The sequence below is a fragment of the Rhinatrema bivittatum genome, chromosome 3 (genome assembly GCF_901001135.1).
Source record: "Rhinatrema bivittatum chromosome 3, aRhiBiv1.1, whole genome shotgun sequence".
Classification (NCBI taxonomy): domain Eukaryota; kingdom Metazoa; phylum Chordata; class Amphibia; order Gymnophiona; family Rhinatrematidae; genus Rhinatrema; species Rhinatrema bivittatum.
In genome coordinates, this window is record NC_042617.1 from 232,859,174 (window position 1) to 232,922,656 (window position 63,483).

At 47.9% G+C, this 63,483-nt stretch overlaps 1 long non-coding RNA gene across 2 annotated transcripts; it reads left to right on the forward strand.

Annotated features, from left to right (window-relative positions):
• Positions 1–283: 283 nt before the first annotated feature.
• LOC115087294 lies at positions 284–36,949 on the forward strand. 2 transcript variants are annotated; one of them, XR_003855491.1, is made up of 3 exons: positions 284–303; positions 12,006–12,097; positions 36,807–36,949. It is a non-coding gene; the product is annotated as an uncharacterized LOC115087294 (long non-coding RNA). The 2 variants fall into 2 exon arrangements; XR_003855490.1 differs by lacking the exon at positions 284–303 and adding an exon at positions 11,485–11,762.
• Positions 36,950–63,483: the final 26,534 nt, after the last annotated feature.

The window sequence follows — 63,483 nt, forward strand, 5'->3', positions numbered from 1 at the left end:
TTAACTACATTTTTTCCTGGTGTATCTGCTGTTTAGGACTGGGAATACCTGCTGAATTCGGACTACCATCAAAATGTTGAGTCTCACCTTCTGACCAGTGCTCTGCACCTGGATCCTTTGGAAATTCCTCACCCTAGAGCTGAACTTCCATACAGCCTCAGCTTGGATTCTTCCACGCTCCTCTTTAGCCACATTCCTGCCCTCTTCTCTGTGCTTCATCTTGTCTATGAAGATCTCAAGCTAAACAGCCTCATGAGAGAGGAGATGCACTCCCTTGTTGTTTGTTCTAATTCAGCTGGCGAGGTAATCCTTTATCTCTTCCCTGTCCATGAAACACTAAAGTCTGTGCCATCTAAGCTGGATTCCCCCTCTGTTTCTCTTTTGTTCTTTATAAGAAAATATTACATTATAAAAACAGTTCAAACCACAGTGATGATGAGAAGAGATACTAAATTTGATAAATGAGTAATTGTCAATGTGGGGCCTAGAAGATTTGCCAGTCGGATGCACAGAGAAACTGATATTCAAAAGATCTAGGCACCCAAGTTTAAGAGTTAGGCACCTGGACTTGAACTGAAAATTTGCTAGTTCAGTCATTACCAGGCTCTTTCTGTTTGGGATCCACTTAAGTGCAAAGGGTTAAAGTCAGTTGAAATCCAAATTCCTACAAATCATTTTTTTTTTTCTATCAGTTGCATATTGCGAAAGTGAAAAAAATAAAATTGTGATAGTTAGTTAATTAATAGTCAAAACTGGCACTTTCTTTAACTTTACAAACAATAGGAGACTGCAATCCTGTGTATGGCCTTGTGTTTAATCTGCATTTTTCCTAATGGAGATTCATTGTAGGCCCAATATTTAAAAAGCACCAAGTGCTCAAACATAAGTTAAGTGCCTATATTCAAATACTATAGATTCCATAGATAGAAAATTTCTTTGAATACAGGCATTTAACTTTTAACTTTAGGTACCTTAATGAGGTTCCCATAGTTAGGCCAGGTATAGGGCAACCTAACTTTGAATGCCTCAGTTAGGCTCCCAGTACTGGAAATCAGCACCAGGCTAAGTTCGTTTCTCCACCTTGTCCCCAACCACATTTTAAGCACCTGCATTTAGAAGCTCAGTTCTGTTCATACCCCAGATCAGTCCAGACAAGTGGATTTTTCATCCCTACCAGCAGATGGTGGCAGAGAACCAAAGACTTTTGAGGCACTGCTACATAACCGAGAGTGCCACCTGCAGTCCCTCAGTATTTCTCTGTCTCCAGCAGATGGTAGAGGTGGCAAACCTGCTGTCTGGCATTTAAAAAAAGAAAAGAAAAAGAATAAAGTTAGGGAAGAGGAGAATCCCCTGAAGTGTTACGTTCCTTTGTGGGCCATCCCTCAGGTGGAGCTGGGCAAGCCTGCAGTGGGCCTGTGGTTGGGGCTGATAGCCAGGCGACCCAGGTGGAGGGCTGGCTCCCTCTGCTTCCCTGAAGGCTTCTTCCCAGATGAGTGACCATCTTGCTGGGGTGTTCCTGACTCTTTAAGAGTTAAAAAAAAAAAAAAAAATATGAAGCGGAGTAGAAGTGACAGTGCTTTGGACTATTCCCTCACAGTGCAGAGCAGGCCAGAGCTGGGTAAGGAGCTTTGTGGAGGCCAGGGCTGTCAGCAATCGGGCTCACGGAGTCAAGAGGCTGTGCTGGGCTGTTTTCCCCCACACGCCCGTGACCGTGTGTGATGGTTAACTGCGAGTGAGGCAGGCCCGACCGCATGTGTGCAAGATGGCGCCGACGATGGGATTGCTTTGTGGGAGAGGCTGCCGATCATGTGGGGTTGCTCCGGGGGCAGCTTAATTCAGCATCTTTATGCCGCAATTGTGCCTCAGGCAGGGAAGGTTCCTCGGCGGGTGGGGACCAAGCTCGGGCGCAGGGCCATGCATTCCCAGGCTCCTGTGTTGGACTCTGCTGTGGCTCTGGAGGGCCTTTCAGGCAGAGGGAAAGCGTCTGCCAGGAGGAGGGCTGATTTAGAACCCATAGATTCCCCTTCCCCATTGTCGCCGGTTGCTTGCTTCCTTAAAGACAGGACTTTGGGGGGGGGGGGAGGGGAAGCTTAGGCAAGCCCTGGGTCAGATGAAGTGGATGACATGGTATTTTCCACAGATTTTGTTCTCCTTATGTACAAAGCTTTCCTGGCCTGCAGGGATTCTTCTCTGTGTTTCCTCTGTAGCCTCTAATAGGCCGGGTGTTTACGATGCATCAAGAGACATCTGAATTGAGTGGTTCTGGTCGTATCTATCCATGGTTCACGGATCTGGTACAGCTTGCAGTTTTTTGGGCCCTTGAGGTTGGCTCATCTACAGGACTGTTAAGACAAGGTCCTATTTTCTCTGATTGTGCGGATCACTTCTGTCTTGTGCCTTGGCTTTGAGTGGAGACGTTTGTGATTGGAAAGGTTACTCATAGCCAGTGATTTCCAGTTTGCTTCAGGGTAGGAGACCAGCCACATCTATGGCATATGTCTAGGTGTGGAGCATGTTCGACAACTGATGTGTGGAGGAAGGCCTTGACCTATTTGCTAGTGGATATTCCACAGGTGGACTTTCTGCAACACGGCTTTTCTAAAGGCTTGGCTTATAATTCGCTGTGGTTTCAGGTGGCAGCCTTGGGTTGCCTCTGAGACAAGCTCTGAGGTAGGTCGTTGGCCTCTCATCTGGATGTGGTGAGGTTTCTGAAGGGGGTCAAGCATCTGCATCCACTGGTGCATGGGTTGTGTCCTGCGTGGAGTCTGAACTTAGTCTAGTGGGTGTTTTGCGGGCCTCCGTTTTGAGCCGTTGAGGAAGGCCTCTTAGACGACCTCTGAGCCATTGAGGAAGACCACTTTGAAGTACCTCACTCTAAAAGTAGTTTTTCTGGTGGCGATTTGTTCAGCTTGAAGAATTTTGGAGCTGCAGGCGTTTTTTTGAGGATGAGGGAGTGTCGTTGCATACTGTTCCCTCATTTCTTCCTAAGATGGTTTCTTCCTTCCATCTGAATCATCCAGTAGAGCTTCCTCCTTTCCCGAATTGGTCGTACGAATCGTCGGAATCCAGGGAGCTCGATCGCTTGGAAATTCATCGGGCGCTGTTGCGTTATTTAAAAGGCACCAACAGTTTTAGGCAATTGGATCATTTGTTTGTGGTGTTTGGAGGTGCAAAGAAGGGTTGCAAGACCTCTAAGGGCACAATAGTGCACTGGCTGAAGGATGCGATTGTTTCGGCTTACATTGGCAAAGGAAGGAGAATTCCAAAATGGTTTGCGTGTACACTCTACGAGGGCGCAGGCAAACTCATGGGCTGAGCGTCAGTTGGTGTCTCTACACACTTTCTCACCATTACCAGTTGAATGTTCAAGCTCTGCAGCGTCCTTGGGCGAGAGCATGTTGCTGGGGGTCTTTCGCGAGCCTGCCCAGTGTAGGGTTGCTTTGGTACATCCCGCTTGTCTGGACTGATCTAGGGTATGAACAGGAAAGGAAAATTGGTTCTTACCTGCTAATTTTTGTTCCTGAAGTACACCAGATCAGTCCAGAGACCCATCTCTGTGTGTGTTGCTCAAGAACTTTGGGGCAAGTCTATCTTAGGTCACACTTTCTGGGAAGAACTGTCATGTTGTACATTTTCAGAGCCTTCAGAACCTTCAGAATTGACCTGGTTGTTCTGTTCTCCCTCGAAGTGGTTATGCTATGTTCAGAGGTTTTCTATTGTTCTGCGTTAAGTGATTTTCCCCCTCATTTTCACAATCTCAGCTGTAGTTCATCTCTAATCTGGCTTGGATACAGGTCAGTGCTGAGGGCCTGCGGGGTGGCACTCTGTTATTCTAGCAGTGCCTCAAAGTCTTTGGTTCTCTGCCTCCATTTGCTGGTAGTGATGCAAAACCCACTTGTCTGGACTGATGTGGTTACTTCAGGAATGAAAAGTTGTAGGTAAGAACCAGTTTCCTGTGGCGTTGGTTAACGCAGCCGATGAAAGCAGACGCATAGCTCTTGAGCTCCGCTCCCCCACGAGCCCGCCCACCCGCTAAAAAAGCAGCGAACCGGGTAGATTTTTTTCATAATTGCCTGGGAGACTTGTCCCTAAAGGTCAGCATACCTTTTTTGATGGCATCCAAGCGAAAGCCAGCCGATCTTCGGCACTTTTCATACAATAAACTACCGCCGGATCCAGAGCAAGATGGCGCCTCTGACGGGCGATTTCAGCGAGGGGGACGGTGAGGAGGCCGAGGAGCACGCGCGCGATGGCGCCCGGCGGGGCTTGCTGCCTCGACAAGCTGATTACCTTACACGAACAGAGGTACGGCAATGGTTATGGACCTCAGAAAGGATATGAAACAGCATAAACAGGACCATTATGGCGTCGGTAGCAGATTTAAAGAAGATTTGGCTGCTCTGGGGAACAGGGTTGATGACCTGGAGACCCGGGTTGACTCTCATGGTGAGGCCCTCAACTCGCTACAAACTCAGGGGTACCCAAGCCTCAAACTGATATTTAGAGCTGCAGGAGAAAATTGGAGGACCTGGAAAATAGAAACAGGAGGGCCCTAACCTTCGTATAAGGGGTGTACCTGAAAACTCCTGAATTTTCTGACGCGGCGCTTGTTGCTACCCAAATTTGCCAGCACTTGCTCCTTGGAGGCCTGGATGGCACAGCTACCTCACAGGCCGACCCCCCAGAGGTGCGCTTGGAGCGGTGCGCACCGCGCGCTGGGGTCAGCGCCGGGACCAGCAGCCCCGTGACTTAGTCATCTGCTTCCATAGCTTTCTGATAAAGGAGAGGGTGTATGCTGCTTCTCGCTCCCAGAAGGAAATACAATGGCGCAACCTGCCCATCTCCGTCTTTCAAGATCTTGCGCCCGCCACACCTTCAGAAAAGGTATGCCTTGCGAGAGGCCACAGCCGCTTTGCGCTCCAAGGATATAAAGTATCCGCTGGACTTTTCCTTTTGGACTGCTTTTTCAAGCTCAAGGAGTTACCTATAGGATTAAAAACATTGGCGGATGCCGCAGAAGCCTTTCAAAAAGCACAAATTCCAGCCACTTTTCAGGTCCCCAAGATGGCGGTGCCCCTGGGTAAGCTGGATGCCACCCCTCGATGGCAACGAGCAGATAAAAGGGGAGGGAATGAGACTGAGGAGGCAGTCGGATGTTCGTCGCTCCCCACAGAAGGATCTAGGGGTGACCTCTCCTTTGGACAGTTTCTTCTACGCTTGTGGGTTTCACTTCTGTGTTGCTGCTTTATATCAGAGGTGTGGACTTGGTACTTGTTCTTGGACTGACTTTCTTCCAGAGACTTTTTTCTTTTTACTATGCTGTGCTGAGTGTGTGGTTTCTTCTGGCACACTACATTTTTGGTATGCATGTGGGTTTCTTGTTCAGGTTCTTGTTTGTGCCCTAGCTGCGGGCTAGGGGGAGGGAGGGTTTTGGGGGTTTGTAACTGCTGTATATCTGGAGGCCGCGGCTCCCATTTTCTGTGTATCCCTGGGGCGGATGATGGGATATGGTGTAATACGGGGACACACACAGGGGCATTTGTTCTTTCTCTGTATTCTGGATGGTGAGGGATTGGATGGGGGTACCTCCTTTTTCTTTGGTATGTGCAATGGGTTGGGGAACTCTCACTATTTTTCTTGGTTTGCTGTCTCCCTATGACTAATGGCTACTAAGATTCTCTCACTTAATGTGAAAGGGCTGAACACCCCTCGAAAGCGCTCGTTACTTGCTAGGGAGCTCCAGCGTCAGAAAGTAGGAGTAGCTTTCCTGTAGGAGACTCATGTGCGCAAGCACCATGAGCGGCTGCTGACATTTCCCAACTTTTCTACTGTATGTGGGAGTGGGGATACTGATTTCTAATACCTGTGTGCATGAAGTCCTGCTTACCATTTCCGACCCACAGGGCAGGTATATTTTTTCTACAGATCAGGGTGGGCACCAGTGTTATTTCTCTCCTTAACGTTATTTTCCCAATACGGGGTCAGGTGGCGTTTCTAAGCTCACTTGACCGTCTTTACAACAACATTTAGAGGGGGACCTTGTCCTGGGTGGCGATTTCAACGCCACCTTGTTTCCTAAGTTGGACCATAGTGTACTGGTGCGGGGGCCAGCCACTAGATTTCGTACCAGATGGTGTCGCTTCTTGAACAAAATGGTGCGTTGTTGATATTTGGCGGCAACGCTACCCACATTCTAGATCCTACACCTTTTATTCTAATCCCCATGGCAGCTATACCAGAATCGACTATTTATTTGTTTCGGTGCAGATTCAGGCCAGAGTACTCCAGACGGGGATAGGACCCCATCACCTGGTCTGATTCATGCTCCTATATGGATTGAGGTTGCCCTCCAAGATTCAGATCAAGGGTACTGGCCATGGCGACTCAACGAGAGTCTCCTTAAAGATCAGGGGTTTCTCACTAAAATGGAATCCCATCTGCAACATTACTTCCAGGAGAATGCTACTGAGGATACTGGTCCCTTATTCTATGGGAGTGTTCTAAGGCTGTTATGAGGGGACACTTTTTGTCTCAGGCTGCCATTGTAATAAAACTAGGGCCCTTTCAAGGCTTACTTTATTGTCTGACCTGGAAGCCTTAACTAAACAACATATTGCCACCCTCCTCCCAATCAATCTATCGCCGCATATTACACATTAAGAGTCAATTAGCTCTCTGGACGATGAAGCTATCAGTCACCGTCTCCTTTTATTAAAGCAACAGTTTTTTGAAGGGGGGTAACCAGGCGGGGCGCTATCTTGCGCATAGGCTGCATGCAGCTCGGGCCCCAGACAACTATTGAGAAATTAGATTTAGGGACTGGTCTCCCATCACCACTTCCGATGGTATTCGGCAAGCTTTTACTAAATTTTATGCCCAGTTGTATGCTCCTGACAGCATGGTGCTGACGCTGCTATTGATGACTATCTCCGTTCGGTCCAGTTACCCACTCTCCACGGACTCGCAGAGGGCATATTTAGACAAGCCCATTGACCAGGACGGAGGTCCTCCAGGCCTATCACACGCTTAAAGCCAGGCAAGGCCCCAGGGCCTCGACGGATTCACGGGCACTTACTATCGCAAATTTGCGCATATATTGGTGGGCTTCCCTTAACGGACTCCTTTAACTCTCTCTTACAGGGTGCCACTCTCGGTAGTGATTTCCAATACCGCAGGTATAAACAGTGCTTCCCAAAACCGGGTAGGGATCCCACTAATGCAGCTCTTACAGACCCATCTCGCTAATTAACATAGATCTTAAATTGTTGGCAGAGTTTTAGCTGTACGGATTAATGGGCTTAATGGGGTCTTGCCTAACTTAGTGCACAATGACCAAGTGGGTTTCGTGCCAGGCCGCCTGGCGGCGGACAATGTCAGGAGGATAGTGGACATTATTGATTTGGTGCACATTCATCGACAGCCAGCGGTCCTTCTCTCACTAGACGCCGAGAAGGCTTTTTGATTTGGTTCACTGGCCCTTCTTATTTAAAACCTTGCAGTCCATGGCATTTGGCTCCTCCTTTATGTCTTGGCTGGCGAAATTATACGACCACCCCTCGGCTCGGGTAAAGGCAAATGGGGGTTATGGTACATCTTTTTCCATTAACCGGGGAACTAGACAGGGGTGCCCACTGTCCCCTCTCTTGTTCGCTCTGTTCCTAGAACCTTTTACAACGACCGTTTGGGAATCCAGGGACATAGTGGGGGTACAGAAGGGCGATCGTCATTTAAAATCTCCCTTTTTGCGGATGATGTGATGTTCACCCTTACTGATCCGGAAACATCACTTAGGGGTGTTATGACAGAGTTGGGTCGGGGTTCACTGCAGTATCCGGCGATGAAAGTGAACTATGATAAATCAGAACTTCTAAATTTAACCCTATTACCTTCAGAGGTACATCTGATAGAACAAGCCTTTCCGTTTAAATGGGCCAAGCCTGCTTTGAAATACTTGGGGGTTCGTTTGGTATCCTCCAACAGTCAGTTATTCTCCCTGAATTATGATCTCTCATATAAAAAAATACTGAAGGATTACATAGCTGGCAGAACCAAATGCATTCCTGGTTGGGCCGCCTGGCTGTCATTAAGATGAATGTTCTCCCAGATTTTTTATACTTCTTTACAACTATTCCCATTTACTTACCCACCAGTGTACTCAAACAATGGCAATGAATTTTGTGTAGCTATATTTGGGGGCAAGCGACCCCCGAGGGTTGGCGCGGACCACGTTGTACTCGTCCAAAACTCAGGGGGGGTGGTTACTTAACTTACCCGAATTTATTATGGTATTACTCAGCTGCGCAACTGCGAACTCTGGTTGCTATCCATCGCACTAGTGACATACCACAATGGGTGCATTTAGAACAATCACTTCTAGGGGAATTTTCCCCTCTCTGCGCTGCCCTGGCAACCTAAGTAACATGGGGACCACTCCTCTATTTTCCATTTGCGCTCCGCACGGACTCTTCGTGTTTGGCACACTTGGAAGCTCGCGCTTGTAGGGTCCTGAGAAATACACTATAATGACGCATATGCCGCTCTAACACAGTATATTCTATCCAGGATAACTCGGCGGCCTTGACTCAGTGGGCGTCTATAGGGGCATTATTCGTCTGTCCATGTCCAACAGCTAGGGTCCTCTTATGACTCGGGATCAGCTTTGCTCAATGTACACTTTGCCTGAGATAGATTTTTTGCATTATGCTAAGCTGTACTATTTTGTTCAGCGGGGACTTCATGGACGTGACTTAAAATTAAAGGGTACCCTCTTTGAAACCTATTGCAAGAATGCGTCCACCATACGAGGTGTTATCTCTAAAGTGTATGGCATTCTTAATGGAATAGCAAGGGATCCCCCCCCGACATCGTGGTCTGTGGGACCGGGACTTTCAGTGTCAGTTGGACGATCAGGACTGGGACGCTATATATACTATTGCTCATAAATGCTCAGTGTCGGTGGGTCCTACAGGAAAACTGTTATAAACTTATATATAGGTGGCATTATACTCCGGTCCAATTACATAAATATCGTCCCATCCCTATCGGACTGTTGTTGGAGGGGGTGTGGGACTACCGGCACCTATTATCATCTATGGTGGGAATGCCAGAAGATTGTTATAGTCTGGCGGGAGGTGTTCGATTGGTTGTCCATGTTTGTTCCGGACCCGATAGCAGCTGAGCCTTGGCATGTGCTCTTAGGCCTTCCAGTTCCCGGACACAACAAACACACCCAGAGGTTTTTGACACATGTTTTTATTGCAGCTCGATCTGAAATTGCACTACATTGGAAAGGGGCCACAGTGCCGAGCCTGGCTAAAATACAACATAGGTTACACACATTTTATCAACTCAGTAGACCTTACTGCTGTTCTTAGAGATCGCATGAGTATTTTTGAGAAAATATGGGTTCATTATGTTCAATGGCTTGGCTCTCAGGCACTTCCAGCTCCCCATGTCCCTTGCCTTTGAGCATCATTATGGCTCCCTGGCGTTTACTGGTGTTTCTTGGACTTTGGTATTTCCCTATCCTTTCTCATGTACCTACGTGATCATTTAGTTTGGGTACCTCGCTCCGGATAAACTGAGGAATTTTCCTCTAACCGTTGTCCTACTTACCCTTATCTTCTCTAATCCTTCTACTTTTACTCTCATTTTTCCTCTTTTGCCCAATTGTATCTCGATGTCCCGGTGTGTGGGAGGGTGGGGGGTGGGTTTGGGGATGGGGTATACTTATACACTGTATAAAATTGGTCAATTGAGGTTTGTTTTTCTGTGCGTGGAAACCACGATTTCATTAGTATTCGGGTTCTGATACATGTTCAAGGTTTTTGTTCTGTTTTTCTGATGTTGTAGCTTTGATTGACAATAAAACTTTTATATACAAAAAAAAAAAAAGAACCAGTTTTCCTTTTTTTGCTATACCGAGTGGTCACAGATGTTAGGCTCATACTTTGGAAATAGATTAACATAAGGGGATATGAAAAAGATGTGTATAAGTGTCTTAAAATATCCTTCAGTGATTCATTCTTGGATTTTCAAGGGACAATCCAAGAGAAGTCAAACTAAATATAATGAAATGATCAGGCTCAACCTTGTTCTATCTGTTCCCTTTCTACTTGTTCAAGCATGTTTAAATTCAATTTCTGTGCTGGTCTCCACCACCTTTGCCATGAGGCTGTTCCAGACATCTCCACTCATCTCATCACCCTATTAGCAAGGAAGAACTTCACATTTCCTCTGAGATAAGGATGTCCATATATAAGTCCATCCAGTCTGCCTGGCTCTTTCTATCTGACTCGGCAAAAAGATGCATTTCTTTTTAAGCATAGAAGTTTGGTTATGCAGTATCAATCCTTATTCTAGTCAGCTTGTTTGGCTTTTTGCTTGTTGAGGGAGGGTGGGTTTGGCCCTGTCATTTTCCTCCTATTACTTTGGGCTTCCTCCTATTCCTTTGGGTTTCTGACTCCATAAGCGATGGTCTCAATTGGACTATGATGCCATGAGACCTTGGGGCCGATGCAATGCGTTGCGCTGAGCCGAGCGCACTGTTAACCTGCAGTCGGATGTAGGTAGAATAGGTGCTAATTAATCCTGTAATGCAATTAGGTGATAAGCGCATATTCATCGCGCATCCAATACGGAATGAATCTAATAGCGATCATCACATGCAAATGCATGTGAATGAGGCTATTAGGCATTCACTTCCAATGCAAAAAAAAAAAAAAGCGCGTCTTGGACACACATTTAACTGTCATCTTTTAACGCCTTATTGGGGCAGGCGTTAATAGCTGTGTGCATCAAACAAAAGTCCAGAAAAGCAGGAAAAACTGCTTTTCTATACTGCCTCCTACATGATATCGTTAATATCATTGTGATATTAAGTAGGATGAAAAATAAAAGAAATAAAAGTAAAAAAAAAAAAATTGACAGTTGCACCCATCATGAAAACTGACGCCAAGTTTATTGCGGGTCCGGCGAACGGCCATCACGAAAACCAACACCGGGTTTATCGGCGTCTGTTTTCGTGGCTGTCCACCAGTAAGGAAAACCGATGACGATAAACTCGGCGTTGGTTTTCGTGACCGGCGTATGGTGGTCACGAAAACCAATTGGGTTCGCGTTAGCATGGAGGTGCTAGGGTCGCACAAGCGACCCTAGTGCCTCCTTGCTATCGTGACTCCCTAATTTTAATATTGTATGGCGCCCCCCCCCCCCCCTTGGGGGCACCTGGGGTGCATTAAGAGAGTGGACGCTGACTGTTCAGCGCCCGCTTTCTACGTGACTTTATTGCATTGGCCCCTTAGTTTGCAACTACCTGAGGTTTTTACCCTATTTTATTTCCCTCCCAATTTATTTATTCCACATATTCCAGTAACATTCCTCTGTTGGGGAGGAGGAGGGGAGCCTCAGACCACGGTTTTCTCTTGAATGTGATATTAAGTCTGAGTCTGTTCAGTAAGGGTTGCTGTTGAGCAAGGATTTGGAATCCCTGGTGCTGTAAACGCTGACTCTGCAACATTCCCGGGCTGCCCAAGAAGCAGAGTTTTGGACTTTGTAACATGAACCCATGTCCTCTGCATGGCAGCACACAGCCCTGCCACTGGGCCAACTCTATCCAAGCCTGTTTTTGTTGTCTTGCTTTTTTGTTTTGCCCTTTCCATGTGTTACCACAAAGCTTTGAATGCATTGATAATTATAATTTACTAAATTTTGCTGCAGACATGTATTCGTACTGGATTAAATGCCTCTCCATAATAGCAGAGGTATAGCTGAAGTCTCCTATTTGGAGTCTAGAATTTGTGGTTAAATTCAACATATTTGTATAATATTAAAAAGGCAATGGTCTGAAATTAGGGAAAGATAGTAAGAATCATATTTTCCTCCGTTATACACTAATGACGTGGAACAGAGCCATTTCAAAATCCAAGGAACATTTAATTGCAGCATTTTATGCCACTGTTGGACTGTGTCCTTTTCTCCTTTCTAACATTTCTCCTTCCTTACAGAGACCTAAATTTGGAACAGTATACAGATTTTTACTTCAGAGACTATCCAAGACTGGTGAAGAGATCTGTGCAAACATGCATAATTGATCCAGGTGGGTCTCCCTATTGATTGTTGGATTTTAGTTGTGCTCATAAGTTTATAGAATATGTAAGATGTGTAGTATTTTAAGAAAACGAGTGATCAGACAAAACACGGCTGTTATTTATTTATTTTTTGTTTGTCAACTTTTCAAATTATATAATCAAGAAATTTTTGATAACTTTACATCATATGGTTTAAACAAAGTTCTATATATAGAAGAAATAAGAAAAATACAATAAATTTGTACTTAACCCATAATTTTCAAAGTCCACAATAGGAGGAGTAGATCATATATGAAATTCAAAGGTTATATATATTTTCATAAATTTTATCCTCAAAGAAATTACAAAGCATCCAACCTGGGGAGTTAAATTACTAATCTGTGAGATCATCCGCAAATCTCTATGGGGTAGCTAAACCAGAGATTTCATCCGTAGTTCTATCTGTTATAAATTTTAGTTAAGTGTGGAAGGTTGAAAAAAGCAATACTTAACATTTTGATAAGATACACAGCATTTACATGGGAACCTTAGTTTAAAACAAGGCTCCCATCTGCAGAAACTTTGGCCCTCATTACAAAACTGTTTTTCCTCCTTGTTTGTGTTCTTTAGTTACATCAGGAAATATTCTCACATTTAACTGATAGAATTTCTCTTTAATATTCCTGAAATAGAGCCTTAAAACCCAATCTCGATCAGTATTCAACAAGAAGGAATAATCAACGTGGCCGGTTGGGCTTCTCCAATATTTGATGATTCACATCTGTTATTTTAATGTTTTTCAAATTAAATATTATGCATCACAGAATAGCACAATCATTAAACAATAAGGTGTTTTGCATGATCACTCATGTTTCTTAAAATGCTACAACGCCTTACAAATTCTGCCAGGGTTATGTAAACTTATGATCAACAACTGTGTTTTAAATTGTGGTACTCTATACCAAAAACAGTTGGTTTTTTTTTTTGTTTTTTTTGCCAAATGTTTCCTACCATATATTTGGTCTCTGTTTTTATCCCACTCCTCATTATGGTTTGCTTGTCTGATTGTAAATCCTCTTGGATGGCTGGAGGGGAAGATTGCTCATACACCTAATTCTTCAGGATCACACTATACTAGCCAGTGATTAGGCTTCCATGACAGTCATCTTCTCTACAACCATCCCACCTTCTTAGGGTCAAAGTGTATTGGCTCCAAAATATGTTTCCTCTTCAGCCAGCCAGACCAGTCCAGATGCATAGGTTTATGCTTCCAGCCCAGTAGGTAGAGACAGAACAGCAGGTTTTACTTATGTTGTGCCTTACAGGTCCTATATTGATTGCAAACTGCCAGTATTCTGTATCCAGCAGATGGTAGGCAAGCATCCTTGCTGAAAACTGAAGCCTGGTCTGGATCAACTAATAGGAATTTGGAAGAGAAATTGGCTGCTTTCTAGGGGAATAGTCTTTGGGGGCTGATCCACACCCTGGTTGAGCATGTCTTTGCACCAGGAGGCTCCAGGGGGCATTTAAGGGGCTTCTGGATTGGGGGGCGATCCAGCTGTAGGTTTACTCTTTTATGTGGTCAGTGAAATCCATTACTTGTTTCCCTCTGTGCCCCCCGCCTTGGCCTTTAGCCACCTTCCTCCTTTGGGTTTTAAGTCCTCTGATCGTAATACTGCTTTCCTTTTCAGGGCTTTATGAATAAAGCTTGTTTAAAAATTGAAAAAGGAGTCTGCATCAAGTTTTCTGTGCGAAAGAAAAAAGATAAAAAAAAAAAAAGGCAGAAACTTCAGCTCTTGCTGAGATCCTCCTCACTGCCTCCCCCCACCACTCTACTCCAGAGCAGTTTGAAAAAGAAAAAAAGGAAGACAAAACAGGCTGTTTGAAATGGGGCAGATATGGAGCAAAGAGGCTGGGAAGAGACCTCTTGTAAGTGCATTTTGTTTTTTTAGCTGGCTCTGGTGATTACCATACCACACTGTTTTGGAGGAGGTGCCAAGCCCATTCTGGGGAAAAATCTGAGCATGGATACTGTTGCAAGGGCCTGCAGCTGTAGGTGTGCTGCTGCTTCTGTCGCAGGACCACTGTGTCTAGTCAGGGGAGATCCCAGGGATTCCTCTGAGGTCTTAGAGGTCTTGCTACTGGAAAGGAGCTCTTGCCTGTGCCACATACAGGATTACTTGTTGGCCCTCTGGAATAATGTTTTTGGTGGGAATGGCAGCCATGTTGATAACTTCACCTATGGTTAGTTTCTGAACTTCAGCATTCTTCAAAGCCACAAGGGAATTTCAGAGACTCTCCAGTTCTGGCTTCCATGGAAGATGCAGTTAAAATACTTTTTTTAGGCTGGGGCAATAGATTGTTTTAGGAATTTACACTGGAATTCTTAAATTTGTTTTAAAATCAGGCTTTCTGTGCAATTCAGGAGCCTGATTGCCAGGAGGAGACCTGCTGGCTTGGGATTCAGCTGCAGGTCTCAGTCAAGTGTTCAGGTTTCCAAGTAGCAGTTTAAAACTAGGTCAGCGGTTCTCAACCTATGGGTTCGCGACCCCGGCGGGGGTCGAACGCCCAAAACACAGGGGTCGCGCGCTCCCGGTCTCTCCCGCTGCCGTTGCCGCTGGGCTGTCAGCCCGTTCAAGCCCAGCGGGAACGGCAGCAGCGCTAGAAGAAGCTCTGCACCCGCGGCTGGGCGCTTTTCTTTCTTCCTGCGCCTGCCCCCCCCCTCCCGTGACCCGGAACAGGAAGTGAATCGTGGTGCGCGGGAAGAGAGAGAGCCGCGCGAAAAAGTAGCAGCAGCGGCTGCAAGCATCGGTCCCCGAGTCAATAGAAGCAGCTGGTAATGGAGAAGGGAGACAGCAGCATGAGCCTCCCGCGGCCGATGGGATTCTTCTTTCTTGGCCAGCGGAGGCTGCTGCAGCTCCCATTTGTGCTCGGGGGAGAAGAGGAAGTGAGTGAGAGAAAGAGAGAGAAGCAGCCAGCCAGCCTGTGTGTGATTGACTGGTCAGAGAGCTCATGTGTGTGTGTATGTGAGAGACAATGAAAGTGATTGCTCAGGGAGATGACTGATGTGTATGTGAGAGTGTGAAGACATTAGTCAGGGAGGTGACTGATGTGTGTGTGTGAGAGAGAGAAAAAAGCATGGAAGTGAGAAGTCTGGGTATGTGAGAAAGCATGGGCGTAAGAAGCCTGGTGTGTGGGGGGTGAAGAAGGGGTGAAAGCCCCGCATGGGAGTGAGAAACCAGGGTGAGTGTGCATGCATGAGAGAGACTGCTTGGTAGGTGATGGTGTGTTGTGAGAGAAAAAGACTGGTGTGTTTGTGTGTGTGAATATGAGAGAATGTGATCAGGGAATGAGAAGCCTGTGCACGTGGAGAGTGAGCATGGAAATGAGAGAGACTGGTGTGTGTGTAACAGAGAGAAAGTGATTATGGGAATGAAAAAGCCTGTGCATGTGGAGAGAACAAGCATGGGGAGTGAGAGACTGGTGAGTGAGTGAGGTGTTGTGTGTGGTGTGTGTGTGTGTGTGTGAGAGAGAGAGAGACAGAGAAAGTGATTATGAGAGTGAGAAGCCCATATATGTAAGTAGAACACGGGAATGGGAAGCTGTGTGTGTGTGTGTGTATGGCATGAGAGAAACTGTTCAGGAAGGTGACTGGTGTGTGTGTGTGTGAGAAAGTGATTATGAGAGTGAGAAGCCCGTATATGTAAGTAGAACACGGGAGTGGGAAGCCTGTGTGGGTGTGTGTGTGTATGGCATGAGAGAAACTGTTCAGGAAGGTGACTGGTGTGTGTGTGCCAAAGACTGTTTGGGGAGATGATTGGTGTGTGAGAGACAGAAACTGGTCATGGGGGCATGACTTGTATGGTGGTGTGTGTGTGAGAGACATGGGCACTAAGGAAGAGGACCATAAGTTATAGAGCTTAGCTTCTACTACTGCTGCTTCTGGTGAGTGCCACGGCCTGCAGGGGAAGGGGAGTAGGAGAGCTGCTGGAGGGGGTAAGTAAAGGTGGCTTTTTAAGTTTATTTTTCTTGACTGCCATTTTAATTGTGTGATGTCTGCTTTTTTGAAATATTTTATTGGTGTTGGAGAATGTTTAATAGTTTTTATGCGTTTTTAATTGTTGGATGTTCATAGCTGTTTTGAACATTTATTCTGCTTATTAGTATAGTTTTTACAATTATTTCTGTGTGGGGATCTATAGCTGCTTGCTAGTTCTGTTTTCCTAATAAGAGGTGTATTGGTTTTTAGGACCTGATTTAATATTTGTAGTGTTGCCTTTTCATAGATAGGGTTTGCTCCTGTTTGAGTGTATTCCATAATACAGGTGTAACTGTGTGCGGATTAGTTTATGTGCATTACTACAGATCCTGGGAGTATGTTAGGTCGGTTCTGTGTCTGTTACCGAGATGAGATATTTTGCTAGCATGTAAGCGTTTGTATCGGTCTTATTTGTTGTGTTTTCTCAGAGGACATGCATGGTGGTAAACTGCTGTCTTTTCATAAGTAGGGCTATTGAGCCTGGAAATAGAAGAAGTTTGAGTTGCTGTTACTGAGATGTCACTAGAACCAGAATATCTTTTTTGTAGGGTGAGTTGTATGGGGAATGTCATAATTCTGCTTTACATCCATTATTGTGGGTCAGGGGGGTTCCTGTGGATACAAACTGTACTTTTACATCTAGCCCCGTGACGATCATGGGTCAGTGTGCCATGCATGTGAGAACCTATGGTGAGTTGAGTTACATTCACATTATAAATGACATAATTAAATGATAAGTGTGCACTAAAATCCAACCCCATCCATAACCCTGCCCCCATATGACCAAAGCCCCGCCCTCACCCCACCCTCACGGGGTGAGGGCGGGGCGAGGGGTCACCGCAACATGAGGAACTGTATTGCGGGGTCACGGCATTAGAAAGGTTGAGAACCACTGAACTAGGTCTCTTGCCACATTGAGGGTCTTTTCTGTGCTTCGGTTGGGGGGGGGGGTGCTGCCACATTGGCTGGGTCCCCCCCCTCCCCCAGTTTTCTTTGGGGAAGAAACTGTCACGTAGTCATCCAAAGCTGCGTCAGAGTGTCAGCATTGTCCCAAAGCTGCTCTTCTTTGCAAAGGTGGGGATCTTAAGTCGCATTATCTCTTCTGTATGGTTTCTTTATTTGTACAGGAACAGCAAATAGGAACATCTGATAACCGCTTCTATACTGCTGGAAACAAAGCCTCTATATTCCTTGGAACAAGGCCTTTAATTTCCACTTTTACAAGGTAGTTTAAAGCTCACCTGGGTAAAAGTCCTTCTCTTGCTGTAGCAGGGTTTTTGGGCCTGTCAGAATTTATCCTGTGCATGGCTATCATAATTCATAACTGGTGCATCATTGGTAAACAGTAGACATTGCTGTAAATATCAGACTAAAGATCAAAGATATCTTTGTTTCTGTATCCTACTAGAACATTTTCAGGTCAGTTCACATCCCCTTTGGCTTGGCCATGACCGCAAATATTTACCAAAATCATGGTAGCTGTGGTAACATTTTTGAGCAGAGAGGGCATCATGGTTCATCCTTGTCTAACGATTGATTGATCAGGGCCAAGTCTTACCAAGAAGATACTCTAGCATCCGACAGAGGGCTCCAAGTTTTAGAAGGCTTGGGCTGGGGTGTTCAGTTTTGCAAAGTGCAAACGTCTTCCACACAGTCCTTGGAATATCTGGGAACTCTTTTTGATACAAAGGTGGGTCAAGTATACCTGATGTTGGAGAGAGTGGACAAGATCATGCATTAGTGCAGAGGTTTGCTGCACTGAGAGAGCCCCAAGAGCTTGGGACTACCTTCAGATTCTCAATTTGATGATGGCCACCTTGGCTTTGGTTCCATGGGCTAGGGCTCTCATGACCCCAGTTGTCTTCTGTTCAGTGGTCGCTCCATTCTCAGGATTATAGTGGCAGGAGAGGTAGACCTGTTAAAATGAACAGAAAAACATGAGAAGGTGCTCTCTGTGGCACACATAGGAATGGACAAGCAAATTTCTTAAGCCAAAATACTCTGGATTCAAGATAATGGGAGCTATCAGAAATGACGTTCTCCTGGATAGTGGACAGATGGGGAGAACCGGAAACTTGATGACAGTAGCAAAAACACTAAGATGAGGAAGGATTAAGTCAGAATCCTTCCTCACCTTGGTGTTTTTGCCTGATGTCATCAAGTTTCCGGTTCTCCCCATCTGCCTACTATCCATTCATTTCTGACAGCTCCCTTTCTCTTGGATTCAGGATTGGCCACTTCAGGGGCTTTCCTCTTTCCCCCCTAGTGAGCAGAATGTTAGAGAAGATAGTCCATTTTTGAGTGTGTTATGTTTACTGGCTCATGGGGTCATCTCGTGAGCCAGTGCACTCACCCAACACCTCTGACAGGCCACGTTGCAGGATACTACTGACAAGAATGTTTGTGGCCAGATGCTGCTGCACTTTGGATTCAGCCCTTCTTAAAGGGTCCATGGTGGGAAAACTCCAGTGGTGCCTACTGATGATGTCTGGTCCTCTGCCCTATACAGGGCTTCCCTCTCACACTTTGCCTTGGTAATGGGTTAACTCTATCTAGAGTGCGAGTTGCTGCTCCTTGTCTTCAGCCTCGTCCAGCCGCCTTCATCTCTCAGACTGCCTGCTCTGACCGATTCTCAGAACCGACCATAGTCTGTGACCTGACCATCCTTACTTGCTGCTTACCTCAACTTCAGCCTGACCACTAACGATCCTTGCTTGCCACCTGCTTCAACCGCAGCCTGACATTGGAACCACTCTTCAGCATACACTTCAGAGACTGCCACCTATGACCTGCTGGCCCCTAGAACCCAAAGGCTCAATATGAGGGGAAAAGGGCTGGTAAAGCAAAAGCTCCAGCTCAGTCTCTGCACTGTCTGCCCCGCTAGTTGGCAGTAAGGACCTACACTATCTTCCTGTAGGTTGTACCAACCTCAGTCTGACACAAGGATCCACAAATCTTAAAGTGATCTCATTAGGTGATCTTGGTAGCTTCCGATTGGCCCAGGTAGCCTTGGTAATTGTCTCTGAGGGACAAGAATAAGGACATCAAGAGTCACCTTTAGCACTCAGGGCCTTGGGAGTAATTCCCCCCCCTTCCCCCCCCCCCTCCCCGCCACTTGAGACTATGTTCAAGCTAGCCTGATAAGTTTCCAACCCCAAAGATTAAACCAAATACTTTTATGGCCCCATCGGGAAGCAGTCCACACCCAGGATGGGATTAAACATGTCTAACTACAACTTCAATATTTTTTATTCTTTAGATTAATTTCTACAAAGTTTTATGGCACAGATGTCATGCTCACCATTCAACAGTTACCCAGATTACCCTGGAGACTTCTTAAAGATTGGCATTACATTAGCCACTCTCCAGCATGAGTGATTTTTGGCTGCTAAATGACAGACTAGACTGGATTCAGGTTAGACTTTTATTATTTACAGGCAAAAATCAAGCAAAAGCCTGCTAGCTTCAGCAGTGCTGTAAACAGAAATGCAGTAGCCTTCAGATAAGTAGATTAGCAAAGCTCCTGCCGCCTCCTTCTCATGTCTGGGACTTCCCTTTCCCCCTGGGTCCTGGTGTCTTATCCTCTCCCCAGAAGAAACACCCTGCAACCAAGATTTCCTTGTACCTGTCTTAAGGTGGACCAGGCTAAATATCTGGTCCTGGACTTTTAAGGAGGGTCTATTGTATACGTCTTTATTTACCTCCTGACTTTGTCAGTCGAGTGTCTGCCACTATCTGAATTGGGACTGATCATTTATTCTCCTTGCAGAGTGTAGGCTCGGTGTGGGGTTCCCTAGGCTCGAGTGTACCTTCCCCTCCAACCCCCTGATCATGCTTCCGACCCAACTCCAGAGCTACTTTCAAGTGGAGCTTGCTTAAGCTTTCCAGGGTTAATCTCCCCAAGCTTTTTTGGTAATCAGGTGTTCTAGTACTACCCACGGCTGTCTCTGATACATGTCACTATGCACAACTGAAACAGTAAAGTCCTGGCCAGTCTTTAAATCCTGAGAGCTCTCTGATTCCCTTCTGTGGTGCTGACTCTGTGATCTACTATGTTTGCTTTCGTGCAGTTTAAATCTGCAGCATTCTGTGGCATGGTATCTAGAGGAGATGTCTCGGTACAATCTGGGCTAGCCTGACTGGCTAAAAGCTGGCCCCATAGAGTTTCAAACTGGGGATAGTCGTGTCGCAGAACCACGGGGAATGGAAGATTGGGAAGTATTCCCACTTCTATTTAGGCTTGCCCTGCAGAAGTCGTCCATAAGACCTGACTGATTGGGTATAGTTGCTAGCCACCATATATGGAAGCGAGTGTTGCGGCCACCTTGAAATCAACATATCTTTCCTGGTCTAGTTTCTTATTGACAAATCTTCCTCCACCCTAAATCCATCAGGGCTTGGGTAGGGATCTCATCCAGCTTAAATGGAACTACAAAGTCCTGAATTTCCTAATGAGAAATATCCACAAAATTATAGCTCTGAAGCTTTGCTAGACTATGCACCTGTTTGCATTTCCATTTTCCTTATTCCAGCCAGAGGCAATCTTTGACAATGTGCTGTTTCCCTCCATGCCTGTGGGACTTGTTCTGCTTATCTTCATTATTTTCCACCAAAGGTTCTTTGTTCCCTTCTTTACCATAAGGGCACAACTCCTTCTTATGCCTATTCTCTGCACACAGTGAGCAAAAGGAGAAAATATCTGTATCCTTGCTACTTGATTGTACAGACACCTCAAGGACTCCATTTCTCCTACTTAGGAGATTCTACCTTACCAGTATTAACGTTAACCTCTGATACTGGCTGTGTGACCAAGTTGAAGCTCCAAATAGCTGACTCTCTCCCATTTGGGTTGACAGCCTGGAAAGCCGCTTGGCTTCTGCCTGTAAGCAGATTAATTTGCTAAGTGGTCTAAGTGGTTTCTGGCCAGCCTACCATGCAGCCGGATTTCTCAAAGTCCTCTAAGAAGACATCCAGGTCTTCTCCTGACTTCATTTTAAACACCGGAGGCAATAAGTTGTCCTGGTTGTGGTGGCTTGCACTGCTTGTGCTAGCTGGTTAAACTGTTCATGTAGGACTTGAACCACTCTGTCTAATTGCTGTTGCCCTTCAACGAATGTCTGTACTAATTGTTCCATGTTAGTTAATAAACCTTGTCACTACAGAGGTTTTTCTTGCTTTATCCAAAAGTAAAATTGGAAAAAAATCCTAGCCTGTCTGACTCACTCTGACTCCTCCCCCCCCCCCCCTGCCCTTATCCAGCCTGGGCTACCCCCTAGGCCTGCTGTATTTTACCTTGCAACTGCAGCTGTACCTCTGTCCCAAGAAAATGTTAACACAGTTCATTACTCTGTGCTGCTGTTTTAGAACAGAAGCTGATTAAATGTAATTCTTCTTCCTTTCTTTGTTGCTTAGTTTGGTTTGGTGCACATGCTTAGAGCAGGAATATCCCAGTTTCAATATGAAACATAATGGGGTAGATTTTCAAAGGGTTACGCGCGTAACCCCTGAAAACCTACCCCAAACCCCCCCTGCGCGTGCTGAGCCTATTTTGCATAGACTCGGCGGCGCGCGCAAGTCCCGGGGCTTTCCTGGGGGGGGGGGCGTGTCGCGGGCGTGGTTCTGGCCCGGGGGCGTGGCCGCGGCCTCCGGACCAGCCCCCGGACCGGAACCTGGTGCGCCAGCAGCTGGGCCGCGCGAGTTACGCCTGCCTTGAGCCGGCGTAACTTTGGGAATAAAGGTAGGGGGGGTGTAGATAGGGCTGGGGGGTGGGTTAGGTAGGGGGAGGGAGGGGAAGGTGGGGGGAGGCGGAAGGAAAGTTCCCTCCGAGGCCGTTCCGATTTCGGAGCGTCCTCGGAGGGAACGGGCAGCGCTCAGGGCTCGGCGCGTGCAAGGTGCACAAATGTGCACCCCCTTGCGCGCGCCGACCCCAGATTTTATAAGATACGCGCAGCTACACGTGTTTCTTATAAAATCTGGCGTACTTTTTTATAAAATGTACCCCAAAGTGAGTGATCTTTGGCTGCTGGAGGACAGACTAAACTGGACTCAGCTATTCTCAGACTTTTATTATTTACAGAAGAAGATCAAACAAACAAGAGCCTGTTTGCCTCAGAAGTGCTGCAAGCAATAATGCAGTATCCTTCAGATAAGTAGTTTTAGCAAAGTTCCTATTGGCTTCTCCTCACATCTGGGGCTTCCCTTTCCCTCTGGGCCCTGGTGTTTTATCCCTCTTCACAGGGGAAATGCCCTGCAACCAGGATTCTAAATATCTGGTCCTGGACTTTTAAGGAGGGCCTAATGTACACGCCTTTATAACGTACAATCGACAGTTTTCATGATAGCATAATAAATGATGGTGAATAAAGACCAAAAAGGCCTATCTAGCCTGCCCAGCAGTAATTCTAAAATAGTCACAATATCTAAAGATTGAAGGTGGCCAGTGTGACACCGATTAAAAAAACAAAACAAAAAAATCAACATAAAACAAAGGGTGCCGAGGTGATCATGGAAATTATAGACCCTGTGACCCTAACGTCGGCATAGGTAAAATAGCAGAAGCTATTCTTAAAAAAAAAAATAATCGGTGGCCATATAGATAGATGTGGCTTAATGGGGAAGAGTCAACATGGTTTTAGGAAAGGGAAGTCTTACTAATCTTTTAGATTTTTTTGAAGGTGTAAATAAATGTTTGTGAATGTGAGCTGCATGATATAGTATATTTGGATTTTCAGAAGTCATTAAATGACTCAGCAAATTAAAAAGTCATCATATATGGGTCATTGTCCTATTGTGGACTAGAAGCTGTTAAAAGACAGGAAACAAAGATAAGACTAAATGATTAGTTTTCAGATGGAGAAAGGTAATTTAATGGAGTACCACAGGTATCAGTACTGTGACCTGTGCTGTTTAAAGTGTTCATAAATGATCTGGAAAAGGTAATGACATGATGACACAAAATTATTTGACAGCAATGGATTGCGAGGAATTGAGGAAGAAGCTTATGAGACTAGGAGATAGGCATCTAAATGACAGAAGAAATTTAATGAGGAAAAGTGCAACGTGATAGACATAGGGGAAAAATAATCCCATATATAGGCTTGTAATGCTGGGTTCTATATTGGGAATCACCATTTTGGAAAAGGACTTTGGAGTTCTTGTGGAGAATGCATTGAAATCCTCCATTTAATGTGTGGTGGTGATTAAAAGAGCAAGCAGAATATTAGGAATGATCCAAAAAGAATTGGAAAATGAAAGGGAATATATCATATTGCCTCTCTATCGATTCATGTGAATATTGTGCGCCGTTCTGGTCACCTCATCTCAAAAAAGACAGCAGAACTAGAAAAGGTGCAGAGGAAGGTAACACAAATGATAAAGGGAATGGAAAGGCTCCCCTATAATGAGAAGCTACACAGGTTAAGGCTTGTTAGCTAGGAAAAGACAACTAAGTGTGGACATGTCAAAACTTTATAAAATCATGAGTGTGGTGGAATAGCTTAGTAGAGTGGTTACTTACCTTTTCAAATACTACTAAAACAAGGGGATGCTCCATTAAACTAACAACTAGCAGGCTTAAAACAAATCTTAGAAAGTATTTTCTGCGCTGAATGGAAATCAAGCTGTGGAATCTGCTGCCAAATGACATGGTCAAGGTGACTAGCAAAGCAGGGTTTAAAAGAGGTTTGGACAAGTTCCTGTAAAAAAGCTATTGCTTTTTCTGGGAGTAAACAGGGAATAGATCTACTTTTAAGGTATCTGCAGGGTACTTGCAACTGAAACTGGACACCGTTGGAGACAAGATGTTGAGCTTGATGGACCTTGGTCTTGACCCTTCTTGGCATTTCTTATCTACTAATTATTTAGGGAACATTACTACTCTTGTAGATGATAGTTCCCTGTACGTACCAGGATCAGTCCAGACCGCTGGGTTGTGTCTCCCTTCCAGCAGATGGAGTCAGAGAAAAAACTGAAAAGGCACCCCCTCTTAACCTGGTGTGCCACCTGCGATCCTTCAGTATTTTCTCTGACTCTCAGCAGAGGAGGTTGACAGAACCTGATGTCCTGATTTTTCAATTTCTTTAAATTTAGTTACATCTATTTTTTTTTTTTTTTTTTTTTTTACAGAGTTCTAAGGCTCTGGATGATTTAGTTAACACCTTTGGCTACAGCAAGTTGGTTGTATAAAAAAAAAAAAAAAAAAAAAAGCTCAGTGCGCTTTTATTTTCCCAGGCTTTTCACTCAGCAGCGGTAGAGGTAAGGCAGGGGCTGGCAGCTCTAAAAGCATTGTTCCCAGAGGGCCGTCTATCTCTGGAGGGGGATTAACTGGTGGGCTGGTCCCTCCCCTCGGCGCCCCGAGACGAGTTTCCTTGGGTGCTGCAGCGTTCCCAGAGCTCCGGAAGGCCGCGAGTCAACAGGGTATTTTAAGTTCTTCTTTTTTCTTTCCTACTGCGCTGTTTGGAAACCCCGCCCCCCCCCAGGATGCCACGAGGGCCATCGTGCTCAGCATATGGGGAGGCTGGGTTGTGCCTCTTGCGGGAAGGGGTTTGCGCCCGCTGCCTCCCCGGGGGGGGGAGTGCTCGTCCAGGGGTGATTTTGGGCCCATTTTGCCTTGAGGCGCGGAACGGCGATCCAATTTCTCCTCCCAGTCTGAGTCCACCATTCCTGTTACGGGAGCGACAGCTCTTAATGACATACAGGATAGGCGGCTAGAAGTCCTCCTCAAGCGCATTTTTTAGGTGTCAGCGCTCTGTTAGAGCGGCGGTCTGCAGTAGCCTCATGCAGCGAGCAACCCTCGGGTGGGTCCAGCAAATGCTCACGTCACAGGTGTTGCCGCCAGAGGAATCGGATCAGGCAAATAGGATGGAGTCGACGGTAGCTTACACAGTGGATGCATTATATGATCTGTTGCGGGCATCTTCACGCAACATGGCCACTACAGTTTCGGCTAGACCGCTTCTCTGGCTCCAGAACTGGTCTGCGGACGTTTCTTCCAAAACTCAGTTGGGCAATCTTCCTTTTAAGGGAAAATTGTTGTTTGGGGAGGAACTTGACGCCCTTATTAAGTCTCTTGGGGAGAATAAGGTGTATAAATTGCCAGAAGACAAGTCTAAGTCTTCCAGGCCCTTTGGGGCAGTGCGTTACCATTTCCGAGGACAGCGCAGATTTTTGTAGTCGTGGCCGCCCGCTTTTCCCATCCGACAACAGACTCAGAGGGCTCAGCCTTGGCCTACTTCCTTTCGTGGTCGGAGGTCATTTTGGGAGGGAGGCTCTCAAGGGGCCACCGGAGGTAAGCAGTCCCAATGAAGGTGTTCCAACCCTCTCCCCGGTTCCAGTGGAGGGAGGTCGTCTCTCCCTGTTTCTCGAGGAGTGGGTCAGGATCACATCGGACCAGTGGGTCTTCAATATCATCGCCCACGGTTACGAGTTGGATTTTGCCCGCCTGTTAAGGGATCTTTTTCTGATTTCTCCCGCCGGCTCTCTGGCCAAGCAAGAGGTAGTCGGGCAAACCCTGAATCGCTTGAAATCCCTGGGGGCTATTGTTCCGGTCCCTCCAGAGGAGCGCAGGGCCGGCAGGTACTCCATCTATTTCGTAGTCCCGAAGAAGGAGGGGGTCCTTTTGGCCAGTATTAGATCTCAAGGCAGTCAACCGAGCACTTCTGGTTCCCCGATTTCGCATGGAGACTCTACGGTCGGTCATTGCGGCCATCCACTCAGGAGAATATTTGGCCTCTTTGGACCTGACCGAGGCATATCTTCACATCGGGATATTTATTTATTTATTTATTTATTTATTTATTTAGGGTTTTTATATACCGACTTTCTTGATATATATATATCAAATCAAGTCGGTTTCCATTTAACACAACTGTCGCCGGGGGGCGTTACATTAAACAATAAACATAGTATTGAACGGAGAACGTGTAGCGTTACATTTAACAATCAATAAGGTCGTTACATTAAACATTAAACAGTAAACATAGTATTGAACAGAGAATGTGTAGAGTTACTTTAAAACAAGCAATAAGGTCCTGATGTTCCTGAGGGTATTAAGTTAGCGGTGGACTTTATATTGCGCTATTTTGTTCTTTGTCCTGTGTCGAAGTGATCCTGCAATTCCGGGAAGGCTTGCCGGAAGAGCCAAGTTTTAAGGTTTTTCTTGAATGTTAGATGGAAGAAGAGCCAAGTTTTAAGGTTTTTCTTGAATGTTAGATGGATATGCGAGCGCCATCAGCAGTTTCTCCGGTTCATGGTCCTGGGGGAGCATTATCAGTTCCAAGCTCTTCCGTTCGGCTTAGCGACAGCGCCTCGGGTCTTCACCAAGGTGTAATGGTAGTCGTAGCAGCGGCCTTCCGGCGGGAGGGGATCTTGGTTCACCCATACCTGGACGATTGGCTCATCTGGGCCCAAATCGGAGAGCCTCTGTCAGGAAGCAGTGAGCAAGGTTCTACTCCAGCTCCAGTCCCTCGGTTGGGTGGTCAACTTTGCCAAGAGCCAGTTGGTCAACTTCCTGGGAGCAACCTTCGATACCTCGGTAGGCAAGGTCTTCCTTACTTGGGAGAGGAAGCTCAAGTTAGTGGCGCAGATCCATCGGCTCATGTCCTTACCCCTGCCCATAGTATGGGATTATTTGCAGGTACTTGGTTCCATGGCGTCTACTCTGGAGATGGTTCCCTGGGCTTGGGTGCATATGAGACCATTACAACGCGCATTGCTTTCTCGGTGGGATCCGAAATCGGAGGAGTTTCGCCTGCCTTTGCCACTGATGGAACCAGCCAGGTCCAGTCTCAATTGGTGGGTGATTCCGGCCCACTTGTTACAGGGGATGGACCTGGAGGAGCCGCAGTGGGTAATAGTCACGATGGATGCCAGCCTCACTGGTTGGGGAGCAGTTTGCCAGTCACAATCCACTCAGGGTCGTTGGACAAGTTATCAGGTGACGTGGTCAATCAATCGATTGGAAACCAGGGTGGTACGCTTGGCGTTGCGTGTTTTTCTCCCTCTGGTAGCCCAGTGTGCGGTGCGAGTCTTGACAGACAACGTGACGACAGTAGCCTACATCAACTGCCAAGGGGGAACCAGGAGCCAGTCGGTGGCCTGGGAGGCCGAAAGGCTCATGACGTGGGCAGAGCGACATCTAGTCCGGTTGGCGGCCTTGCACATAGCCGGGGTGGACAATGTGCAGGCAGACTTTCTCAGCCGCCAGCATCTAGATTCCGGCGAGTGGGAATTGTCCGACGCAGCTTTGCAGCTGATCACTCATCGTTGGGGAGTTCCACACCTCGACCTGATGGCAACTCGGACAAATGCATAGGTGCCCCGGTTTTTCACTCGTCGGAGAGACCACGGGACGGAAGGAGTGGATACTCTTGTTCTTCCGTGACCTCGCGGCGTACTACTGTATGTGTTTCCACCTTGGCTACTAGTGGGCAAGATCGTGCGTCGGATAGAGAACCACGTGGGTTCTGTCATTCTGATAGCCCCAGAGTGGCCCTGAAGGCCGTGGTTTGCGGATCTGATCTCGTTGGTGATCGACGGTCCAGTGCGTCTCACCTACCTTCCGAATCTTCTTCGACAAGGTCCAGTATTTTTAGATCGAGCGGATCGCTTTTGTCTAGCTTATGAGAGGAGGCAATTGAGGAAGAAGGGGATATTTGGATTCGGTTATTTCTACTCTCTTGCAAGCACGGAAATCGTCCACGTCGTTAGCCTATATTCATATTTGGAGAGTTTTCGACTCTTGGTGCCAAGGTTTCAACGTCCCCCCGCGTCTGGCTTCGGTGGAACACATCCTATCCTTCCTCCAGGAGGGACTGAAGAAAAGTCTAGCTTGCAGTTCTCTCCAGGTGCAGGTCGCGGCACTGGGTTGCCTGCGACCTGCTCGCTGGCAGCTTTTCCAGATGTGTCCCGTTTTTTGAAAGGGGCCAAGCATTTGCGCCCACCGGTACAACAAATTTGTCCTGCCTGGAGCTTAAATGTAGTTCTCAAGGGCTTATGTGGACTTCCTTTTGAGCCCCTCCTGCGGGCTACATTGAAGGATTTGACACTCAACACTGTTATTTTGGTAGCCATTACCTCCACACGCCAAATTTCAGAGCTTCAAGCTTTGTCGTGTCGGGATCCGTATCTTCGTATTTCAGATTCCGGAGTTTCGCTGCGGACCGTTCTCTCCTTCTTCCCAAGGTGGTATCGGCTTTTCATGTCAATCAGACGGTAGAGTTACCGGCCTTCACGAATTTGGATCTGACTTCTGCAACGGATAAGGATCTGCATAAGTTGGATGTGCGCCGGGTTCTCCTTCGCTATCTAGAGGTGACCACTGCTTTTTGATTATCGGATCATTTGTTTGTCTTATTGACTGGTCCTAGATGGGGACACAAGGCATCCAAAGCTACGGTTGCTAGGTGGTTGAAGGAGGCCATTTCCTCCACTTATCTTTGCGCTGGGCGGGCCATACCAGAAGGCACTCTACCAGGTCTCAAGCGGCCTCTTGGGCGGAGAGCCAGTCTGTCTCGCTGCAGGAGATTTGTAGAGCAGCCCCTTGGAAATCCTTGCATACTTTTGCGAAACATTATCGTGTGGACGTCCAGGATCCAGAGGTCGACTGTTTTGGCAGCAGTGTTCTTCGTGCTGGACTCTCCAGATCCCACCCCAATTAGGGCAGCTTTGGTACATCCCAGTGGTCTGGACTGATCCTGGTACGTACAGGGAAAGGAAAATTGGTTCTTACCTGCTAATTTTCGTTCCTGTAGTACCAAGGATCAGTCCAGACGCCTGCCCTTGGGTTTTTTGGAAAGTCCGTTTTTTCTGTATGTTTTCGTCCTTCTTCTTACCTTGGCAGAGTTCTTTACAGGCATGGGAAGGAATCTTCTTGATTGATATGTTATGCGGTGGTACGGTTTGTTTCTTTTACGGCGCTTATTGTTGTAGCCACTGGTTGTTATGTTTGGGGATTTGTTCTCCTTTATTGGTTATTCTGCTTTAATATCATATATACTGAGGGATCGCAGGTGGCACACCAGGTTAAGAGGGGTGCCTTTTTAGTTTTTTTTTCTCTGACTCCCTCTGCTGGAAGGGAGACACAACCCAGCGGTCTGGACTGATCAGGGGCTGGTTTCGGGGCGATTTTGCCGCTGGACTTGGGCCGGCGCTCCCGATCACGCGCAGCTCCAGCGGGTGCGGGAATGGCGGCCATTTTGTACGTTCCCTGCCTGCCTGCTGGGGGAGGGGAGTCTCCTCATTCTCCTCCCAGCTTAAGTCCGGTCCGACCGCGCGATCCGAGACCCGCCCCCTCCTCCGGCGCCCTTAAAGGGCCAGGCATCTTTTTCATCAAAGTTTATTTTATTAATCCATCAAGCCTTTTTGGCGGCGCATCAGAAGGATGCGAAACCTCCTCCTGCAAAGGTCGCAAAACGTGCCATGGCCCTAAATAACCCTTCGGTCCCAGATGTGACTCCGGACCCTGGTCCTTCGGGGTTTTTCCTGGATCCGCTCCTCCAAAATATAGATGGGATGTTGATGAGTTCTCCCCAGTAGAGGGGGACGATCCCCGGGTTTTCCGCATATTTCGGCGGGAGGAGTTGGATCCTTTGATTCCCCATGTTCTGGCTGAGCTGGACGTTGATGCACCACTACCCAGCGCGGAGCCTGTTAAGGGGAATCCGGTGCTCTCAGGGCTACGGGCCCCTCCCAAAACCTTTCCCTTTCACCTGATGCTCATGCAGTTAGTAACTCGTGAGTGGGAATCTCCTGAGGCGACCCTGTGAGTGGGAAGGGCGATGGAAAAACTCTATCCCTTGCTCGATGAGTCCTTGGACATCCTCAGGATTCCCAAGGTGGACGCGTCTGTTTCCGCGGTCACTAAGCGGACGACCATTCCCGTAACAGGGGCAACTGCTCTTAAAGATTTGCAGGATAGGCGGCTTGAGGTTCTCCTCAAGCACACCTTTGAGGTATCCGTGCTGTGTGTTCGGGCGGCGGTCTGCAGTAGCCTCATGCAGCACTGCCTCCATTATATGCAAATCTATCTTATGCATATTCATTGTGGATATCCTGAAAAGCTGGCTTGTTTGGCATTTGAGGACTGGAGTTCGCCATCACTGGAATAGAGAATAGGTTGGTTTTTTGGTGCATTTTTTTGTGCTGTTGTGGGAGGTAGCAGTTCTGGATGTGCAGTGCAGGTTTTTTTTTTTCCCACCCTCCCTGTTAAGATGTTTGTTGTTTGAATTGTTTATTTGTGGAAAGTCATATTGCAGTTGGTGGTTAAACCGAGCTAAGAGACATTATCTCTTCAACATGGTTGCAATTCCTACTTACAAAGCAAAAAAATAAATTATTTCAATGCATCCCTCAGCTTGGGAATCCCCCCTTGTGTGACTTAATTTTTTCCTACTTGTCCATGAAAAAGTAAAATTACTTATCTGTAACAGGTGTTCTCCGTGGACAGCAGAACAAATCAGTCACACAGTCCCACTGTCCTCCCTGTCAGGTAGTACAAGCTCCAAAGCTTTTCCCTGTACGTACCCGGATCAGTCCAGACTCCTGGGTTTTGCGCCCCCCCCTAGCAGATGGAGACAGAAGTTTATCAACAAAACTCCGCCTTATATAGGATGGTGTCACCTACAGTCTGGCAGTATTCTTCTGTCTCCAGCAGATGGAAGGGGGTACAAAACCTACAGTCTGTGTTAGGGCCTAAGATAAGTTTGGGCTTTTGTGACAGGGTTAGTTAATTTAAAAAAAAAAAAAAAAGGAAATAGCAAATAGACTGGGACCGCAGTGACTGCCTGCAGGTCGGAGTCTCCCACCTCCCAGGGGGATGTGAGGTCCTGAGGGGACCATCCTCCCTGGTTGTACGCAGCAGTAGAGGTAGTGGGTGGAAGCCCTTTGTTCTTTCCAGCTCATCCACTACTGGGGGGTGATACTCGGGAGCCTGGCTCACTCTCCTCAGAAGGGCCAGGACCAGGAGGACTAGCGGCAAGTATTTTGTTTAAACAAAAAAATCTGACTGCCAGTTTTTTCTTTGCGGCTCTGCTCTCCCTTCCCTTCTGATCGCGGGTTGTGTGTGTGTGTTTTCACGCCATTTCGCCGCATGTTGGGGGGGGGGGGTTAATTGTTTTTTTGTTTCTCCCTCATGTCGCATTGGACCGCGTGTCGGGCCTGTGGCGTTGCGCGAGTGCGCATAGCGCAGGATGAACTCTGCTCGAATTGCCTTTCTGGGGGAGAGGGAGCTTCCACAACCCCACAGAGGGTCATGGTGAGGGTGCAGTCCATGACAGGAGCATTCAGGGAGCTGCCCCCGTCGATTTTGGGCCTGTTCCCGCAAAACGTGGTAATGGCCGCCATTTTGGATCCTCTAGGGTCCGCGGCCTCCGGAGCAGGCGCCATTTTGGGCACATTTCTGTCAGCAGCATCGGCAGCACAGGCAGGGGAGCATCTCCCGCCGAGCCTCTCGCTGCAGCAGAGGGTCCCTGAGGGGGACAGGCCCGCAGGTCCCGACAGCTAGGATGCTGGGGACGTCCCTACAGGGGATGAGGATAGTGTATCCTTGGACTCATCCTTTTCTTCAGATTTTGTTCTTTTGATGCATAAGGCCTTTAAGACCCAGAAGGCGACCAAAAAGAGACCCCTTGGTCTGGAACCCCAACCTGGGGCCCCGAAGCGGGCCAAGACTGTACAGGACCCAGGCCCTCCACCAGGCCAGAGGCCTCTCAACTTGAGAACACCACTGGCGGATCCAGATACCTCCATGGATTAGGATGACTGGGAGTTCCCTGCCCAGCCCCTGAGGGGTGTGGAGGGGGAGACAAAGCCATTTCAGAGTGGTGTCCACTCATTCCAGCGATTTTGGGGGAGTTGGGCATTCCACTCCCTCAAGAAGCATCCTGGTTGGGAGTTACGGATCCTGCGGTATTGGGGCCTACGGGGTCCCTCTGTCCTCTTTCCCATTTCATTTCTCGGCTATGGATTTACTTTTCAAGGAATGGGACACTCCGGACTTGGGCTTTAAAGTGGCTAAGGCCATGGATAAACTCTATCTGCTGCCTGAAGAGGCATTGGAACTTTTAAGAGCACCTAAGGTGGATGCAGCGGTGGCTGCGGTCACAAAGACCACCATTCTGGTCACTGTGGGAACGGCCCTTAAGGATCTACAGGATTGCAAGTTGGAGGTTCAACTTAAGAAGATTTTTGAGGTTTCTGCACTGGGAATCCGTGCGGCGATGTGTAGTAATTTTTCATTGAGGGTGGACCTGCGTTGGAAACAACAGCTTTTGGCTAACAAATTGCTATCTCAAGAGGAATCTCTCCAAGCAGGGCGGTTAGAGGCGGTGATAGCCTATAGTGCTGATGCCTTCTACGATTTGCTTCGCACGTCGGCCAGAGCCATGGTGTCTGCTGTATCCGCAAGGCATCTGCTGTGGTTATGCAACTGGGCGGTGGATGTGTCTTCTAAATCTCAGCTGGGTTCCTTACCGTTTAAAGGAAAGCTATTCTTTGTGAAGGAGCTGGAAGACCTAATTCAGTCCTTGGGCGAGAATAAGGTGCATTGCTTACCGGAGGATAGACTGAAGTCGAGAGGTTCCTTCACTTCCAGGTCTCGTTTTCATGGAGGCCAGATGTCAGGGACTTCTCGGGGATCAGTTTTTTTTCCTTTCGTCACAACACCACCAGGCAAGCAGATGTACTCTGTCCTTTCGGGGGCAGCGTTTTGGTAGACCTGGCTCCGGTCTGACAACTTCGGGCGGAAAGCCTTCACAATGATGTGTGGCCGGCTCATTCCTTGGTTCCTGTGGTGGGAGGCAGATTGTCTCTGTTTTACGAGGAGTGGGTCAAGATCAGGTCTGATCAGTGGGTTCTTTCAGTGATAAAACATGGTTACGCATTAGATTTTGTACGCCGGCCCCATCAGCATTTTCTGTCTCTCCCATGCGATCATGTAACCAAGTGTCACGCGGTGAAGGACACCCTGCAGCGCCTGCCTGACTTCGGCGCTGTGGTTCCAGTTCCTCAGTCGGAGCTTCGAAGGGGTCGTTATTCCATTTATTTTGTGGTGCCAAAGAAAGAAGTGACCTTTCGGCCCATCCTCGACCTCAAGCTGGTCAACAGGTGTCTTCGAATTCCAAATGGAAAGTTAAGGTCCCTCATTGCGTCGGTTCGGCAAGGGGAATTCCTTGCGTCTCTGGCTCTAATGGAAGCGTATTTGCACATAGGGATTTGGGCCGATCATCAGAGGTTTCTGACGTTCTCTGTTTTAAGACAGCACTACCAATTTCAAGCCCTCCCGTTCGGTCTGGCCACAGCACCTCGAACTTTTACCAAGATTATGGTGGTTGTGGCAGCGCAGCTCCGGAAGGAGGGGATTTTAGTGCACATGTACCTGGACGTTTGGTTAATTTGGGCGAAGTCGGAGGTGCTTTGCCAGGAGGAGATATACCGAATACTTCAGTTTATTGCAAGCCCTCGGCTGGATAGTCACATGTCCAAGAGTCGTCTCCTACCGTCTGTCGGAGTTTTTGGGAGCTCTGTTCGACACTCGTCAGGGTCGGGTGTCCCTCACGGAGGAACGGATGCTCAAGCTTCAAAGTCAGGTGCGAGCCTTGTTGGCCAAGCAAATTCCGACGGTATGGGATTACTTGCAAGTCCTAGGTTCCATGACTTCAACTTTGGAATTAGTCCCATGGGCATTTGCGCATATGCGGCCTTTGCAATCCGCATTGCTTTCCCGATGGAGCCCGTTTTCGGAGCAATTTTATCTTCCTTTACCGCTGATGGGGCAGCCTGGATTGGTGGCTGCTTGTGGACAATTTGAAGCAGGGGGTTCCTTTAGTGGTTCCCGACTGGACTGTGGTCACTACAGATGCCAGCCTGCACGGTTGGGGAGCGTGTGCCTGAGAGAGTCGGTTCAGGGGCTATGGTCCCAAGAGAAAGATCAATGGTCCCATCAATCGCTTGGGAGACCAGGGTGGTGCGCTTGGCACTAGAGGCGTTTCTTCCGATTCTCCGCAGAAAAGTCAGTCAGAGTTCTCTCCGACAATGCGACCACAGTGGCTTACATCAATTGCCAGGGTGGAACCCGGAGTCAATCTGTGGTGTCAGATGCTCGTCTGTTTGATCTCGTGGGCGGAACAGAACTTAGTCAGCATAGCGGCATCTCACATAGCCGGAGTGGAAAACTTCCACGTGGATTTTCTCAGTCGACATTCCTAGATCCCGGAGAATGGGAGCTCTCGGAGGAAGCCTTTCAGATTCTCTGCACTCAGTGGGGCACGCCAAGTATGGATCTGATGGCTATGTCAAGAATTCCAAGGCTCCTCGCTTCTTCGCTCGTCGGTGGGACACAGGAGCGGAGGGAGTGGATGCTCTGGTACTTCCCTGGCCAACCAATGTTCTTCTGTATGTGTTTCCTCTCATAGGCCAGATCCTTCGCGCTCATAGAATTACAATCTGTTGGAGGTGATTCTGATAGCTCCAGAGTGGCCGAGACGCCCTTGGTTTGCAGATCTGATCATCTGATATAGACGGGCCCCTTACAGTTTCAAGACTGGCCGAATCTGCTTCATCAGGGTACCGTTTGTTTAGAGACCAGGTTGAGGCGCGTTTGTCTAGCGCAATGTGCTTTGAGAGGAAGCGTCCTGAAGTCCAGAGGGTACTCGTGATGCCGTTGTGACTACGTTATTATGCGCTCACAGAAGACTTCTACGTCTTTATCTTAATTATGAGTGTGGAAGGTCTTTGAGACCTGGTGTCTTGACCGGGGTATCTTACCTACTCGGGGCGGAGATACCAGTCATTTTGGGTTTCCTTCAGGCTGGTCTGGCAAAGGGGCTTGTCGTGTAGTTCTTTGCGGGTACAGGTGGCCGACCTCTGCTCTTTACGAGGTAATATTCAAGGAGCGAGTTTAGCAGCACATCTTGATGTCGCTCGTTTTCTGAGAGGGGCAAAGCATTTGCGTCCTCCTGTGAGAGCAGCCATGTCCATCTTGGAATCTAAATTTAGTTCTTAAAGCTTTGTGTGCGGCTCCTTTTGAACATCTCTGTAGAGCCAAACTTGAAGGACCTCACTTGGAAAGTGGTGTTTCCTGGTAGCGATTGACTCTGCTGCCGGCTGTCAGAGATTCAAGCCTTGTCATGTAGAGAGCCCTTTTTGAGAATTTTGGATTCTGGTGTTTCTCTGCATACAGTGCCTTCCCTTTCTTCCCAAGATGGTGTCCCTCCTTTCATCTCAATCAGTACGTGGAGCTGCCTTCCTTTTTCCGACTTGGATAGGGGGGATCCCTTGTCTAAGGATTTAATAGAAGTTGGATGTTCGTAGGGCTTTGATACACTACCTGGAGATTACCATGGTTTCCGAGTTTCGGATCACCTCTTTGTGCTCTGAAGTGGGCCAAGAAAAGGGGCAAACATGGCATCTAAGACTACCATTGCTCGTGGCTAAAGGAGGCCATAGAATTCAAGCCTATCTTTTGAGCGGTTGGTTGGTTCTTTGCCAGAGGGTCTTCGGGCTCATTCGACTCGTGGCATAAAGCTGTCCTCCTGGATGCAATGTCAACTGATTTCAACCTGTGGAAATTTGTATGAGCGGCTACTTGGAAGTCATTACATACTTTTGCCAGGCATTATCGCCTGGAATGTCCGGGATTCCGGGACAGTTGGTTTTTGGAGAAGGTGTGCTCATGAGGCGGGGCCTCTCCAGATCCTATCCTAAGTAAGTAAAGCTCTGTACATCCCAGGAGTCTGGACTGATCTTGGTACGTACAGGGAAAAGAAAATTGGTTCTTACCTGATAATTTTCGTTCCTGTAGTACCACGGATCAGTCCAGAGTCCCGCCCATTTGACACTTGAAGGGTATATGGAGAGTCCGCACTGTGTTTTCTTTTCTTGTCTTGAGTTTTTTTCCGACTAGCACAGGTTCTGTACTCATGGGGGTTCATGAGCTGGTTTCAGGTTGTTAGGTTACTGTACATAGTTAGTTTGGGTTGTTTGTTGGATCTATTCTGCTTTAACATTAAGTAATACTACCAGACTGTAGGTGGCACAGTCCTATATAAGGCAGAGTTTTGTTGATAAACTTTTTTCTCCATCTGCTAGGGGTGGGGGCAAAACCCAGGAGTCTGGACTGATCCATGATACTGCAGGAATGAAAATGATCAGGTAAGAACCAATTTTCTTTTCTGAGCTCTGAGAGAGCACATTCCATGTCTGCACTGTATGGTGACATCATCCACTTGTATGGCTGATTTATTCTGCTGTCCATGGTGAACACTTGTTACAGGTAAGCAATTTTGCTTTTCCTTTGATTTCTAGACACCCAAAATTTTGTATAGTCTGTAAAATAAAAACAAAAACAAAAAAAAACAAACCCAGGACACTTGGCATCCCTAGGCAGATCTCAGAAAGTCACCCTTTTTCCATGCAGACATGCAGATACCACTGCTAGTAGTCTCTTCCTAAACCTAGTTTAAAACAGAACAGTGGGCAAATTTATTGAAGCATGCTTGTAGTTGAGTGTGCAACATACATAACATTACCCTTATTTTTGGTCAAGTATTCATAAGCCTGGACCTGTTGTGTGAAATGCTATGGACTTGCTATGAGTTTCTTAAGAATAAAAGAACAAATCAAAAGAGCAAGGTCCCATTTATACTTTGCCTGTTAAAATAATTTAACACTAAACCTGATTTTGTTTTGATTTTTAATGTTTTAAGTTCAAACAGGAGTTATGCATCATCCCTCATGTTTTACTGAAGAACCTCCGAGCATCTATCAATGGCTGTGTTCCTGTCTGAAAGGAGAGGGGGTGCTGCCTTACCCCTACTTACCAGGAGTCTGTGAGAGAAGCAAGCTAGCAGTGCTGGTATGTATTGGGAACTATGCTCCTCGTGCTGTCAACTGAAGCTGTACAACCTGATGCCTGTACAGAAGATTATCCAGAAAAGCACAGCAGGGAGTGTCTGCTTCAGCCCACTCCCTCACAGAAATATTGCTTTACTTTTTCTGAGATCAGTGTTTTTAGGGTGGAGTACAGATTTATAAGGAAACAATGTGTGGCAACCCCTGATTTGCTGTTTGTTTTTTTTTTAATTTTTAAGGTGAGGCTGTGTGTACATGCACACTTTCTATGTCTGCTTTTATGAGAGCAGCCTGTGCTGATACTGATTTAGTGTAGTACAATTTTCCTGTCTCCTTTATCTTCCAGTTCAGCCAGAACCATTTGCAGCTACCCAGGAAGTTTTCCCCTATTTTAATAGACACATCTTCCCACTATTCCTAGTCCGGTCACAGCAACAATCATCCTAAGGCTGCATCAGAGCTCTTGTGCAGGGCAGTGCACAGTGGTGTCACTAAGTCACCAGGCTAAGTTGTAGCCGTTGTAGCATACCTCTGGTCACAGGACTTTGCTGGGCTTTTGTTGCCCGCAGATCCACCTTCTGTCTGGTGGTTTCTGCAGACCTCCACCGCATAATCCTAGTCCTGCATCTCCTGTGTGGATTCGGGTGCCCTTGCACCCCTCAAGTCAGGGCTTTCAATGTCCCCACAGCCAGTCCCTTCAATTCTGGCTCTCTGGCAAGGCAAGAAAAACACTTTTGTCCCAAAACATTATCTCGTTATAAGTCCCAGGTGCAAATCCTTACGCAGTCCCGAACCCCTCAGTTCGTTGGGAAGTAAGACAGATACCTGGCTTTTCCAGCCAGCCAAACCGTCCCCTCAGTTGTGCTGCAGGCTATAGTCCTCCCAGATCTTAAACAACACAAAGCCCACCTGCACACAGGTTAAAGAAAATAACCAAAATTTAGAGTAATCCTCATTTACTCAGTCTCCATGTCACTGTTATCAGCTTCTCCTGCCGGGACCTCTACTACTTCCATGGGGTCCTCCTCCCCCTCTGAGTTGCTGAGCTCTTCTTTTGAGCTTAACGTATCTCCCATAACTTCCTCCTCTGTAATCATGGGAACAGGTGTGTCCCTTGTCTGGGTGCCCTGCTCAGCTGGACAATCAAACCTCATTCTCTCCCATTGGTTCAGCTGAGGCTCAAAGAACCTGGGAAATGTAGTCTGTGCCCGACTCCCAGGCACTTACTGCCATCTAGCTTTGCTCCGGGCTCTCCCTGTGGGGATCCGGACCGGGTTTTCCTCCCCTGAAACAGCCTGCACCTCATCACACTGTATATTTAAGTTAAGGCCATGTTAGCAAAGAAGGTAGGCAGGGCAGTAGAATGTTCCTTACCATTATGATACAGGTGTAAGTTTGTTGGTAGCATATTTGTCTCCCATTATTGATCACATTTCAATTCACAGGCTTTGTTTGGGGGGGGGGGGGGGGAATGACATATGATTGTCCACAAATCCTTCCCTTATCTTTTACATTCACATTTAAAATCAGTAAGGCTGGAGTAATAGACAGCTTGACTCAAGTGATCTAGGAGAGAGGGCAGGTGATTGTGGGTTACAGGGCGAGATCTAGTGATGGAAGAAGGCACTGAAGCATCCAGCATCAGATGAGTTGTCTTTTCTAGCTCACAACCAGCAGATTCTCTGCCAGTTAACAGGGCTGAATCAGCCATGACCTGTGGATGACATTTATGCTATGGCGCTGATCGGTCCCTTCTTTCTTGTTGAATGAAATTTTACTACTAAGCATATGTGGGAGTTCCCTGTACGTACCAGGATCAGTCCAGGCTGCTGGGTTATGCCTCCCTTCCAGCAGATGGAGTCAGAGAAAAGCTGAAAAACACCCCCTAGATATACTGGTGTGCCACCTGCGATCCCTCAGTATTTCTCTGACTCCAGCAGATTGAGAGGCATAACCTGCGGTCCTGATCCTTCTCAGATTTGTCATTGGTAGCACAGGTTTGCTCCAACTGCTCTGACTAGATCAATTTATATCCCTTAAGCAGACAGCACCTTAGGAGTTTCTACTTCACTTGAGACTACTTTTAGTTTTCTTTCCTTTCTGGTGCTACATTGTGGCAGGCAAGGTAGGGCAGTGCCCTGAAGCCAAGTTCCCGGAGCATAGGTTACCTGAGTGGCCGGGGGGGGGAGTATTTACCGGTGGGCCGGTCACACTCCACCCCCCCCCCCCCTTGTTTTCATACCAGAGATCAGATTTTCTCTGAAGGGGCTTGCGCTTTGCCATGACATAAGGGCTATTAGTATATTTCAGGCAGCTTGTTTTTTTAAAAAAAAAAAACAAAAAAAACCCAACAAGCATCGAAGGAGACTCACAGCCTATCGGAGACGGGTCAAAAGTGTAGTCTTGTTTTTCCAGCCCCGGCCTGCCGCGAATAGGCCCCAGGGCTCCGGAGGGGGTGGACCCTTCACCCAGCAGCTCGGTTCTGAATTTTCGTGCGCTTTTGATACGGCTCCCATGCTGCTCGCCTCAGCCTGTATGGCCTGCGGAGAGTCGGGAATCCGTTTTCCCGGGAGGGTCTCTGTTCCCGTGTATTCCCGGGGGCGAGGGACCCTCCTGGCGGCCGGGGACAGCCCGCGGCCTTTCTCTTTCGCGGCCGCGAAGAAGCTCGGCGGCTCGGGGGCAGAGGCCTGCCCCACCCCCCTCAACGAGGGGCGGTGGCCATTTTGGCCGTGCCGACCGCGAGCATGGACGCTGATGTAGCGTCAGGAGGATTTCTCTCCTACCTCCCTGCCTGCATTAAGTCCCCAGCGCCAACGCGATCAAGATTTCTCAGCAATTTTGGACCCCCCCCCTTTCTCGACCTGCGGGGAGGGGGCATTAAAGAGGCCGCAGCCATTTTCCTCCAGATTTGTTCTTTTAATTCATAAGGCCTACTTAGAGGCTGAGGCAGACTGGGAGGAGTCCCCCCTCCCCCTCCTAAGCTTTTTAAGCCCGCACCGGACCAGGAAGGCGGGGGCTCGCCTTCCTTGCCCTGCTATGGATCCGGATCTGGGTATTCCCAAGGCTGCGGACACTTGCGCTCAGGATATGGGAGGGAATGTAGACACCCATGTCCCGGTGGAGGGGGATGATCCTCAAATCCTTAGGCTGTACAGCAAGGATGAATTGGATCCCTTAATTCCGCATATTTTGCAGGAATTGGAGATTCCGGCTTTGCATCCCGAGATGGATTCCTCTCCCGGGGATGCTGTCTTAGCGGGGCTTAAGGATCCCCCACAAACTTTTCCATTTCACCATAACTTTTTCAGATTGTCTCCAGGGAATGGGATTTCCCCGAGGCATCATTAAGGGGTCAGTAGGGCTATGGAAAAATCGTACCCTCTACCAAGCGACTCTTTAAATCTCCTTAAGGTTCCCAAGGTAGACTCTGCGGTCACGGCTGTTATTAAGCATACCACTATTCCAGTGACTGGCGGAATGGCGCTGAAGGATCTTCAGGATAGGAAATTGGAGATCTTACTGAAGCGCATTTTTGAAGTCTCTGCGCTCGGCGTCCGGGCCGCGGTCTGTAGCAGCCTTATGCAGAGGGCCACTCTCCGATGGGTTCAACAATTGCTTAAAGCCCAGGAGCTCCTCCCCCTGAGGAGGCAGAGCAGGCTAACCGCATGGAGTTCGCGGTCGCCTACACAGCGGATGCCTTCTACGGACTTCTGCACGCTCCATGTCATCAGCGGTTTCAGCAAGGCGCGGCTCTTGTGGCTACGACACTGGTCGGCGGATGCCTCTTCCAAATCTCGGTTGGGTTGCTTTTCCTTTAAGGGAAAATTGCTATTTGGGGACGAACTGGAGCAACTCATTAAGGATTTGGGGGACAACAAGGTGTATAAGCTCCCTGAGGACAAGCCCAGGCAGTTTTGCTCCTTCGGAGCGTCCAGAGGCCGTTTTCAGGGTCAACGCCTTTTCCGTGCGGGGAGGGGTTCATCCTTCGCACAGAGACAATCGCCATCCCGGTCTCAGACGTGGTCACATTCCTTTCGAGGCAGGAGGCCTCAACGTTCGGGGGCCCCCCCATGCCTTTACCCTCAATAAGCCATTCACAATGAAGGAGCGCTGACCCATTCCTTCATCCCACTGATCGGGGGGCGGTTGTCCCACTTTTGGCAGGAATGGGTCAAGATAACGTTGGACCAGTGGGTGCTCGATATTATAAGTCACGGTTACGCTTTAGATTTTGCTCAGCTGCTTTGCGATCTGTTTTTAGTGTCCCCTTGCGGTCCTCCGGCAAGCAAAGGTGATTGCTCAGACACTGTCTCGGTTACAGGCATTGGTCGCCGTGGTTCCAGTCCCGTCAACTGAGAGCAGGACCGGTTGTTACTCTATCTACTTCATAGTCCCCAAAAAGGAAGGCACATTCAGACCGATTCTGGACCTCAAGCAGATCAACCGGGCTTTGCGCGTGCCGCGGTTTCAGATGGAGACACTGAGGTCGGTCATTGAGGCCATCCACAAGGGCGAGTATTTGGCCTCTTTGGATCTAACGGAGGCTTATCTACACATTGGAATTCAAGCACGCCATCATAGGTTTCTTCGGTTCATGATCATGGGGAAGCATTACCAGTTCTGCTGCGCCTGCCTTTCGGTTTGGCGACTGCCCCCAGAGTGTTTACCAAGGTGATGGTGGTAGTTGCAGCTTCCCTCCGATGACGGGGAATTTTAGTCCACCCTTATCTGGACGATTGGCTCATCTGAGCGAAGTCGGAAGCACTTTGCAAGATAGCAGTACAGTCGGTGTTGGACCGCCTGCAGTCCTTGGGATGGATAGTAAATTTTGCCAAGAGCCATCTGGTACCATCTCAGGAGTTGGAATTTCTAGGAGCCCGGTTCGACATGGTGGCTGGCAAGGTGTTCCTTCCCCGTCAGCGCATGGTCAATTTAATGTCTCAAATTCAGAGCCTCCTGGCCCTTCCTTTGCCCATGGCATGGGATTATTTGCAAGTGCTTGGACATATGGCATCTACCCTGGAATTGGTTCCATGGGCTTTTGCTCATATGCGACCGTTACAGAGGGCACTGCTTTCCTGCTGGGACCCCAAGTCGGAGGACTATTCCCTGTCATTGCCCTTGATGGAGCCAGCCCGGTCCAGTCTCAGTTGGTGGTTGGTACCGGGTCATCTTCTTCAGGGGGTGGACCTGGAACCTCCACCTTGGGTCATTGTTACGACCGATGCCAGTCTGACAGGTTGGGGAGCGGTCTGTCAATCCAAGTCAGCATGGGTGGTGGTCCCCACACAAGCCAAATGGTTGATCAATCGGTTAGAGCAGGGCGGTACACCTGGCCCTACGGCACTTTCTCCCCTTAGTCCACCACAGGGCAGTGCAAATTCTTTCCGACAGTGCGACGAAGGTGGCATACTTAAACCGACAAGAGGGGTACAAAAGTCATCCGGTGGCGTCCGAAGCATCTTTGATGGCCTGGGCGGAATGTCACCTGAGCCGTCTCGCGGCCTCCCATATCACAGGTGTGGACAATGTTCAGGCGGATTTTCTCAGCCGACAGTGACTAGATCCCGGAGAGTGGGAGCTGTCACCCGAGGCGATGAGACTCATTATTCGCCACTGGGGAACCTCGCGCCTGGATTTAATGGCGACTCGGAGCAACGCCTAAGTGGCTCGTTTCTTCAGTCGAAGGAGAGAGCACGGGTCGGAAGGGGTAGATGCTCTGGTGCTTCCGTGGCCTCCAAACATTCTCCTTTGTCTTCCCTCCGTGGCCACTGGTGGGGAAAGTTCTGAGGCGCATAGAATCCCACCAGGGACTGGTTATTCTAGTGGCTCCGGAGTGGCCAAAGACCGTGGTTTGCGGATCTAGTCACCCTAGCAGTCGACGGTCCATTGCGTCTGAGCCACATATCGTCCCTTCTACTTCAAGGCTCCATATCTTTCGATCAGGTGGATCGCTTTTGTCTAGCGGCTTGGCTGATGAGAGGAGACAACTCAGAAGGAAAGGTTATCTGGAAGCCGTGATTTTCCACTCTTCTCAGGGCTTGCAAGACCTCCACTTTTGCCTATGTCAGGGTATGGAAGGTTTTTGAATCATGGTGCAGTGTGGTTGAATGTGTCCCCACAACGGTCCACTATAGTGCATATTCTAGCGTTTTTACAGGAGGGTTTGAAAAGGGTCTGGCCTATAATTCTCTTCGGGTTCAGGTAGCAGCATTGGGCTGTTTGGTAAGATTGAAGGTTCTACCATTGCGCTGCATCCAGATGTTACTCATTTTTTGCACGGAGTCAAGCATTTACGTCCGCCGATACGGGCACTTTGTCCATCCTGGAGCTTGAATTTGGTTCTTCGTGGTCTCTGCGCCCCTCCGTTTGAGCCTATCAAGCGGGCCACCTTGAAGGATTTAACTCTCAAGATGGTTTTTCTCTTGGCTATTTGTTCGGCACGTAGGGTTTCCGAAAAACAAGCATTGTCATGCAGGGAACCATTCCTACGAATAACGGAGTTGGGAGTATCGCTGAGGACGGTACCCTCCTTTTTGCCGAAGGTGGTCTCGTCTTTTCATGTCAACCATCGGTGGAGTTACCCTCCTTTTCTGAGGAGGATACCCGTTCTTCTTATGGTTGCGACTTACGGCGACTGGATGTTCGAAGGATACTATTACGATATTTGGAAGTAACAAATGATTTTCATACGTCGGATCATCTTTTCGTTTTATGGAACGGTCCGAAGAAGGGATCTAAGGCTTCCAAAACTACCATTTTTCGCTGGCTGAAGGACGCTATTGCTTCCACTTACATAGGCAACGGAAGTCCTGTTCCGGATGGCCTTAAGGCTCATTCTCTCCGCTCTCAGGCGACATGGGCGGAAAGCCAATGTGTCTCGCCCCAGGAAATTTGTAGAGCGGCTACATGGAAGTCCTTGCACACGTTTGCTAGACACTACCGGTTGGATGTCTGGGATCCAACTGCAGATTCCTTTGGCAGCGGTGTGCTTCGAGCGGGACTCTCTGGGTTCCACCCCATTTAAGGCAGCTTGGGTACATCCCAGCAGTCTGGACTGATCCTGATACGTACAGGGAAAGGAAAATTAGTTTCTTACCTGATAATTTTCATTCCTGTAGTACCAAGGATCAGTCCAGACGCCCGCCCATGTAGATACCTATTTCACAAGAGTACGCTCGTTTACGTGTCATATTTTCTGTTGGTTTCTTCTTTGCAAAGTTAAAAAAAAAAACAAGACAAGAGCATAAAAGATGAAGGTACACACTGTTTCTAGTAGTTTTAGAGTATTTCTACTTGATCTAGTCATTGGTGATTGTTAAAAATAAATAAATAATTTTTCACACAGGATGAGATATGTTTCATTCTGCTTTGATATTGATTATACTGAGGGATTGCAGGTGGCACACCAGTATATCTAGGGGGTGCTTTTCAGCTTTTCTCTGATTCCATCTGCTGGAAGGGAGGCATAACCCAGCAGTCTGGACTGATCTTTGGTACTACAGGAACGAAAATTATCAGGTAAGAAACTAATTTTCCTTTCCTGCATTCATGCTGCCACGTGAGCCCCTCATTCTTCATCAAAAGCAGGGCTGAATTAGCCATGACATGTGATGTCATCCAGCACCGAATGGACCCTTCTCTGTTATGCTTATAGAGCTTTTGCTGTATTGAACATGTGTGGGAATTCTTGTGCAGGCATTGCCTCTTGAGCCCCCTCGTCTTCTTTCGTCCAAGCTTCAGCATGAACATGTACCCTCTCTCTCTCTCTTTTTCTTAGTGGAGTCTCAAGTATTTCAAAGTTTATTATTGTGTGTTGCCTTGCTGCTTGAGCAGCTCCCCAAACAGCACTTTTCAGTGCTGTATAAAAAAAATTATCTACAGGATGTCTGCACCAAGAAGCTCTCTATTAGAGGCTTCAAGGACTGTGTGTAGTAGGAAAATGTCCATTATAGATGTGCACAACATCTGCTGCTACTGCTGCTTGGGACCAGACCACGATCAGGTAAATTGTTACCACTGTGGTCGAATATTACTGCACTTCCAAAAGACCAGGGCATGTTAGATGCAGAAACTGTATAAGTCTCTAAAGAGCTGCAGATGATCCTTCCTGGAGCAGAGCTTTGTCATGTTCCTCTGGTCTCAAACAGGATCTCCTCGAAACACCCTCCCTTTGCTGGACTAGGCCGGGTCCTCAGGGTCAGATAAACATAAGAAGGCTTGGCTTGAAAAAGAAGCATCATCACTTTTTGGAGCAAGCAGTGCAATCTGCACTGAAAAGAACATAGAGTCTTTGTGCATCTATGCAAAATTTACTACAGCATCGAGCCCAGCACTGTTGCTGCATGGAGCATCAGCTCCATTGATACGACTGTCTGCGTAGAAGGCCTTTGTGCGTTGACACATTGATTCCCAGAGAACTTGACACATTGGGCATCAACGCTATTGATGCTCCCTCCTATGCTTTGTGCGTCTGAGCAGGTTGCTGCATTGTCAATGCACCAGGCCATGGTACTTCCAATGCAACTGTTCACTAGATCCCCAGTTCCTTCCATACATTTTGGAAATTTTTAAGGGGCAGAATGAGATAAACTTCACTTACCTCTGCCAATTTCTCAGGCAGTGTTTCCAGTGAAGTTGCTGGAGCAAGGCCTACTCCTAGAAACACCAGATCCCATTTGATTGGTGCTGCCGTTAATCTGTAACCGGCCCCAGGATGGATTTTACAAAATCCAAACCATCCTGGTTTCAGAAGAGGATGTTCTAGCTCCTACTCCCCAGCTAGGACTTGACAGCCCTTAGAATAAGTGGCAGAGGCTTTCTTTACCCCTCTGGTGGCTAAATACAGATAGTAGTTTTCAATGTCTCCTCTGGAATAAAAAAGTTTCTCCTAAGACAAGCAGGATGGTAGTCATCACACATGGGTGATATCATCGGATTGAGCCCAGAATGGAAAACATGTCAGAGTTTCTAGAACTTTGACTGGGTACACTGAGCATGCCCAGCATGCCCAATTCCATGTGTCCATGCAGGGTCCTTCTTCAGTCTCTTTTTCCACGGCTTTCGCCTCACGGTTTCTGAGCTCGTGTTTTCTTTTCTTAAAAAGAAAAGTGTTTGGAAAAATTCCACTGATCGTTTTTGTATTTTTCCTGCATGTGGGTCCCTGTCTGTTCCCCTGCACCTTAATCAGGTTTTTGGCGGTTCGGTAAGTTTTTTTTTCGCTTCCATTCCCCCGTGGCGGTGGGGCATCGATTTCCCGCCGCCTCCATTGTTGTTTTTCTCCCTTTAGGTTTGTATTGTCACAGCCTTGGGTTTTCACCAGTGCCCGAGGACTGTGTCCATCACTGACCCGAACAATGTGTGCATCCTTTGCCTGGGGGCATCGCATGACGTCTGGGGGTACCACTTGTGCGACCAAATGACCCCGAAGGTATGTTGTACTCGCCTTGAGATGATGGAGCTCTTCAGGATGAGAGAGTCTGAGCCATTGGCATCGGTATCGACAACGAAGGACATGGAGCCGCACTGATGGACACCAAGCCATCGACATTGGCAGGGCCATCCTATCTGTCGATGCCGCTGGTGGATAGGGGTGCTGGAGACTGGCCCCTGTCGGTCTCTTCCAGGTCAGGACATCAGTTTCATTGTCTTTGACCTCTGCACCAGGGGAAAGACCGGGCCAAGTACCAAGGGAAGCCGAGGAAGCATCGGTATCGGGCGCCTTCAATGCATGGTGCAGGGCTCAGGACGGTGCTGGTGCTTGCTGTGATGCCTCTGAAGCGACCCCTGTGGCGAGGAGTGGCTATCCTTCGTCGATTCCAGGAGTCCGTGACGGTCTCCACTGGTCCTGATGTCAGATGCCGATCCAGCTCGGGGCTCTGAGGACTTGGCCACACCTCCTGCCTTCTAGTCTGTTTTGGCATCAGCAACTTTCCAGGAGGAGTTGGAGAGCAGAGTCCAGCTGGTGGTCAATTGGGCGCTTTGGGGCATCGAGCCGGTGGCACAGACTGTTCTGGTGCCCATGCTCTCCCTGTTGTAACTGCTGCTGGAGCGTCTTGATTTGCTCATGGGGGTGTTACTGACCCAACTGCCGCCAGTGCTCGAGGGGGCCATTGATGCCTGGCAGGGCACCGATGCTTCCCCCGTCCAATGCGGTGATCGTGACTGGTTCCTCCAAGGAGGAAGCTCCAGTGCTGCCACTGCGGCCTGCAGCCCCGTCCAGCTTTGCCGGGGCTGGCACTGGTGCACTGGTGCCTAGGCCTCTGAACGAAGGCAGAGTACCCATGGCCCCTGTGGATTTCATTGAGCATGAGGCCCCATATGACCCCTGGGGGAGGACACTGCAGAATCCTCAGAGGGCTCTGAGGGTCTCCCTTCAGAATAGTCTCCTTCCGAGGAGCGGAGGAGGGTCTTCTCCTGAGGATCTTACCTCTGCTTGCTTTGTACGGGTGATGGCTGAGGCCATCCCGTTTCAGTTGACGACGGAGGAGGATGCCAGTCACACGATGCTGGAAATCTTCCAGTTTGTGGAGGCTCCTAAAGAGATTGTGGTGGTTCCAGTGCATGAGATCTTTAAGGCATTGCTGCTGAGGATTTGGGAGCACCTCCTCTAAATAGAAAGGCAGACAGGGTTTACTTATTTATTTATTTATTATTTATTTATTTATTTAGTGATTTTTTTTAATATACTGCGGCACGTTAAAAACATCACCTCGGTTTACAACAAACAATAATTCAGCAATAGGCTTTACAGAGAAATTGAAATAACATAGACATGATATATATCAAAAAAATACAAATAAAATAAAAGCAAATACAATAACCAACTTAGTCCAACAGGCTACTGGATTCGAAAAGCATCAGCTGGCATACCAATCGGTAGTGGTCTAATCCACTCTCAAGAAGGCCAGATGCTCTCGGACCCATGCCTCGCACCTCCAGGGAAGGATCACAGAGAGCTGGATGCTTATACCCTACATTGCTTCCTACCAGCTCTATATGAGTCAGTACTCTTGCAACCTCTGGAAGCAGGTTCAGGAAGCGACCAAGCAGTTGCCTCAATAACAGACACCTTTCTGTCGCTGGTGCATCAGGGCCTGGAGTGCGGAAAACGAGGTGTGTTCCTCCTACAATGTTTTTGAGATGGCAGCGAGAGTCTGCAGTGGGAATCAGCGGCCAAAGAATGGCATGGCTTCATGCCTTGGACCTCCGACTGGAAGTACAGGAAAGACTCGCTGACGTGCCATGCACTGGAGAGAATCTCTTCGGAGATATGGTATGGGACACAGTGGCCCAGTTGCGGGATCACCTTGAGACCCTCTGCTATCACTTTGGACCCGCCCTACTCAGCCAGGAGGTCTGCGAGACAGGGTCAGAGGAGGACTTTCTACTGTCAGAGGAAGAACTATATTCTGGCCCCTTGTGCCCGTTCACAAAGGGTGAGCTCCCACCGCCGTCCCAGGTAGAAGGGGACTCCCAAGCCTCAACAGAAGCCCAGCCAAATCCCAGGACGGGGTTTTGACTGGATCATAGGGAGCATAAGCCAGCCACCCATACCTGAGTCACTGGACTCCCCAGTTGTGGGCAAGCTACGGTTATTCGTGAATCCGTTGTCAGTTGAAGGCACCATTAAATCTATTGGGTGTCCCTCCTAATTCTCCTCTGTACCTGTTTTTGGGGGCCGATAATGCATCAGGATGTACTGTTAAAGGAGCTTTTTGCTCTTTTAATAGCCAGAGAGGGCAGGAATTCTACTCCCGGTACTTCCTAATTCCAAAGAGAACAGGTGATCTCTGTCCCATCCTAGACCTAAGGGCCTTGAGCAGGTTTCTAAAAAGAGAAAAGTTGAAGATGGTTTCCCTGGGCATCCTGATTCCCCTCCTGCAAAAAGGGGACTGGCTATGTTCCCGTGATTTAAAGGACGCACACACCCACATCGAGATCTTCCCAGGTCATGGGAATTTTCTCATATTTATGGTGGAAAAACAGCACTTCCATTACAGAGTGTTGTCGTTTGGGCTGGTGTTGGCCCCACGTGTCGTCACAAAGTGCCTGGCCATGGTGGGGGCGCACCTCTGTACTGGGTGTGCATGTTTTCCCCTCTCTGGACAACTGGCTGGTCAAGAGCACCTCGCAGACGGGTGCAGATCAGTCGTTGCAATTGACCATCTGGGTGTTGGAGTCATTAGGGTTCATCATCAACTACTCTGTTCTATCTCAGCCCGTCACCTCAGTTGGACTTCATAGGAGCCCTGCTAGACACGGCTCAGGCAAAAGCCTTTCTGCTGCACTCCAGGTAGATCACCTTGGTGTCCGTAGCGGAGGTGATTCAACAGAGCTAGCAGGTTTCAGCTCGCCACATGTTGAGTCTGTTGGGCCACATGGCCGCCACCATCCATGTTACTCTCTTGGCCCATTTGATATGCGCAGGACCCAATGGATCTTGAGGTCACAGAGGTGCCAAGCCACTCAGAATCTCCAGGCTCGCATCCACATCACTCCCCTCCGGGACTCTTTGTCCTGGTGGCGGGTTTTCTCGAATTGGAGTGGGAAATATCTTTCCAAATTCCTCCTACCCAAATTGTCCTTTCCATGGATGCATCCACCCTGGGGTGGGGTGCTCATATGAATGGGCTCTGCACTCAGGGTTTGTGGTCCGCCCAGGAAGCACAGTGTCAAATCAACTTCCTGGAGCTCCGGGTGATCAGGTATGCTCTACGGGCTTTCAGAGATTGGCTTTGCAACAAAGGGCCTGATCCAGACACAGCCAAGTAGTAATATGGTATATCAACAAGCAGGGAGACACAGGGTCGTACCTCCTGTGTCTGGAAGCGGTCCAGATCTGGTCCTGGGCTTTGTCCCACGGGATGGTGATTCAGGCAAGTATCTGGCCGGAACGGAGAACGTGAAAGCGGACAGACTTATTCAGACCTTCAGACCACTCGCCACCCCCTGAATCAGCGGGGTGGCGAGCAGGACCTTCCATCTCTGGGGAAGTCCAGACATGGACATATTTGCATCCCCCTGCAACAGGAAAGTGACTCAGTTCTGCTCTCTGTATAGGTCAGATGGCAAACCAACATCAGACACCTTTGACCACTGTTGGGTCAAGGGTCTTCTGTACGCATATCCTCTGATTCCTCTAATCACGAAGACTCTCCTGAAGCTTCGAGGGGACCGGGGGATTATGATCCTCATAGCTCCCCATTGGCTGAGACAGGTCTGGTTTCCACTCCTTCGGGAGTTGTCCATCCAGAAACCGATCAGTCTGGGGACTTCCCCAGATCTCATCACGCAAGATCACGGCAGGCTGCAGCATCCCAACTTCCAGGCCCTGTCATTCACAGTCTGGATGTTGAGAGCCTGATTCTGTAGCTGCTTGATCTTTGTGAAGATGTGTCTCGTGTCCTTGTGGCTTCTAGAAAGTCTTCCAATAGAAAGTCCTATGGACTAAGTGGAGGAGGTTTTCCATGTGGTGTGAGCAAAAGGCCCTAGATCCTTTCTGCTGCCCTACACAAAAACTGCTTGATTACCTTCTGCACCTTTGGAGGCTGGCCTAAAAACCAACTATGTCAGAATTCATCTAACTGCAATTGGCACATGCCACTGAGGTCTGGATGGTTTGTCCATCTCTGCACGCAGCCTATAGTTGTACGTTTCATGCAGTTCTGCTTCAATTGATTGTTTTAAGGCCTCATGCTGTGTCTTGGGACCTAATCGTGGTGCTCGCTCAGATGAGGAAAGCTCCTTTTGAGCCGCTGTAGAACTGTGTCCTGAAGTACCTGACCTGGAAGGTCAGTTTTGGTGACTGTAACTTCAGCATGCAGGGTCAGCGAGCTCCAGGTCTTAGTGACTTATCCACCTTACACTAAGTTTTATCATGACAGGGTGGTCCCTACGTTCCTGCCTAAGATGGTGATGGCTTTCCATCTTAACAGTCAAGCGTCCTGCCAACATTCTTTGCCAGGCCCCATTTGCACCAAAGTGAATGAACACTGCACAGTTTGGATTGCAAGAGAGCTTTAGCCTTCTATCTAGAGCGGACAGAAGCCCATGGACTCCACCCAACTTTTCATTTCTTTTGACAGGAATAGATTGGGAGTTGCCATTGCCAAGCAGCCACTATCCAATTGGCTAGCAGACTGCATCTCCTTCTGTTAAGCCCAGGCAAAACTGCATCTTGGAGTCATGTCAGGGCTGTGGCCCACTTGTGAGCAGTTCCTGTGGAGGAGATCTGCAAGACTGCGACGTGGAGTTCTCTTCACACATTTGCATCACACATTGTCTGGATAGGGATTTTTTTTTTATATAGACATTTATATAGACATTTTTTTATTTATATAGATATTCGATCTGAGATATCACATTGGTTTACATTCAGGTACTGTAGGTATTTCCCTATCCCCAGAGGGCTTACAATCTAAGTTTATACCTGAGGCAATGTAGGGTAAAGTGACTTGCCCAAGGTCACAAGGAGCGACAGCGGGACTCAAACCCTGGTCTCCTGGTTCGTCACCCACTGCTCTAACCACTAGGCTATTCCGACGTGATGGTAGGTTCAGCCAGTCTGTCCTCCGGAATCTCTCTGAGTGTAGAACCCAACTCTCCCTGCCTAGGGCCCATTTGTTTTGGGTTCAGGCTGTCTCTCCTTTTACCAACAGCACTGTGGTTGTGCCCGTTGGCACCTGGTTGGTGCTTGTTGGTCCTGTTTTGTGTTGGGGAGCAGCCTGTAGCTAGGGATTCACCCATTGTGAGGACTGCCATCCTGCTTGTCCTCGGAGAAAGCAGAGTTGCTTACCTGTAACTGGTATTCTCCTAGGACAGCAGGATGTTAGTTGTCATGAAACCCGACCGACATCCTGCGGAGTTGGTTTTTTCCTATTGTTTTATTTTATTTTAATCCTAATTCTATGTTATGAGATTTAAGAGGGACCCCGAGTGGATGTGTAGTATAGGGTGTGCAGGACCCAAAAAGCAACAGGGTAGGCGATCCAGTAGAGCCGTAAGGAAATAACAAAGTGGTGGATGCCACAAGAAGTCTTTTCTCAATTTTTATTGATGGAGACGTAAAATATCATATGCAAGTGCCCGACTCTGGCCGAGTTTCGCCACCAACAGTGGCTGCCTCAGGGGCTTGTATATCAGAGAATCATTGGGATGATGGTCAAAGTGAATTCCAACATGCACATATGTATCTTATTTAAACACCGACAAGGTGCGTCTCCACTCGCAAAAAGTATCAAGCTTGATACTTGTCGGTGTTTAAATAAGATAATATGTACACGTTGGAATTCACTTTGACCATCATCCCAATGATTCTCTGATATACAAGCCCCTGAGGCAGCCACTGTTGGTGGCGAAACTCGGCCAGAGTCGGGCACTTGCATATGATATTTTACGTCTCCATCAATAAAAATTGCGTATAGGGTGTGCAGGGCATGCTCAGTGTACCCAGTCAAAGTTCTAGAAACTTTGTCATAACTTTTCCATGCCGGGCTCCAACTGATGTCACCCATGTGTTAGGACTAACATCCTGCTGTCCTCTGAGAACACCTGTTACAGGTAAGCAACTCTGCTTACTCCGGTAAGAAAGATTCCCACCGTCACCTGAACAGAGGAGGTGCTGACAGAGGAACCTTCATCTGCTGGTGGTAAGTTTGGACTTTCAGGGAAGACTGAATTAAAAAAAAAATTTTTTTTTTTTTTGCAAAGTTAACTATTACTAGCTGTTTATCTTGTCTGCTAGTTTTAAGGTTAGTATTTACCAGTGTTAGAATTGTTTGTATAATGGGAAAATAAACTTTGATTCTCTAAGCTAGTAAAAGATAGTATTTGTTTGCCAGTGTTTGGTGAATTTGCAACGGTCAGTTTACTGGATCTGGAAATGTGAGAGTTCTGGTTCCTGGGCAATTAGTTGCTAGTTTGATTCCAAACTTCCCACCAACTCCTTCTCAAATTTGTTGATATATATATTATCAACCCCCCCCCCCCCCCCCCCCCAGGAGGAAAGTCTTCAGAATAAGTCAGTCACTTAAAATAATTGTTAACCCTGATTTTAGTAATTGACTAATTTTAGTCTTGCTGCTGGTCAATCATTAACATTGATCACCCAGTTATAAAATGTTAAACTATAACTTTTACCTCAACCTAATAAATTAAAAAACCCTAATCACATTTAGCAACCCTTAAATTGAGATATATATACTCCTTAATCAACCTTTAGTACTTTTATCAACTAAACAAATCAAGATGCAGACAAAAGCCTAGCAGCAAGATGGAGGCTATAAAGTCTTTTGCTCTGAGTGTCACATGTATGATTATCTGCCTTTTGTTGAGATGTGTATGTGTGTATCCGGTGCAAAGAGCTTCTGGGTTTCAGAGAACAACTTTGATCTCTGGAGGCCAGAATGGGAAGACCTGGAGCTGCTGAGGCAGTCAGAGGTATATAGAGGAGACCTTTAGGGATTTAGTAGAACGGTCCCAACTCGAGTCTAACAGCCCTTGTGCTGCTTTGGAGGAGCAAGGTCACCTGGGAGGAGTCATCATCTTTGTGTGACAGGAAAGATGCTGTGGTTAGACTTACCCTCCAGGTGATACTTTATCCTCTTGCACCGAGGATGTGTCTCCAGGGGTCCGTATCCAAGAGGGAAGGGTTGGGATGGCCATGGTAGTGGATGATTCAATTATTAGGAAAGTAGATAGCTGGTGGCTGGGTATGAGGATCTCTTGGTAACTTGCCTGCCTGGTGCAGAGCCCACCTTTGCGCCAGATAAGATTTTAGAGAGTGCTGTGAAGGAACAGACTATTGTGGTACCTGTGGGGACCAGTTGAAATAGGAAGGTGCAGAAGAGAGGTTCTAGAGGCAAAATTTAAGAACTTAGGTAGAAAATTGAAATCCAGAATCTGCAGGGTTGCATTCTCAGAAATGCTTCCTATTCCATGCACAGGGTACAAGGGCAGGCTGAGCTCCAGAATTTCTGTATGTAGATGTGACAGTAGTGCAGGAAAGAGGGTTTTAGGTTTGTCCAGAACTGCGAAACATTCTGGGGAAGGAGAAGGGGGAACCTATTCCAATGGGATGGGTTCTACCTTAACCAGAGTGGAAGTAGGATGCTGGCACTAACTTTTAAAAAGGAGATAGACCAGCTTTTAAACTAGAACATGGGGGAAAGCTGATAGTCACTGAGCAATACATGCTTTGCAGAGAGATATCTTCAAAGGATACTGGCAAACCAAATTAAGTTAGAATGTATCAATAGAGAGATGGTTGTAAAAGCTGAAAAACCCAGATGTATTTAAATACAAAGAATGAAGATAAAAGTGACTCCAAACTCTGTTTCATCTGATAATAAGAAGGCTGTGGATACATATAAAAATACAAATAAAACAACTTTAAAATATCTGTATGTGAATATCGGAAGTCTGAAAAATAAGACTGTAGCGTTAGAATGTATATTGCTAAAAAGGCATAGACATAATAGGCAGCTCTGAAACCTGGTGGAAGAAGGATAACTAACGGGACACTGATACCAGGTTCAAATTATATTGACATGAAAGGGCAGATAAAATTGGTGGAGGGGTGGCACTGTATGTTAAGGATGGCATAGAGTCAAGGAGGATAAAAGTTTTGCAGGAAACAAACTATACTCTGGAATCCTTATGAATACAAAATTTAAGGGTAAAAGGGAAGAGTATAGCAGTGGGGATATATCAGTGTCCCCCCCCACCCCCCCCCGGCCAGGTTGAGGAAACAGACTTCAAATGCTAACAGAGATTATACTGGTTAATAAATGGGTAATACAATAATAATGGGAGACTTCAATTGCCCGAGTACTGATTGGGTAAATGTCTCATCAGGACATGCTCCTAGATGCCATCAATAGCAGCTTCATGCAGCAGTTGGTCATGGAACAGAAGAGAAGGGGAACTAAATTAGATCTAGTTCTCAGTGGAACGCCGGACCTGGTACAAGAGATAAAGGTGGTGGATCCATTTGACGTCAGTGATCAAAATGTAATCAAATTTGACAAAATAATTGGAGGGTGAATAGTAAAGAAAACTACTGAGTAGCATTTAATTATGAAAAGTGAGGTTATGATATAATGAGGAAATTTGTTAGGGAAAAAAAACTGAAAGGCGTGAACCACATGGTCAAAAACTTGCAGGAGGAGTGGACGCTGTTTAAAATTACCATCCTTTAGACCCAACAAAATGTAATGTGTGCATTAAAAAAGGCTGACAAAAAAAAGCAAACGATTGCCAGTGTGATTTAATAGTAAGATGAGAGGCATTTAAAGATAAGAGTATCATTCGAAAAATGGAAAGTAGATCCAAATGAAGAAAATAGGGACGAGCATACATTGGCAAATTAGATGTAAAAAAATAATTAACAGGCTAAGAGCGAATGTCAAAAAGCTTGCCATAGAAGTAAAAACAGGTGGTAAAAACTAAAGTACATTTAAAGCAAAAGGTCTGTGATAATCAGTTGGGCTGATAGATGACAGAGTGAGATGGGCTCCTAGATGACTGAGGGGTAAAAGAGGATGGTCAAAGAGGACAAGGAATAGTTGAAAAACTAAATTAATTCTTTGCCTCTGTCTTTACTGAGGATGTCTTTGAGGTCATATCCATACCAGATATATTTTTCGATGGTGATGACTCTGAGTAACTAGATGGAATCCCTGTGAAACTGGAGGATGTAATAACTCAGATTGACAGACGAAAGCATAACAGATCACTGGGAGCAGTTGATATTCATCTGGAGGATCTAAAAAATGATGATGATTTGTAACCTATCACTTAAAACAGCCACGGTACCAGAAGACTGGAGGGTGGCCAATGTGATGCCAATTTTTAAAAAAAGGCTCCAGGGTTGATCTGGGAAACTAGACTGGTGAGCCTGTGCTGAGCAAAATGGTTGAAAAAATTGTTAACAAAATTACTGATCACAAAAATAGACATAGTTTAATGAGGAAGAGTCAGTGTAGGTTTTGGAAAGGGAAGCCTTGCCATACTAATTTACTAGATTTTTTTGACGGTGTAAATAAACGTTTGGACAAAGATGAGCCATTTGATATAGTGTATTTGGATTTTCAGAAGTCATTTGAGAGAATCCTTAGGAAGTTGGGAAGTTATGGGATTGTAGGCAGTGTCCAATTGTGGATTGGCCCACAAAGCAGGACAGTAAACGGTCGAGAATAGCCACGGATGTGAAAAAAAAAAGCAAGACTGGAGCCTTGGAAAGAGAATTTATTCAGTTGATCAGAACTGGCCACCAGCCTGACTCTGGCCAAGTTTCGCCTTTATATGGCTGCATCAGGAGCTCTTGAGATTAGATAAAATTTAGAGTATTTGTCTGGGCACCATATATGATTATGGGATGTGTTCACTTATTCAGTCACTTATGGTATGAACGTGGACCGACTTTAACATCATATCTTGGTGACTAGTCCTTCAAGCTGTGCTTAAAAGCCTAACACCAAAATTCTCCTATTGGAGAATTGGTAACTGAATAAAAGACAGGAAACAGAGGTAGGACTAAGTGGTCAGTTTTCTGAATGGAGAAAGGTTGTTAGTGGAATGCCCCTTTGAATTGAGACTTATGCTATTTAGCATATTCAAAATGATCTGATGAAAGGAATGATTGAGGTGACCAAATTAGCAAATGACACACAATTGTCTCGAGTCATTAAAACAGTAGTGGATTTTAAAGAACTGCAGAAGGACCTTGGGAGGCTAGAAGACTGGGCTTCTAAATGGCAGATGTAATTTAATGTGGACAAGTGCAAAGTAATATACATAGGGAAAAATAATCTCAACCTCAGGTACACAATGCTGGGTTCCGTGATAGGAGTTACTACCCAGGAAAATGACCTCTGAGTCCCTGTGGACAATACCTTGAAATCTTTAGCTCGGTGTGCAGCGGCAGTAAGAAAGTCAAATAGAATGTTAGGAATTATTTGGAAAAGAATAGAGAAGAAAACTGAGATTATCATAATGCCCCTGTATAGATCCATGGTGTGATCATACCTTGAATATTGTGTTCAGTTCTAGTTGCCCCATCTCAAAAAAGACTTAGCGGACTTAGGAAAGGTACAGAGAAGGTACTGGTCGAATTCACCTCTACAGCATATTTTGTACCTCTTAACTGTCCTGACCAGAATTTAGACATAATAACAATTTACCAATGGGTAAATATAATAGAATTTTATATCTCTCCCTTATAAGAAGGAGGTATGTTCTTACCTGAACGAATATCACACTGAGCTGTACTTCTGGTATTTAACTCCGTTGCAGTGAACGGCGACTGTGGGGCTTCAAGCAAAGTGACTGAGACAGCCTGCTTAAACAAAAACAAAAAACAATGAAGCTACCCCGGGCAGCTTTACTTCTGTAGTGGCCCCCCTCCCCTTTGAGGGAACCAACCCGAAGATTTAACAATTATACTCATGATGATGTCCAAGCCAAACTGTCTATCCGAATCTTGGCAGCTTCCCTCGAGACAACGTCCCTGAGATGTTCCAATCCGAGTGCCCGCGATATGCGTCAGGACCGCTATCAGCCCGAGCCTGAAGTGCCATGAAGAGTTCTATTGTCTGGTCTATTCAGCAGGAGATTCAAATTACAGCTGCTACCAAAATGTTGGTTCTAGAGAAACTACTGCAGCAGTATGTAACTTGAGACTTTATTAGAGAAAGACAAAGACAAAAAGGGAGGAGGAGGAACAAACTATTTTGTTCCTCGGAGTAACACAGGTTTTTACAACAATCGTGTTAATACCTAGTTACTCAGCTTGTCCAGCAGTGCACATAACATTATATACCCTTCATACTGACCAATTAGAGCATATTCAGAGTGTTGTTTTTAGATAAGGGCGGTACATTTGATTTGAGTATGTATTAGACCAATCAGCTAATGGGTCTGGGGTGTTGGCTCATTGCATTCCAGCACGTAATCAGGGTCCTCTGCTTTCTTTGTCTAAAACTAGTATTCAGGAATACAGCAGAAAGTGGTGCCTCAGAAAGTCAGTGCATAATACTACATACATCAGTCAGATTTCAATCTGACATCAGCACTACATATGCCCATGCACGAGGCTCTGTTCCTCAATTTTTTCCGTCTCCATAGCAGTTCGGGACTTCACACACGCTTGCACAGTGTTAGAAAACCAAACTCCAAATTCAAAGAAGGAAAGAAAGAAAGAATCTTACCTACAGATGAGCCCCGCTCTCCTGCGGTGATACATAAGGTGCCTCCCCTAGTCGAGAATTCCTAAGGTGATTTCCGAGATCCCTCAGAGGTAAGGCTCGGTCCCAGCAAGGACTTAGCCCACTGTGGAGGGAGCGGCTGAGAGGCAGCCTCGGTCCGGTTGCTGACCCGGCGTGGACTTAGCCCCCTGAAAAGGGAGCGGCTGAGAGGCAGCGGGTGCAAGACTGAGCGCGGCGGTGAATGTATTCCCCTCTCCCTCCCGCAGCCGGAGACCGCCCAGCAAGGGACCGGGAAGCGCTGAGACAATATAAGGTAGAAAACCTTTCTCTAAATCTCTGGTCTCCGAGGCTCGGATAACCGCACAGATCGTCCCTCCGGCTTCTGTCTGATCGGGTTGAGCAGCCCCGTCCGGGCTAGACACCTATGCGGCTCGAGGGTCCTCCCACATGGAGACCCTCCGGGAGGGGCCGCCATCTTGCCTGCATGGTCACCAGCGCCATTCCGCCCCCCCCCTTTAGTCGCCGCTTTGTCCGCACAGCTGAGCCGTGTGCACACAGCGAGCCGGGTGCATAAAATCATTCTGCGCACAGCGCTGCGTGCATATGCGCAGTGCACACAGAGACGCGCACAAAGGGTGCCAAGTGCACAACTAGGCCCATGCGCACAGCCACGCGCGCATCTTCCGTTCCTAGGCACACAACGTAGGTGCACCCGGAACGCATAACCAGGCCTCCCAGCACACGCATCTGTACAGGATACACGCGCAAATCATGGCACCGCCGTCCAAGACAGCTAAAGGCCCAGTCCTGTGCCCGGCATGCCACCTGAGAGTGGCACAGCCCGAGATGACATCCGCCTTGTGCGAAGAAGCTCAGGGGGAGCACAGACAAGGACCCCCTCAGCCTCTAGAGGACTCCGGATCTACCAGCGAGACTACCACGGACCTCTCTATACCCGACTAGGCCCTTCCACAGTGGGGGCCCTCGGGGAGCGCCGCCAGACCCAGTGCGGTCCCAGGCAACTTCACCTGGGTGGGATTCTTCGCGGAACTACAATCCTACATCGACGCACAGACAGGACCAACAGCGGCACAACCACAACCCCCGCCAGTGGCCCAGAACCTCCCAGGGCCCTCCTGGCCTCCACCAGATGAGCCGCCCCTGGACAAATACCTCCCCTTAGGGGACACAGATGATTTAGTGGAGGAGGCAGAACCCCTGGAAGAAGGGGAACTCCCTCCAGCATCGCACCATGATGCGCTTCTTCCCAAAAGACGAATTATCAGATCTCATAGCCACGAGTCTGAAGGTATTGGCCATCCCGGACACATGCAACATAGCAGAGTCCAAGGCGAGCCCCTTCCTGGCCGGGCTCTGCCAAACTTCACACTATTTCCCTACGCTACAGGCCGTACTACATCTGATCGACCTGGAATGGGACGCCCCAGAGGCCACCTTCAAAGGGGGTCGAGCCCTAGAAGCTCTCTACCCCTTGGACCCCGCGACGATGGAACTCATGAGGTTTCCCAATGTCGACGCCTTGGTCTGCGCCACCACAAAGCGCACCACCATACAAGTCAAGCATGGAGCTTCCCTTAAGGATGCCAATAACAGATGGCAGGATCCATCCTCAAGCAGTCTTACGATGTATCAGCTATAAACTTACAGATCGCTGCTTGCTGTGCCGTGGTATCACGTGCCTGCCTGGCGATGGCCAGGGATGCATCTACGCCAATCGAGGCATTAGACTCAGCAATATCATTCCTCACGGATGCGACCTCAGACCTGGTGCGCACCTCAGCCAGGAGCCTCTCCTCCATAGTGGCAGCCAAAAGACAGCTTTGCCTCCGAAGCTGGTCAGCCGACGCGTCCTCTAAGACGAGGCTCATGAAAATGCCCTTTAGAGGATAACTGCTCTTCGGAAGCAACCTGGACAAACTAACCGACAAATGGGGTGAGTCCCCAGTACCCCGTCTACCGGAGGACAGGAGCAAGAGGGACCAACGCCCTCTCCCTGGGCACCCAAGGGCAGAGGATCCCAGCATTATAGACCATAGAAAAACATTTACCAAGACCCCAGCCCTGCCGCAAGGGACAGTCCTTTCAGAACAGACACAATAAAAGAGGAGCCGCTCAGGACCAGGCCCCAGCCACAACACGCAATGAGAATCAGCAGACCCATCTACAGGAAGAGATCATAGGAGCAGGCTTGTCCTTTTCCACCAAAGATGGGTCGAGATAACGGACAATTGGGTCCTATCCATCATCTGAGAGGTATACTACCTGGACTTCCACAGCATCCCTCCGGACAAGTTTGTGATTTCTCCGTGCCAAAAACCCCTCCAAGAAGAAGGCAGTGGAAACCACACTATCAAAACTACTCATCCTAAAGGCAATAACACAGGTGCCACCGCACGAATAAAATTCGGGGCACTATTCCATTTACTTCATCGTGCCCATGAAAGAGGGAACATTCTGGCCCATACTGGACCTCAAGACCGTCAATCGCTACCTGAAGGTACCCCGATTCCGCAGAGAAACCTTGCGTGCGGTCATAAGGGCGGTACAACCGGGAGAATTCCTGACCTCCCTGGATCTGTCAGAAGCCTATCTCCACATACCGATCCATTGCATTCACCAGCGTTTCCTACGCTTCGCGATATTGGGCCTTCACTACCAGTTCCAGGCCCTACTGTTCGGGCTGGCTACTCTCCCGAACGTTCACCAACATCATGGTGGTAGTAGCGGCAGCACTGAGGAAAGAGGGAATCCTCGTGCATCCATACCTGGACGATTGGCTGATCAGAGTGAAATCGCCAGAGGAAAGCCAGCAAGCAACCACCAAAGTCAAGGAACTACTGCAGAACCTCGGGTGGGTCGTCAACACACCCAAGAGCCACCTGCAGCCCTCCCAATGCCTGGAATACCTGGGAGTCTGGTTCGACACCAAAGGGAACAAAGTCACCCTTCCCCCTACAAGTAGAAGGAGATTGATGGAACAACTACGAGCATTGTTGAATTCCACTCTCCCCATGGCATGGAACTATCTCCAAGTACTCTAATTCATGGCATCAACCATAGAAGTCGTCCCGTCGGCAAGGGCCCACATGCGGCACCTACAACATTCCCTACTGTCTTGGTGGAACCCAATGTTTCAAAACTACTCCGCCCCTCCTCCGGCTACTGACGAAGGTTCGGAACCAACTACAATGGTGGCTACAAGAAGACCACCTGAGCGAGAGAAGAAGCCTATCCCCACCGGAATGGACCTTGCTCACCACGGACGCAAGCCTGCGGGGATGGGGAGCCCACTGCCAGGAGCTAACGGCTCATGGGCAATGGGACGAAGAAGAGTCGGCATGGAACGTAAACCGACTGGAAGCCCGAGCAGTCAGACTAGCCTGCCTACGGTTCAGCCACAGACTCCGGGGCAAATCAGTCAGTCATGTTGGACAATGCCACAACAATGACCTACATCAACCGCCAGGGGGGAACCAGGAGCCAGCAGGTGTCCCTGGAAATGGAACCCCTAATGACGTAGGCAGAATCAAACCTACAAGGGATATCAGCCGCCCACATCGCGGGAAAAGACAACTTCACTGCAGACTACCTCAGCAGAGAGTCTGGATCCAGGGGAATGGACACTGTCGACAACAGCCTTCCAGCGGATAGTAAACCACTGGGGAACACCAGCCATGGATCTTCTGGCAACCGGGTCCAACACCCGAGTTCCCAAATTCTTCAGCCGAAGACGGGAACCGCTGTCCCAGCGAATCGATGCCCCGTCCAGACCTGGCATCAGGAGGACCTACTGTACACCTTCCTCCATGGCCACTACTGGCCGGAATCATCCGCAAGATAGAACACCACAGAGGGCTGATACTTCTAGTGGCCCTGGAGTGGCCAAGAAGGCCGTGGTACGCGGACATGTGAAGACTTCTGGCGGGAAACCCTCTACGCCTACCTCCACACAGGGATCTACTCCAGCAAGGACCGATCCTCCACGACGACCCAACGAGATTCTCACTTATGATCTGGCCATTGAGAGGTCTTGCCTGAAAAAGTGGATACTCAGGACCATGATAGTCACACTGCTCCGAGCGCGCAAGTTCTCCACCTCCTTAACATATACGAGTATGGAGAATATTCGATGCCTGGTGCGAGGACAGCGACATCCTTCCACAGACAGTCAAAATCCCCATGATCCTGGAATTTCTGCAGGACAGCGTGAGCAAAGGGTTGTCTCTCAATTCCATCAAAGTACAACTGGCTGCTCTGGCCAGCTTCAGACAAGGTGGACGGCAGCAGCCTAGCGTCCCACCCAGACGTCTCCCGCTTCTTAAAAGGGATCAAGCACATTCGACCACCTCTAAAGTGCCGATACCCCTATGGAATCTCAATCTAGTGTTAGATTTCCTAGCAGGAGCCTTGTTCAGACCAACTTGCGGTCTGTCCCTATGGCTCCTGACCTTGAAGACTGCGTTCTTCATAGTAATCTGTTCAGCCCGTCGAATCTCCGAACTTCAAGCACTATCATGCCGGGAGCCGTTCCTCAGATTCACGTTGGATCCATATAGCTGCGCACTGTAGCCTCTTTCCTGCCAAAGGTGGTTTCTCACTTCCATTTAAACAAAACCATCTCGCTGCCATCTCTAGACGAGCATAAGGACTCAGAAGACTCATGCCCTCTTCGCCACCTGAACGTCGGCAGACTCCTAATCGGATACCTGGAAAGATCGGAACCTGTACCATCTTTCGTTCTTCACAGCTGGAAGAAGCAAGGGAAGTGGCCTCGCGGGCAACCATTGCCCACTGGATCAAAGAAGTAATCAAGGCGGCCTGTGTAGAGGCAGGCAAGCCCCATTCCACAAGGGCCCAGGCAGTGTCCTGGGCAGAAACCAAGATGCTGTCACCCGCAGAGATCTGTCAGGTGGCAATGTGGTCCTCCATCCACACCTTCTCGAGATTCTATCGCCTGGATGTTCAGGCCAAGGAGGACATAGCATTCGCAAAGGCAGTACTAAATGGGCCACGGGCAGCCTCCCACCCAGTTCGGGAGTAGCTTTTTTACATCCATTGGTCCTGAGTCCATCTGCTACACGCTAGGAAATGGAGGAAATTACTTACCTGATAATTTCATTTTCTTTAGTGTAGACAGATGGTCTTAGTACCCTGCCCATGGCTGCCTTGCAATCAAAAAGCCCCGGGGGAACCTCCCCCTGAGTGCAACACAAGCACGGGTAAGCCAACCCTTATTTCTAGTTCAGACACCCATATTACCAGGTGTCTGCGCTTCTCGGTTGAATGCCCTAGCGGTCTCCAGCTA